Here is a 72,089-nt window from a genome sequence, read left to right on the forward strand (position 1 = left end):
ATGGCAACGTTGTTTTAATTATGTCAAATCTGACAATTTTGACATTTTTAATGACGAACGTGTTTTTACAACTACGAAAAAACGTTTTTTAATATCATTTTCTCATTAGAAACAAAACTAAGTATATAAATTAACTATTAGTTACCAAAATTCGTTTTTTTTTAACTGGAGAGAAGAAGAAAACACTTTGAATGTACTACAACATCCAAAACTCAAATTCAATCACGTTAGTCGCTAGTTTAGTTTCCAGATATGGCAACGCTGTTTTAATTATGTCAAATCTGACATTTTAGATATTTTTAATGACGAACGTGTTTTTAAAACTACGAAACAACGTTTTTTATATCATTTTTCTCATTAGAAACAAAACTGAGTATATAAATTAACTATTAGTTTCCAAAATTCGTTTTTTTTTAACTGGAGAGAAGAAGAAAACACTTTGAATGTACTACAACATCCCAAACTAAAATTCAATCACGTTAGTCGCTAGTTTAGTTTCCTGATATGGCAACGCTGATTTGGATATGTCAAATGTCATCAATGATGAACGTACTCAGAACGTTTAGTTAAACGAGTGGTTTTTGAGTCAAAAAATGGAAACAAATCGTAAATATTTTCGTGGGATGATTTCCTACAATGATTAAACTAATAGCACCGTGCCAATTAATTCGCTTCAATTGAGGTTGCACTTCAATAAATGCTGACACAAATTTGTTTTTCACAAATATACTTTCGTATTAACCCCGTATTTACATTTATATAAGTAAACGGTTAAAATATGCGATGTGGTTGAAGTTAAGTTGAAGTTTCTGCGTTGGACGGGCCTAAAAAAGAAGAGTCCTCCTAAATTGACTGAAAAGCCACGATGGGAATGATCGGTCTATTTAATGATGATGACTTTTATAATGACGATAATGCACTTGGTTAAGTTAGGCGCCGCCTAATACCGATCCGAGAAGAAACGTAATTACGAGAGACTGTCTCGACATAGCACGACTGACAGCAGCAGTTTTAGATTTTTTCTGATATTAGATAAAGCTGTCGAAAAAAAAAAAAAATAAATAAAAGAAAAATTAAAAATATAAAATAATAAAGAATCGAAACGACGAATGAATTATAATTGAATTCCTCCGTGTATTGTATCGATTTATAATCGATATTTTCTTCTTCTTTTTTATCCTTGTAGCGGGTGTATTACTTGATAGAACGTTCGACATATTTTTCTCGTTCGAATTTTATATATCAAATTATCGAATGTTCGTCAAATTAAATTCGATTTGATATATAAAGCAAATCGTAGGATAATTTAATCGCCGAATAGAGGGTTAAAATACGAAATATTATGTCGTTTTAAATAAGCTTTTCGACCGGAGGGTAAACGCCGACAGATACTTCCATCACCCTCGATTACCATCCAATCGACGTTTCGAATGCAAACGATGGAAGTTAAATTTCCAGATATATCGGATATTGTCGAGAGAATTACTTTATTGGGGATGGGGGTTTGTTTTTTTATAGATATTTAAAAGAGAAAATAGAATACGGAATGTCAATGTCAATATAACCAACAAATGTCAAAGTCAATGTAAAATTCTACAGATTCCTTCACTAAATTAACATCGTAGTAATAGTCCGGTCAATTTAGACATTTTTTTTACACATTTCGTCGAGTTTATTTTGATATTGAACGATTTAGATTTGATTGTTGAATAGAGAATCCGTTGGAAAGTTTATTATGGATTATCGTGGATGTTTTGATGGAATTTACACGTAGATATTCCTCGTTGGATTCGAAATATCTACAATGATCTAAGTCGTGTATGTGTGTGGTCGTAAATTCGAAATTAATATTTCAGTAATACCGAGTATACGTGATATTTTCTTGTCTTTGATCTCACCGACTTGTTCGCGTAGGTGTTTACAGTTGGAGTGACTACAGACGATTGTGACGCCTTTTATCTAATTTATTAATTTTTTTTTCATTTATTCAATAGCGTCTGACGGATTATTTGTTGCGTTTAGAAGGATAGTTTCATCAAAATTTACAATAAACAATGAATATGTTGTTTAAAATAATGGTAATTTTCGTTTTTTGGCTCTAGAAAGTCGAAAAATCAACCGATTTCGATGAATTTTTTTTTTAAAATCTTCGTTTTTACGCCGGATTTACGAAAAAAATTATGGGAATGAGAAAAAATTGAAACTTGTATTGTTTTTAGGGCTTTAAATGTTCATGAAAATGTACTCGTTCGCGTTTAATTGTTGATAACTTTTTTACAAATAATCAAATGAAGTTTTTATATTTTTTTTCATGATCTACATAAAAAAACGAACAAATTGAAAAAAAAATTTATACGAAAATGTTGATTTATCATGTTTTTACAATTGAAAATAAAAACGATTTCTCTTAAAATTGACTTTTTCTCACATATAATCGTTTGTACCTTTTTATTAATTAAAGTTATATGATTAAAAACATTTTTGAAATCTTTTATTGTAATCAAGTGTACAAATATTAAAAGTTAAGTTTGAAAAATTGAAAATTTTCACCATTACAAAAAGAATATCTTATTTAGGTTGATTGAAAGAGAATTTAAAGTCATAAAATCATATAAAATCCTGGAGTTAGATATTTCCTATAATTTTTCGCTATAAAAACGAAGATTTTTGAAAAAAAATCATCGAAATCGGATGATTTTTCGATTTTCTAAAGCAAAAAAACATACGAAATCTTTAAGTGACATAGAAAATGAATAAACAAACTTTTTTCGATATATTTTTTTCCAAAATTTTCGTTTTTTCGTGCAGATTAACAAAAGAAAAACACATAAACTGCGTTTGATGCTTTGAAAAAAAGTTACGTACGGTCATATGTCAAAAAGTGCGGTTACGATCACTCTGAAAGTCATAAAACTATACGAAATCTTTAAGTGACATAAAAAATGAATAAACAAACACACAAAACAAAATAAACAAACGTTTTTCAATATTTTTTTCCCAAATTTTCGTTTTTTCGTGCAGATTAACAAAAGAAAAACACATAAACTGCGTTTGATGCTTTGAAAAAAAGTTACGTACGGTCATATGTCAAAAAGTGCGGTTACGATCACTCTGAAAGTCATAAAACTATACGAAATCTTTAAGTGACATAAAAAATGAATAAACAAACACACAAAACAAAATAAACAAACGTTTTTCAATATTTTTTTCCCAAATTTTCGTTTTTTCGTGCAGATTAACAAAAGAAAAACACATAAACTGCGTTTGATGCTTTGAAAAAAAGTTACGTACGGTCATATGTCAAAAAGTGCGGTTACGATCACTCTGAAAGTCATAAAACTATACGAAATCTTTAAGTGACATAAAAAATGAATAAACAAACACACAAAACAGAATAAACAAACGTTTTTCAATATTTTTTTCCAAAATTTTCGTTTTTTCGTGCAGATTAACAAAAGAAAAACACATAAATTGCATTTGTTGCTTTGTAAAAAAGTTACGTAAAGTCATATGTCAAAAAGTGCGGTTATGATTACATTTAAAGTCATAAAACTGTACGTAAAAAAACCGAGGGGATCGCCAAAGTATAAAATTACCGTATACTATAAGTACCTAATGAAATTCGTAATGAAAATAAAAAAAAATAGAGTGAACGAACTATAAATAACGTCGAGGAATTTCAATTCAATTCACTTGATACATATAGGAAAAAAAAGTCTTGTATATCATGGTCAATAATACGATATCATGAGATTAATGACATAAACATGCTTCTGAAAATAACACCTTCTAGTAGACTATTATCCATTTACCAATTTACGACAGCGAAATAGTACTACCCGTCAAGTACTTTTACACTAATAAAGTGCTTGTTTACAAAATAATAGATCTCTTCTTTTTACCATTCACCAGATATACTCCACCGTATAATTTCTCCAGCCAACATGCGCGACGTGACGTCGTCCGCGTCAAAAATATATGGGCGGTTTTTACCTAATAAATGGCAACCCGTCCGATTGGTCGACAAGTTCCAGCTCCGCCCAAGGCGGCGTCGACCAGAAGGGGAACCGGTGATTTTCTACTGTTCCTCTTAACAGCAACAGTGATCAAGGCGATTTCAACAATACAAGTTCTAATATTTTCTACCATTTTATTAGTGCGTCGTTGTGTGCGATTGTTGTACGGATTTTATAACGAATCATTAAAAATTTTCATCGTCGATGTTGGTAATTGGTAACAAGTGATTTTTTAACCGTTGGGCAATATGCTTACCGATATGACACCCACGGCGGGGCAACTGTACGGCGCCCAAATACCGGCCATGACGATGAACGTTAAAACGGCAGTAAGTAGATAATAATAAAAATAACAAAAAACTCGAATAATTAAAATATTAAAACACCATTTCGTTGTGTTAATTACAATTATACATAAAATAAAATAAAAAAAAAATTTATATAAGAAAGTGAAAGTATTTAACGTAAAAAACGTAGAAAATATGGAAAAAATAAGAGAAATAAGTAAAAGGATATTGTATAGGATAATAAATGATATAATTATATAAAAAAAACAGGACCTAATAGGAAATAAACTGATAAAAATATGTTTAAACTTGTACGGAGAATAATCTCGAAATTTGATAAAAAAAACGTCAAAAACGAAAAGAAAATATAGGAAAACATCGTTATAACTAGTATTTAGTACAAACAAGAACGAAAAAAAAATTTTTTAAATATGATATTCTATATAAAGTATTTCGAAAATTTACCGTCGCTTACAAATTATTGATACCTTGTAACTAATTCTGTTATTAATTTCCGCGAAAATCAACATTTTCCATTACTACTACACACTTAATATCGAAACTTTAACGTTTAACATACAGGGTGTATCACGACGAGTTAAAACTATTTGTATTTATCTATCTAGTTATTAAATGTTTATTGTAAATATTTTAAATTAAGAACGGGTCATTTTAACGATTTGACAAGTATTGACAATTGACTGATGACAGTTATGTAACTGTCATTTATTAAAAAGCCTACTTGGAAAAATTAATACAATAATAATTGTAAAACTTGAAAAATCTCGGTAACGATTAAAAAATTGGAATAATATTAGTAAATATAATTTGATTTGATTCTTTTTATAGACTTTGACGGTATAAAGAAAAATATTTTTTCATTTTTTAGCGTTTGTATGAAAATAAAATAAAACCAATAAAAATTTACATAAAACATTTAATATCTGGATAACTATGAGGTTTAGGTATAGGAAAGTATACATGAATTTACCTTATTTTTCATTTTGAAACGTGTTAAAATAGAAAAAACCGGGTGTTTCTATTTAAAAAAATGAAAAAATTCGATTTTTATGAAGTTAAATTTCGAACACTTTTTATACACACCCCGTATTAAATAAAAAATTTTTAAACGTGGATTCGAATACGTCTGAATTTGTTTAATACAACCGAATAAAAACAATTTTCATATCTTTAAGGGCAACTTTGTAAAAAAATAATTTATAAGGGTCTGTAATAGTCAAATTTTTTACAAAAAAGTTAATAATTCGAAAAATATTAATTTTTCGAAAAAAGTTTTTAAACAAAAGTATACTAAAATTTCACGCAGATTTCAAAAATGTATTAATATACAGGGTGTTTCATTTAAAATAACAAAGTTACAGTCGTAACATTTTTTCGAACATTTTAACATTTTACATTTCCATTTTGTATCGTTTTCCTTTTCACTTTCTTGTATTTTCTTTTTTTGTCAATTTTTTCTCATTTTTCTTAACGTTTATGCGATAAAATACAGGGTGGTTCTAATTAAAAAAATGATAAAATTTGATATTTATGAAGTTAAACTTTGAACACTTTTAATACACACCCCGTATTAAATAAAAAATTTTTAAACGTGGATTCGAATACGTCTGAATTTGTTTAATACAACCGAATTAAAATCATTTTCATATCTTTAAAGGTATTCTCGTAAAAAAATAATTTATAAGGGTCTGTAATAGTCAAATTTTTTACAAAAAAGTTAATAATTCGAAAAATATTAATTTTTTGAAAAAAGTTTTTAAATAAAAGTATACTAAAATTTCACGCTGATTTCAAAAATGTATTAATATACAGGGTGTTTCATTTAAAATAACAAAGTTACCGTCGATTTTCGCTGGAACAAACAATTTTCTTGGTACTTATAACGATCTAAAAATCCACAAATCTCGTGAATTAAACAAACAATAACTTTTTTATTAAAAAATCGATTACAAAACTCATTTAAATCATAGAATTTGTCATTTTGAAAATTACGAATTGTTAACCATCGGGCACGAGCCGTCCCTGTTCTCTATATACACTACAATAACGTCGTAATTATCCATTAAAACTTGATAATATTCAAAAATATCATTTAGAAAATATATTTTGATATAAATTCTGATTTATAGGGATTATACAAGATTTTTTTGCATCAAACACCCTGTATATATAAAATTATGCTAAAATTCTTAAAATACTTCTTAGATCGTGACAAATTAGCCTAAAAAGACTCGAACGACGTTTTTCGGTTCGATAAGTTTCGAGTGTTATTTCGTGGAGTGTAAGGGCCCGATCTACTCGAAATTTTCGAGTAAGTAGCTTAGTTAATGCCATCGAAAAAGGGACGAAGAAAAAGGGCAAAAATAAAAACCCTCTAGACTATAAAGTAACAATGGGACTTAACATGAGCAATCCACAACAAAAGCTTAAGGATATGGTCAGTTTTTTCGGGACACATAAAGGACACATCGAATTAAAACGTTTCGAGTACAAGGACTATCGAAAATTTGACGAATTACTCAAAAAATTTAAATTATATTACATATTTCATACTTCAAATATAATTGTTGTGAATTTTCTGTATTTTATTATAAATTATCAGTTTTTTTTTTCTTATTTTTTTTTATATACAATATTGAAAAGAATTCGAGATATTTCAAAGGTCATCGACTATTTCTTAAGGTGTGTACCGAGTCTCGTTATTTAAACAATTTATCGGTTTTAAAAACGCAATTTATTTAATAACTTTTTTTTTATTAAAATTAATTATTCAAATCAATAATAAACGGTTATTTCACACGATTTTATCGAAAAAATTATTGTCATAGTTAAACTGAGATAAAAAAAAATTAACCATCAACGTACGAGGTCTGGTTAATGAATATCGAAACGTATTTATATCCGAAGAAAAACAAATTTGTTACAAAAGACCTACGGGGATGATTCTCTATCTGGTGAACGTGTTTAAATGCTTTAGTGAAGATAACCAGCACCCAAGTCGTCCAATTACTATTTCAACATTGACCAAAACCAATCAAATCGTACCTGCAGATTATCCGGATGATTTTAAACACCAAGAAACGTTTTGGTGCTTCCTGATCGAAAACTTTTTCGTCAATTGATGTACTCAGATTTCTTTGAAAGATTTGCTTCGAAACGGACCCGATTCGAGTCTACGGAAGCGGTAAAACCAAAAAAAAAAAAAGGAATTATATTGTTTTGATCATATTTTCCAAAATGTAAATCTTACAATCTTATAAACATTCTCTATTTATTAAAAAATGATTATTTTATCACCTCTAACAATTATAGTTTATAATTACTAATCGTTTTCGAGATATAACGCTTTAAAGTTGAAGTTAAATCGACGTATTTATATATTTTAGATAAATCTTTAAAAATCGTGATTCAATTCGAAATTAAAATCTTACAATCTTATAAACATTCTCTATTTATTAAAAAATGATTATTTTATCACCTCTAACAATTTTAGTTTATAATTTCTAATCGTTTTCGAGATATAGCGCTTTAAAGTTGAAGTTAAATCGACGCGTATAAATATTTTGGATAAATCTTTAAAAATCGTGATTCAATTCGAAATTAAAATCTTACAATCGTATAAACATTCTCTAATTATGAAAAAATGATTATTTTATCACCTCTAACAATTTTAGTTTATAATTTCTAATCGTTTTCGAGATATAGCGTTTTAAAGTTGAAATTAAATCGACGTATTTATATATTTTGGATAAATCTTTAAAAATCGTGATTCAATTCGAAATTAAAATCTTACAATCGTATAAACATTCTCTATTTATTAAAAAATGATTATTTTATCACCTCTAACAATTTTAGTTTATAATTTCTAATCGTTTTCGAGATATAGCGTTTTAAAGTTGAAATTAAATCGACGTATTTATATATTTTGGATAAATCTTTAAAAATCGTGATTCAATTCGAAATTAAAATCTTACAATCGTATAAACATTCTCTAATTATGAAAAAATGATTATTTTATCACCTCTAACAATTTTAGTTTATAATTTCTAATCGTTTTCGAGATATAGCGTTTTAAAGTTGAAATTAAATCGACGTATTTATATATTTTAGATAAATCTTTAAAAATCGTGATTCAATTCGAAATTAAAATCTTACAATCTTATGAACATTCTCTATTTATTAAAAAATGATTATTTCATCACCTCTAACAATTATAGTTTATAATTACTAATCGTTTTCGAGATATAACGCTTTAAAGTTGAAGTTAAATCGACGTATTTATATATTTTGGATAAATCTTTAAAAATCGTGATTCAATTCGAAATTAAAATCTTACAATCGTATAAACATTCTCTAATTATGAAAAAATGATTATTTTATCACCTCTAACAATTATAGTTTATAATTACTAATCGTTTTCGAGATATAACGCTTTAAAGTTGAAGTTAAATCGACGTATTTATATATTTTAGATAAATCTTTAAAAATCGTGATTCAATTCGAAATTAAAATCTTACAATCGTATAAACATTCTCTATTTATTAAAAAATGATTATTTTATCACCTCTAACAATTTTAGTTTATAATTACTAATCGTTTTCGAGATATAACGCTTTAAAGTTGAAGTTAAATCGACGTATTTATATATTTTAGATAAATCTTTAAAAATCGTGATTCAATTCGAAATTAAAATATTACAATCTTATAAACATTCTCTAATTATAAAAAAATGATTATTTTATCACCTCTAACAATTATAGTTTATAATTACTAATCGTTTTCGAGATATAACGCTTTAAAGTTGAAGTTAAATCGACGCGTATAAATATTTTGGATAAATCTTTAAAAATCGTGATTCAATTCGAAATTAAAATCTTACAATCTTATGAAAATTCTCTATTTATTAAAAAATGATTATTTTATCACCTCTAACAATTTTAGTTTATAATTTCTAATCGTTTTCGAGATATAACGCTTTAAATTTGAAGTTAAATCGACGCGTATAAATATTTTGGATAAATCTTTAAAAATCGTGATTCAATTCGAAATTAAAATCTTACAATCTTATGAAAATTCTCTATTTATTAAAAAATGATTATTTTATCACCTCTAACAATTATAGTTTATAATTACTAATCGTTTTCGAGATATAACGCTTTAAATTTGAAGTTAAATCGACGCGTATAAATATTTTGGATAAATCTTTAAAAATCGTGATTCAATTCGAAATTAAAATCTTACAATCTTATGAAAATTCTCTATTTATTAAAAAATGATTATTTTATCACCTCTAACAATTATAGTTTATAATTACTAATCGTTTTCGAGATATAACGCTTTAAAGTTGAAGTTAAATCGACGTATTTATATATTTTAGATAAATCTTTAAAAATCGTGATTCAATTCGAAATTAAAATCTTACAATCTTATAAACATTCTCTATTTATTAAAAAATGATTATTTTATCACCTCTAACAATTTTAGTTTATAATTTCTAATCGTTTTCGAGATATAGCGCTTTAAAGTTGAAGTTAAATCGACGCGTATAAATATTTTGGATAAATCTTTAAAAATCGTGATTCAATTCGAAATTAAAATCTTACAATCGTATAAACATTCTCTAATTATGAAAAAATGATTATTTTATCACCTCTAACAATTTTAGTTTATAATTTCTAATCGTTTTCGAGATATAGCGTTTTAAAGTTGAAATTAAATCGACGTATTTATATATTTTGGATAAATCTTTAAAAATCGTGATTCAATTCGAAATTAAAATCTTACAATCGTATAAACATTCTCTATTTATTAAAAAATGATTATTTTATCACCTCTAACAATTTTAGTTTATAATTACTAATCGTTTTCGAGATATAACGCTTTAAAGTTGAAGTTAAATCGACGTATTTATATATTTTGGATAAATCTTTAAAAATCGTGATTCAATTCGAAATTAAAATCTTACAATCGTATAAACATTCTCTAATTATGAAAAAATGATTATTTTATCACCTCTAACAATTTTAGTTTATAATTTCTAATCGTTTTCGAGATATAGCGTTTTAAAGTTGAAATTAAATCGACGTATTTATATATTTTAGATAAATCTTTAAAAATCGTGATTCAATTCGAAATTAAAATCTTACAATCTTATGAACATTCTCTATTTATTAAAAAATGATTATTTCATCACCTCTAACAATTATAGTTTATAATTACTAATCGTTTTCGAGATATAACGCTTTAAAGTTGAAGTTAAATCGACGTATTTATATATTTTAGATAAATCTTTAAAAATCGTGATTCAATTCGAAATTAAAATCTTACAATCGTATAAACATTCTCTAATTATGAAAAAATGATTATTTTATCACCTCTAACAATTTTAGTTTATAATTTCTAATCGTTTTCGAGATATAGCGTTTTAAAGTTGAAATTAAATCGACGTATTTATATATTTTAGATAAATCTTTAAAAATCGTGATTCAATTCGAAATTAAAATCTTACAATCTTATGAACATTCTCTATTTATTAAAAAATGATTATTTTATCACCTCTAACAATTTTAGTTTATAATTACTAATCGTTTTCGAGATATAACGCTTTAAAGTTGAAGTTAAATCGACGTATTTATATATTTTGGATAAATCTTTAAAAATCGTGATTCAATTCGAAATTAAAATCTTACAATCGTATAAACATTCTCTAATTATGAAAAAATGATTATTTTATCACCTCTAACAATTTTAGTTTATAATTACTAATCGTTTTCGAGATATAACGCTTTAAAGTTGAAGTTAAATCGACGTATTTATATATTTTAGATAAATCTTTAAAAATCGTGATTCAATTCGAAATTAAAATATTACAATCGTATAAACATTCTCTAATTATGAAAAAATGATTATTTTATCACCTCTAACAATTTTAGTTTATAATTTCTAATCGTTTTCGAGATATAGCGTTTTAAAGTTGAAATTAAATCGACGTATTTATATATTTTAGATAAATCTTTAAAAATCGTGATTCAATTCGAAATTAAAATCTTACAATCGTATAAACATTCTCTAATTATGAAAAAATGATTATTTTATCACCTCTAACAATTTTAGTTTATAATTTCTAATCGTTTTCGAGATATAACGCTTTAAAGTTGAAGTTAAATCGACGTATTTATATATTTTAGATAAATCTTTAAAAATCGTGATTCAATTCGAAATTAAAATCTTACAATCGTATAAACATTCTCTATTTATTAAAAAATGATTATTTTATCACCTCTAACAATTTTAGTTTATAATTACTAATCGTTTTCGAGATATAACGCTTTAAAGTTGAAGTTAAATCGACGTATTTATATATTTTAGATAAATCTTTAAAAATCGTGATTCAATTCGAAATTAAAATCTTACAATCGTATAAACATTCTCTATTTATTAAAAAATGATTATTTTATCACCTCTAACAATTTTAGTTTATAATTACTAATCGTTTTCGAGATATAACGCTTTAAAGTTGAAGTTAAATCGACGTATTTATATATTTTAGATAAATCTTTAAAAATCGTGATTCAATTCGAAATTAAAATATTACAATCGTATAAACATTCTCTAATTATGAAAAAATGATTATTTTATCACCTCTAACAATTTTAGTTTATAATTTCTAATCGTTTTCGAGATATAGCGTTTTAAAGTTGAAATTAAATCGACGTATTTATATATTTTAGATAAATCTTTAAAAATCGTGATTCAATTCGAAATTAAAATATTACAATCTTATAAACATTCTCTATTTATTAAAAAATGATTATTTTATAACATTTAACAATTGTAGTGTATAATTATTTATCGTTTTCGAGATATAGCGCTTTAAAGTTGAAGTTAAATCGACGCGTATATATATTTTGGATAAATCTCGAAATTAAATGATAAATAAATTATGAAATGGTTTTTTTAGGGTGTTCCGTCGGATAAAACAATCTTTTTGTATCTGAAGCGGTCGAATCTTTTGAAAAAAAGAGCCTCGCAGCACATGCTGGTTTTACTGATGTGTTTTCTCAGCGTGATACCTTTTAACAACGACCAACAAAACGTTAAATGGCGTTAAAAATTACCCCGAATTTAATGGTACAATAAGTTCACCAGTTATTTGATATTTAGAACCGTTTTCGACGATGATACTTGATAGAAAAATATAAAAATTTAATCGCAATATTAATAACAATATCATGTAAATTAACTTGTACGAAATTTGTTTAAAACACGCGAATTGCAAGGAAAATCCGACGTTAATTTGAAAAATATTTGAAAACAAATGATTTGGGATGTTTTTTGGCGATTTAATTTTGAAAAATTTGAATTTTTATATTAGATATTAACCGATACAGTTTACCACCTCAAAACACATTCCAAACGATAAAAAACTACACGAAAAACAAAAAAAAAACGAATGGAATGTTCAAAAAGTCCAAAAAGAGTTTGAAAAACGATATACTAGTACGAAAATTAAGCAAAAAAAGTATGAGATTTGAAAAATTACCAAAAATAAGGTAAAAACGCTAAATAATATCAAAAAATGGAGTAATAGTTGTAGTAACACGAAAAATTGTTTATTTAACGTCCGTTTTGTTTTGTAGTACTTTGGGGCTTCTAAAACTAATATTTTGACCACCCTGTGTACTACAACGTATAATTTCCGAAATAAAATAGTGACAAAATTGAATATTTTGTACCTAAGAACCAGGTACACCTCATTCACTTAGATATATAGTACCTAAATATTGTCAACCTCAATCAAAATCATGATTGAATACACCAAATTGGCCTGGGTTGAAAAAAACAAGTTTTGTACTGTCGAAACCAACAGATGTTTCGATACTTCCGAAGAATATGGCCTTTTTCTTCTTCTATACACATGTTTTTAACCTGTCTCGACGAAACGTAATACAACTCCGTCGAAAACAGATTGAAATTAATGCCGCGAAAAAAAAAAAAAAAAAAAATTGCGGATTTTAACTACTTCCTTCGTTTTAGCGTTTTTCCACGAAGGAAATTTCATATTTTCAACAAAAATATTATTTAGGACGTCCTTTATACGTTTTTATGTGCGCCATTTATATACGGGGTGTGTAATTTAAAAACTAATGACGTAAACATTAAAATTACGTTGGATGTCATCTCGAAAATGTAGTTATACAACCAGTCAATGTCGATTCAAGTTCTCGATTGTCCAATTATAATAAATAGTTGCGTGATGAGATATGAAACGAACTAATTACGTAATCGCATCGTATATTTATTATTTCTCGTCGGCGTTCCTTCAATTATTTATTTACTTTTAAGTAATTTAGGAACGTCGGGAAATGTATATCTACATATATAGATAATTTTAATTACTTTCATTTCCAACTTGTTATATTCGTTTGAATGATCGCGAAATATAATAATTACCTTACGTCGATATGTAAATCCAACTTCTAACCTAACAAATCTTCTTCTTTTATCTGTCTATTCTTCTATCACAAGTTGAAGCGATTAGTATGTACTTATCGCGCGTCCCAGGTAAGTTGGTTTTTCTACGTTTTCCTCGGAATGTCTTCGTTGGTTTTTCCTACCGTACATAAATCGGTAGATCTGCATCTGAAATGCTTGAAATCTGTTATTTTTCGATGTTCGGTTCATTATGGATTTTGTGAATATCATCTTGAGATTGAGGTCAAAATCAGAGTTTGTAAAGAAATTTTCTAATTTAATCAATGAACCGACTGTGTCCTTTCGTATTGTGCAGGTGTTTTATTGAACGTTCCATATCTTTTTACGTTTCTTTAGCCATTTATTTTTGTTTTCCATCTTGTTTTTCTTGTCATATATTTGCTCGATTCCAATTTACGAAATAATTTGTCAAAACTCATAAATATCTTTTTTTCTATCTCAATTGTTTAATATTTTTATTTGCACACCTGTTATTTCGATGTTTTATAAAAGAAATAAAACGTTTTTCATTTCTAATAAATATATAAAATGTTAATAATTGTTTTGTATCTCTTTTTATCGTAACTATCTAACAAGGAAAGATAATATAGTGAATCTTCTTTTTTAACAAACTTCGTGGCCATTTCCTCATCGATATTTCACGTCAATGTTTCTGTCTACTTTCTAATTTCGACGATAATCATTATTCTTCTTTTTTATCTATGAATAACGTTGTTTTTAGTACGATATGTCAGTTTAAATCAATCTATATAGTTAATTGGTGATTATTAATCGTACAAATATTAGTAAATATTTAATTGGAGTAAGGTAAATGTCAATTTTCTATTCTGAATTTCTAATTTACAAGATAATTTATCAAAACTCGTAAATATCTTTTTTTCTATCGTACTTATCCAATATTTTTATTTGCACACCTGTTATTTCGATGTTTTATAAAAGAAATTAAACGTTTTTCATTTATAACAAATATCTAAAATGTCAATAATTGTTTTGTATCTCTTTTTATCGTAACTATCTAACAAGGAAAGATAATATAGTGAATCTTCTTTTTTAACAAACTTCGTGGCCATTTCCTCATCGATATTTCACGTCAATATTTCTGTCTTCTTTCTATTTTCACGTTGACTTTTATTCTTCTTTTTTATCTATCAATAACGTTGTTTTTAGTACGATATGTCAGTTTAAATTAATCTATATAGTTAATTGATGATTATTAATCGTACAAAAATTAGTAAATATTTAATTGGAGTAAGGTAAATGTCAATTTTCTATTCTGATTTTCTTATTTACAAGATAATTTATCAAAACTCGTAATTATTTAACAAAGAATGACAACACAACGAATCTAGCTCTTCAGTCTTCTTTTTTAACAAATCTAGTGGCCTTTTCCTCATCGATGTTTGTCTTGATTTTTGTATTTTGTTAGTTTTTGATATGTCATCCGATTTTTATTATTATTATTATTATTATTATTATTATTATTATTAAGATCGTTTCCTCGGCTGGTAGTAATAAGACTGAAGCTGAATGTTTCGTTTTTATTATTTTTTTATGTTGATTAAGAATGAACGACCCTACAGAGGTTCGAGAAATAAAAAGTGAAAAAAAAAATTAAATAAACCTTCGAGAGATCGAAAAATAAAAGCCGGCACTAGGTGAAAGAAATAAGTGTCAGTCACCGGAGCGGTGTGGTCAATTGTGAGACCTCTTTAGTTTTTGACAGGGCGATAAAAGATATACGATTTTTTTTTATACTATTTTGGTCCCGGTAGCATTTTTAATACCTACGAACCGCGTCCGATTCTATGATGTATGGTTCACCTCAGCGCGATGACCTCTGATGAATCAGTTTCTACACTCATTCGTATTCCGAGAAACAATTTTTTTCAACCGACTTTCATATAACAAAAAATTTACTACGATTCACAATTTGTGTCTTTATATTTGAAATTTGAAATATATTTGCATCGTTTTTAACTATTTTTTCATAGTTGAGCAAATGTTTAATTGGAGGAATGTAAATGTCGATTTTTATTTTCCAATTTACAAAATAATTTGTCAAAATTCGTAAATATCTTTTTTTCTATAGTAATTGTTTAATATTTTTATTTGCACACCTGTTTTATAAATGAAATTAAACGTTTTTCATTTCTAATAAATATCTAAATAAAACCTAAAATGTCAATAATTGTTTTGTATCTCTTTTTATCGTAACTATCTAACAAGGAAAGATAATATAGTGAATCTTCTTTTTTAACAAACTTCGTGGCCATTGCCTCATCGATATTTCACGTCAATGTTTCTGTCTTCTTTCTAATTTCGACGATAATCATTATTCTTCTTTTTTATCTATCAATAACTTTGTTTTTAGTACGATATGTCAGTTTAAATTAATCTATATAGTTAATTGATGATTATTAATCGTACAAAAATTAGTAAATATTTAATTGGAGTAAGGTAAATGTCAATTTTCTATTCTTATTTTGCAATTTACGAGATATTTTATCAAAACTCGTAAATATCTTTTTTTCTATCGTACTTATTCAATATTTTTATTTGCACACCTGTTATTTCGATGTTTTATAAAAGAAATTAAACGTTTTTCATTTCTAATAAATATCTAAATAAAACCTAAAATGTCAATAATTGTTTTGTATCTCTTTTTATCGTAACTATCTAACAAGGAAAGATAATATAGTGAATCTTCTTTTTTAACAAACTTCGTGGCCATTTCCTCATCGATATTTCACGTCAATGTTTCTGTCTTCTTTCTAATTTCGACGATAATCATTATTCTTCTTTTTTATCTATCAATAACTTTGTTTTTAGTACGATATGTCAGTTTAAATTAATCTATATAGTTAATTGATGATTATTAATCGTACAAAAATTAGTAAATATTTAATTGGAGTAAGGTAAATGTCAATTTTCTATTCTTATTTTGCAATTTACGAGATATTTTATCAAAACTCGTAAATATCTTTTTTTCTATCGTACTTATCCAATAGTTTTATTTGCACACCTGTTATTTCGATGTTTTATAAAAGAAATTAAACGTTTTTCATTTCTAATAAATATATAAAATGTCAATAATTGTTTTGTATCTCTTTTTATCGTAACTATCTAACAAGGAAAGATAATATAGTGAATCTTCTTTTTTAACAAACTTCGTGGCCATTTCCTCATCGATATTTCACGTCAATATTTCTGTCTTCTTTCTATTTTCACGTTGACTTTTATTCTTCTTTTTTATCTATCAATAACATTCTTTTTAGTACAATACGTTAATTTGAATTAATCTATATAGTTAATTGGTGATTATTGTTGTTGTAATAATTTGTATTAATTCAACATATCTATAAATGTATGTAAATGCGGGGTCCAGTGAATAATTCGGTATTTTCCCAGCAGCTACCTTTCTACCCACACGAAATTCTCATTATAAGTCGTAGGACCTTCTGTATTTTTTTTTCTCTCGGTAGTAATTAATTTTTCAGGTAATAAATACATTGGGAATACAGAAGCTAATTCCCTTTCGAAACCTACGCGTTTCGAAACACAAAATATTCCTTATTACCTCTATAATGAACAATATATTTATTTATCGAAGATGCCACGGGTTTTAATTAATACGAAACTAATTTAAATATATATATATATATATATGTATATATATAAAAAGTACGATTTTAACAAGGGAAAGGCCGTTTGGTTATAATATTAATACATTCCTAATGATTTTCGAGTAGTTTAACACGTTTGGGTGTTTACCGAAATGTTATTTCCAATAAACGTGTAAATTTTTTGGTTGTATAACCGCGTAAATAATAGCCGGGAGTGTTATTTTAATAGCAGTTAACAAGCCGAAAACCAACAACAAAAAAATCGTTGACGACATGACACTTTTTAGATGGTAACTCGTTACCATTCGTATCCGATGGCGTTTCAAGTAAATTTCGGTGGTTTCCACCCTCGCCAGCTGTCTTGTTAGCCGCGTCTACTTTGTATACCAATCAATTTTCCATTATCATTTTTGAAAGTATATTTGAAGTTTATTATGGTGTCGGAGAATACATCATTATTAAAAATACATTTCACCCGCGATACACACAATATAAAAGCACGCAATATTTTTATTTGCATACATGTTATTTCGATGTTTTGTATATGAAATGAAACGTCTTTCGTTTCTAATAAACATTTAAAATGTCAATAATTGTTTTGTATCTCTTTTTATCCTAATTATCGAACAAGGAAAGATTATACAGTAAATCTTCTTTTTTAACAAATCTCGTGGCCATTTCCTCGTCGATGTTTCACGTCAATGTTTCTGTCTTCTTTCTATTTTAACGATGACTTTTTTATCTATGAATAACATTCTTTTTATTACGATATGTCAGTTTAAATTAATCTATGTAGTTAATTGGTGATTATTAATCGTACAAATATTAGTAAATATTTAATTGGAGTAAGGTAAATGTCAATTTTCTATTCTTATTTTCCAATTTACAAAATAATTTGTCAAAATTCGTAAATATCTTTTTTTCTATAGTAATTGTTTAATATTTTTATTTGCACACCTGTTTTATAAATGAAATTAAACGTTTTTCATTTCTAATAAATATCTAAATAAAACCTAAAATGTCAATAATTGTTTTGTATCTCTTTTTATCCTAATTATTTAACAAGGAAAGATAATATAGTGAATCTTCTTTTTTAACAAACTTCGTGGCCATTTCCTCATCGATATTTCACGTCAATGTTTCTGTCTACTTTCTAATTTCGACGATAATCATTATTCTTCTTTTTTATCTATGAATAACGTTGTTTTTAGTACGATATGTCAGTTTAAATCAATCTATATAGTTAATTGGTGATTATTAATCGTACAAATATTAGTAAATATTTAATTGGAGTAAGGTAAATGTCAATTTTCTATTCTGATTTTCTAATTTACAAGATAATTTATGAAAACTCGTAGATATCTTTTTTTCTATCGTAATTATTCAATATTTTTATTTGCACACCTGTTATTTCGATGTTTTATAAAAGATATTAAACGTTTTTCATTTATAACAAATATCTAAAATGTCAATAATTGTTTTGTATCTCTTTTTATCGTAACTATCTAACAAGGAAAGATAATACTGTGAATCTTCTTTTTTATCTATGAATAACGTTGTTTTTAGTACGATATGTCAGTTTAAATCAATCTATATAGTTAATTGGTGATTATTAATCGTACAAATATTAGTAAATATTTAATTGGAGTAAGGTAAATGTCAATTTTCTATTCTGATTTTCTAATTTACAAGATAATTTATGAAAACTCGTAAATATCTTTTTTTCTATCGTAATTATTCAATATTTTTATTTGCACACCTGTTATTTCGATGTTTTATAAAAGATATTAAACGTTTTTCATTTATAACAAATATCTAAAATGTCAATAATTGTTTTGTATCTCTTTTTATCGTAACTATCTAACAAGGAAAGATAATATAGTGAATCTTCTTTTTTAACAAACTTCGTGGCCATTTCCTCATCGATATTTCACGTCAATGTTTCTGTCTACTTTCTAATTTCGACGATAATCATTATTCTTCTTTTTTATCTATGAATAACGTTGTTTTTAGTACGATATGTCAGTTTAAATCAATCTATATAGTTAATTGGTGATTATTAATCGTACAAATATTAGTAAATATTTAATTGGAGTAAGGTAAATGTCAATTTTCTATTCTGATTTTCTAATTTACAAGATAATTTATGAAAACTCGTAGATATCTTTTTTTCTATCGTAATTATTCAATATTTTTATTTGCACACCTGTTATTTCGATGTTTTATAAAAGATATTAAACGTTTTTCATTTATAACAAATATCTAAAATGTCAATAATTGTTTTGTATCTCTTTTTATCGTAACTATCTAACAAGGAAAGATAATACTGTGAATCTTCTTTTTTATCTATGAATAACGTTGTTTTTAGTACGATATGTCAGTTTAAATCAATCTATATAGTTAATTGGTGATTATTAATCGTACAAATATTAGTAAATATTTAATTGGAGTAAGGTAAATGTCAATTTTCTATTCTGATTTTCTAATTTACAAGATAATTTATGAAAACTCGTAAATATCTTTTTTTCTATCGTAATTATTCAATATTTTTATTTGCACACCTGTTATTTCGATGTTTTATAAAAGATATTAAACGTTTTTCATTTATAACAAATATCTAAAATGTCAATAATTGTTTTGTATCTCTTTTTATCGTAACTATCTAACAAGGAAAGATAATACTGTGAATCTTCTTTTTTAACAAACTTCGTGGCCATTTCCTCATCGATATTTCACGTCAATGTTTCTGTCTACTTTCTAATTTCGACGATAATCATTATTCTTCTTTTTTATCTATGAATAACGTTGTTTTTAGTACGATATGTCAGTTTAAATCAATCTATATAGTTAATTGGTGATTATTAATCGTACAAATATTAGTAAATATTTAATTGGAGTAAGGTAAATGTCAATTTTCTATTCTGATTTTCTAATTTACAAGATAATTTATCAAAACTCGTAAATATCTTTTTTTCTATCGTACTTATTCAATATTTTTATTTGCACACCTGTTATTTCGATGTTTTATAAAAGATATTAAACGTTTTTCATTTATAACAAATATCTAAAATGTCAATAATTGTTTTGTATATCTTTTTATCGTAATTATTTAATAAAGAAAGCGAATCTAACTTCATTCTTCTTTTATAACAAATCTAGTGGCCATTTCCACATCGATGTTACACGTCAATGTTTCTGTCTTCTTTTTATACTAACGATGACTTTTATTCTTCTTTTTTATCTATCAATAACATTCTTTTTAGTACCGATATGTCAGTTTAAATTAATCTATATAGTAAATTGATGATTATTAATCGTATAAAAATTAATTATGTTTGAGTTTTACCCAGAACTGAAACAACGAAAAAAAAAAAAAAAGATGAATGGCGATACCAGATGTTTGTTGCCCGTACTGGGAATTCAAAAAATATCGCGGTCTCGGTCCCAAACGAAAAATAATCTTCATATTTCCTGTCGAAAATCGATTTAGTTTTCGAATTTCACGGCGTTTTAATCGAACGACTCCATTAAAAAGTACATTTCGATATTTTTTTTTATCGAATTTAACTACTGCAATTAATGTTGTTTATGTAGTTACTTGGGGATTTGGTGCAGTTGAAAATTTTCCCCAAATGCTCTTTTCAAAGGTAAACAAATCCGATATTTACAGGTACAAGGGATTACAACCTTTTGTTGGGACATTATGGGCGCTCTCAACAGCTATCCGACAATACTTCATAATCCGCTTTGTTGGCATTTTCGGGTGTACGTGTAATTCAACCGAAAATGACGCTTGTAGTTTGTTTACTCGACTCTCGACATGAATAATACTCTGAATGTGTTCGAAAAGCAGGAAACATTTTCGTACACGGAGTCGAAAATTATCGAAAAAATCCAGTTTTTCATATTCGTTTTTGAGAAAAAACATTTTTTAACATGACAAAGATTGTAAAAGCTAAAAAAAAACAAACATACAAACATAAAAATAACTAAATAAACAATAAAATATCAATATACAAAAGAAAAACACGATTAGTAACAAAATTATAGGTAAAAATTAGTATACAGTATGTCCGGAATAAACTTTTCAGTAAAAATACCCTCAAATAATCGGGGAAAACGAGAAAAAAAAAACGATATCGGCGAGTGATTGTGCATTTTTTTGCACTGTAAAATATCGAGCCGTCAACTAATTAGTAAATAGATGAAATTGAAGGCTTACGAATTGAGTAAACGGATTCAAAGATGAATAAGGATGTTTATATGATAAAAAATTGGTTTATAAACGAAAAAATTACAATCTTGTCACGATTTAATGGTGATTAGATCACTAGATTTGATCCTACGAAGTACCGCTAGATCGAGAGATGTTTCCAAATCGATATAAAGTAGTACAAGTACCGAACCTTGTGGCACCCCATACGAATTTCGTTTTTCGTATTTCGTATTAATCATCGTTATAATTGCGTCGTCGGGGTTGACGTAACAACGATTGTTTTTTTTTTTTTTTTAAATTCTTCGAATACATTAATATTTCTAATTTCCGTAATGGCAGTGCCCGTACCGCAACCTTTTTTTATATATTCTTTCGATAGCGTCGGTTTCTAACAAAGTCACTTCCAAGAGGTAAAGGTAATCGCTTCGGGCCGCAACTAACCCCCTTTCATTTAACCTCCCAACTTCAACTCATTAGTTCGTATCACCCGAAGGAATTATGTATATTACAAATGCATACTTCGGCCGTAGTCGAAATGATATAACAGGATCGGATCCTTCGAATCGATTTCCAAAAATACTTTCGACAATCGAATGCGATTGTGTATTTAACGTCGAAGTAAGCGTCGAACTGTCGAAATGTCAAACTGTCAAACTTCATTACGGTAATGTCGGTTATGTCGTATTTAAATCTCAATTTATATTTGTTGTTTGTTTATCCGATCCGACCCTGTTCGAATACCGATTCGAGGAATAAATAAAGCCGTTCACTGCTACTGGCTTTTCTCTGTCAAAAAAATAATTGTTTGTCAATCTTAACGTGATAACCCGCGGCCATTTTGAGGAGTTTCTTTTAGTCTTCACCGGCTACCGTCTGCGGGTTTTTTTTTGTTGTTGTTGTGTGCAAATTTTATTATTTCGATTTATTTTGTTAACGATAAAATTTTGCAGTTTTTATACCGAATTGCGATATTTCCGATATTAAATATTGATTGTAATAAAGGACTTTCTTCGTATTTTCCTCGGGTAAGTATAATAAATCTCTTTCAAGTGACAATTTTCGATGCGAAAATAATTAATGACCGTGAGATATACACCGTACGCGGTTATCGATTGCATGTTTCAATTCCGAATTGTCACTTACCTATAATGAATAATTTCTTATTTAAACAGTGTCGCTATTATCAACTCGGTATGATTAATAATGAAAATACGTCGTTTTCGCTTATTATAATTAATTATTTCGCACCAATCGGTACTACAGTTCGGCCTAATCTGATATAACTAAATACCAATCGAACAGCCCTTGGATTAGGGGTTGTAATCGACCTAGGAAGTCCAACTACTCTCTCGGGATCCGGGTAGGACTAAATCCTGATCTGCGACGGTTAGCACCTTAATTCCAGGATCGGTATTAACAGTGGATTGTAGATATACGGAAGAAAGACAAAAATGCATCCTTGGGGAACCCCGGCGTTCATTTCAAACCATGGTTCAAGTATAAACGTAATGAACGCGGCTGTAGATATCCAGGGATGTCTGGATACTTGGTGACATAGTTAAACCCCAATTAGGATCGAGGTTAACTACGTAGAAGTTTGAAATGTGTAATTAAATTAACTATTTTGATGAAAGATTTAAACAATGACAAAATGTAATTGTTATTTTATTAATCGTTGTACATTTTGGAAAAAATTTGACTTGGAAATATATGTGGTGACCGTTATTTCGATGTTAAAAAGAGATATCTTGGGGCAATGAGGACGGGAGCGGTCACTCGGGCTACTCTTCTACTTTTTTTTAATTCTTTGTGCGGTGGCTGAATATTGCGTGTCGGCTCGCGACAAGGAGGCGCCAACATTTCATTAAGTTTTTAGATTAAACGCGGCACTACTAATATTTAGAAGGTCTTTCCGGGACACAAAAACATAAAAAAAAACAAATAACCGATCCTACGAAAAGTAGATTAGTTGTAGCGTGTCTTTGAAAAATCGTTATTTTTCTATATTTCTCTCGAATATTATTTATCTATGTGTTTAATTATACATTTTTGACGTTGACGCAACCCGTCATTCGAATTAATCGATTATTTCGAAATATTATTCATCAATAAATACATTTTTGTATGAATAAAATCGATTAATTATTACATTTATCGAAATTTTAACGAAAATCGTTGTTTTTCTATATTTCTAGTGACCCGCGACTCGAATTTTATTTATCTATTTGTTTGAACGTACGTCGAGGTTTAATTATACATTTTTGACGTTGACGCAACCCGTCATTCGAATTAATCGATTATTTCGAAATATTATTCATCAATAAATACATTTTTGTATGAATAAAATCGATTAATTATTACGTTTATCGAAATTTTAACGAAAATCGTTGTTTTTCTATATTTCTAGTGACCCGCGACTCGAATTTTATTTATCTATTTGTTTGAACGTACGTCGAGGTTTAATTATACATTTTTGACGTTGACGCAACCCGTCATTCGAATTAATCGATTATTTCGAAATATTATTCATCAATAAATACATTTTTGTATGAATAAAATCGATTAATTATTACATTTATCGAAATTTTAACGAAAATCGTTGTTTTTCTATATTTCTAGTGACCCGCGACTCGAATTTTATTTATCTATGTGTTTGAACGTACGTCGAGGTTTAATTATACATTTTTGACGTTGACGCAACCCGTCATTCGAATTAATCGATTATTTCGACATATTATTCATATATAAATACATTTTTGTATGAATAAAATCGATTAATTATTACGTTTATCGAAATTTTAACGAAAATCGTTGTTTTTCTATATTTCTAGTGACCCGCGACTCGAATTTTATTTATCTATTTGTTTGAACGTACGTCGAGGTTTAATTATACATTTTTGACGTTAACGCAACCCGTCATTCGAATTAATCGATTATTTCGAAATATTATTCATCAATAAATACATTTTTGTATGAATAAAATCGATTAATTATTACGTTTATCGAAATTTTAACGAAAATCGTTGTTTTTCTATATTTCTAGTGACCCGCGACTCGAATTTTATTTATCTATGTGTTTGAACGTACGTCGAGGTTTAATTATACATTTTTGACGTTGACGCAACCCGTCATTCGAATTAATCGATTATTTCGACATATTATTCATATATAAATACATTTTTGTATGAATAAAATCGATTAATTATTACGTTTATCGAAATTTTAACGAAAATCGTTGTTTTTCTATATTTCTAGTGACCCGCGACTCGAATTTTATTTATCTATTTGTTTGAACGTACGTCGAGGTTTAATTATACATTTTTGACGTTAACGCAACCCGTCATTCGAATTAATCGATTATTTCGAAATATTATTCATCAATAAATACATTTTTGTATGAATAAAATCGATTAATTATTACGTTTATCGAAATTTTAACGAAAATCGTTGTTTTTCTATATTTCTAGCGACCCGCGACTCGAATTTTATTTATCTATGTGTTTGAACGTACGTCGTGGTTTAATTATACATTTTTGACGTTGACGCAACCCGTCATTCGAATTAATCGATTATTTCGACATATTATTCATATATAAATACATTTTTGTATGAATAAAATCGATTAATTATTACGTTTATCGAAATTTTAACGAAAATCGTTGTTTTTCTATATTTCTAGTGACCCGCGACTCGAATTTTATTTATCTATTTGTTTGAACGTACGTCGAGGTTTAATTATACATTTTTGACGTTGACGCAACCCGTCATTCGAATTAATCGATTATTTCGACATATTATTCATATATAAATACATTTTTGTATGAATAAAATCGATTAATTATTACGTTTATCGAAATTTTAACGAAAATCGTTGTTTTTCTATATTTCTAGCGACCCGCGACTCGAATTTTATTTATCTATGTGTTTGAACGTACGTCGTGGTTTAATTATACATTTTTGACGTTGACGCAACCCGTCATTCGAATTAATCGATTATTTCGACATATTATTCATATATAAATACATTTTTGTATGAATAAAATCGATTAATTATTACGTTTATCGAAATTTTAACGAAAATCGTTGTTTTTCTATATTTCTAGTGACCCGCGACTCGAATTTTATTTATCTATTTGTTTGAACGTACGTCGAGGTTTAATTATACATTTTTGACGTTGACGCAACCCGTCATTCGAATTAATCGATTATTTCGACATATTATTCATATATAAATACATTTTTGTATGAATAAAATCGATTAATTATTACGTTTATCGAAATTTTAACGAAAATCGTTGTTTTTCTATATTTCTAGCGACCCGCGACTCGAATTTTATTTATCTATGTGTTTGAACGTACGTCGTGGTTTAATTATACATTTTTGACGTTGACGCAACCCGTCATTCGAATTAATCGATTATTTCGACATATTATTCATATATAAATACATTTTTGTATGAATAAAATCGATTAATTATTACATTTATCGAAATTTTAACGAAAATCGTTGTTTTTCTATATTTCTAGTGACCCGCGACTCGAATTTTATTTATCTATTTGTTTGAACGTACGTCGAGGTTTAATTATACATTTTTGACGTTGACGCAACCCGTCATTCGAATTAATCGATTATTTCGACATATTATTCATATATAAATACATTTTTGTATGAATAAAATCGATTAATTATTACGTTTATCGAAATTTTAACGAAAATCGTTGTTTTTCTATATTTCTAGTGACCCGCGACTCGAATTTTATTTATCTATTTGTTTGAACGTACGTCGAGGTTTAATTATACATTTTTGACGTTGACGCAACCCGTCATTCGAATTAATCGATTATTTCGACATATTATTCATATATAAATACATTTTTGTATGAATAAAATCGATTAATTATTACGTTTATCGAAATTTTAACGAAAATCGTTGTTTTTCTATATTTCTAGTGACCCGCGACTCGAATTTTATTTATCTATTTGTTTGAACGTACGTCGAGGTTTAATTATACATTTTTGACGTTGACGCAACCCGTCATTCGAATTAATCGATTATTTCGACATATTATTCATATATAAATACATTTTTGTATGAATAAAATCGATTAATCATTACGTTTATCGAAATTTTAACGAAAATCGTTGTTTTTCTATATTTCTAGCGACCCGCGACTCGAATTTTATTTATCTATGTGTTTGAACGTACGTCGTGGTTTAATTATACATTTTTGACGTTGACGCAACCCGTCATTCGAATTAATCGATTATTTCGAAATATTATTCATATATAAATACATTTTTGTATGAATAAAATCGATTAATTATTACGTTTATCGAAATTTTAACGAAAATCGTTGTTTTTCTATATTTCTAGTGACCCGCGACTCGAATTTTATTTATCTATTTGTTTGAACGTACGTCGAGGTTTAATTATACATTTTTGACGTTGACGCAACCCGTCATTCGAATTAATCGATTATTTCGACATATTATTCATATATAAATACATTTTTGTATGAATAAAATCGATTAATTATTACATTTATCGAAATTTTAACGAAAATCGTTGTTTTTCTATATTTCTAGTGACCCGCGACTCGAATTTTATTTATCTATTTGTTTGAACGTACGTCGAGGTTTAATTATACATTTTTGACGTTGACGCAACCCGTCATTCGAATTAATCGATTATTTCGACATATTATTCATATATAAATACATTTTTGTATGAATAAAATCGATTAATTATTACGTTTATCGAAATTTTAACGAAAATCGTTGTTTTTCTATATTTCTAGTGACCCGCGACTCGAATTTTATTTATCTATTTGTTTGAACGTACGTCGAGGTTTAATTATACATTTTTGACGTTGACGCAACCCGTCATTCGAATTAATCGATTATTTCGACATATTATTCATATATAAATACATTTTTGTATGAATAAAATCGATTAATTATTACGTTTATCGAAATTTTAACGAAAATCGTTGTTTTTCTATATTTCTAGCGACCCGCGACTCGAATTTTATTTATCTATGTGTTTGAACGTACGTCGTGGTTTAATTATACATTTTTGACGTTGACGCAACCCGTCATTCGAATTAATCGATTATTTCGACATATTATTCATATATAAATACATTTTTGTATGAATAAAATCGATTAATTATTACATTTATCGAAATTTTAACGAAAATCGTTGTTTTTCTATATTTCTAGTGACCCGCGACTCGAATTTTATTTATCTATTTGTTTGAACGTACGTCGAGGTTTAATTATACATTTTTGACGTTGACGCAACCCGTCATTCGAATTAATCGATTATTTCGACATATTATTCATATATAAATACATTTTTGTATGAATAAAATCGATTAATTATTACGTTTATCGAAATTTTAACGAAAATCGTTGTTTTTCTATATTTCTAGTGACCCGCGACTCGAATTTTATTTATCTATTTGTTTGAACGTACGTCGAGGTTTAATTATACATTTTTGACGTTGACGCAACCCGTCATTCGAATTAATCGATTATTTCGACATATTATTCATATATAAATACATTTTTGTATGAATAAAATCGATTAATTATTACGTTTATCGAAATTTTAACGAAAATCGTTGTTTTTCTATATTTCTAGTGACCCGCGACTCGAATTTTATTTATCTATTTGTTTGAACGTACGTCGAGGTTTAATTATACATTTTTGACGTTGACGCAACCCGTCATTCGAATTAATCGATTATTTCGACATATTATTCATATATAAATACATTTTTGTATGAATAAAATCGATTAATTATTACGTTTATCGAAATTTTAACGAAAATCGTTGTTTTTCTATATTTCTAGTGACCCGCGACTCGAATTTTATTTATCTATTTGTTTGAACGTACGTCGAGGTTTAATTATACATTTTTGACGTTGACGCAACCCGTCATTCGAATTAATCGATTATTTCGACATATTATTCATATATAAATACATTTTTGTATGAATAAAATCGATTAATTATTACATTTATCGAAATTTTAACGAAAATCGTTGTTTTTCTATATTTCTAGTGACCCGCGACTCGAATTTTATTTATCTATTTGTTTGAACGTACGTCGAGGTTTAATTATACATTTTTGACGTTGACGCAACCCGTCATTCGAATTAATCGATTATTTCGACATATTATTCATATATAAATACATTTTTGTATGAATAAAATCGATTAATTATTACGTTTATCGAAATTTTAACGAAAATCGTTGTTTTTCTATATTTCTAGTGACCCGCGACTCGAATTTTATTTATCTATTTGTTTGAACGTACGTCGAGGTTTAATTATACATTTTTGACGTTGACGCAACCCGTCATTCGAATTAATCGATTATTTCGACATATTATTCATATATAAATACATTTTTGTATGAATAAAATCGATTAATTATTACATTTATCGAAATTTTAACGAAAATCGTTGTTTTTCTATATTTCTAGTGACCCGCGACTCGAATTTTATTTATCTATTTGTTTGAACGTACGTCGAGGTTTAATTATACATTTTTGACGTTGACGCAACCCGTCATTCGAATTAATCGATTATTTCGACATATTATTCATATATAAATACATTTTTGTATGAATAAAATCGATTAATTATTACATTTATCGAAATTTTAACGAAAATCGTTGTTTTTCTATATTTCTAGTGACCCGCGACTCGAATTTTATTTATCTATTTGTTTGAACGTACGTCGAGGTTTAATTATACATTTTTGACGTTGACGCAACCCGTCATTCGAATTAATCGATTATTTCGACATATTATTCATATATAAATACATTTTTGTATGAATAAAATCGATTAATTATTACGTTTATCGAAATTTTAACGAAAATCGTTGTTTTTCTATATTTCTAGCGACCCGCGACTCGAATTTTATTTATCTATGTGTTTGAACGTACGTCGTGGTTTAATTATACATTTTTGACGTTGACGCAACCCGTCATTCGAATTAATCGATTATTTCGACATATTATTCATATATAAATACATTTTTGTATGAATAAAATCGATTAATTATTACATTTATCGAAATTTTAACGAAAATCGTTGTTTTTCTATATTTCTAGTGACCCGCGACTCGAATTTTATTTATCTATTTGTTTGAACGTACGTCGAGGTTTAATTATACATTTTTGACGTTGACGCAACCCGTCATTCGAATTAATCGATTATTTCGACATATTATTCATATATAAATACATTTTTGTATGAATAAAATCGATTAATTATTACGTTTATCGAAATTTTAACGAAAATCGTTGTTTTTCTATATTTCTAGCGACCCGCGACTCGAATTTTATTTATCTATGTGTTTGAACGTACGTCGTGGTTTAATTATACATTTTTGACGTTGACGCAACCCGTCATTCGAATTAATCGATTATTTCGACATATTATTCATATATAAATACATTTTTGTATGAATAAAATCGATTAATTATTACATTTATCGAAATTTTAACGAAAATCGTTGTTTTTCTATATTTCTAGTGACCCGCGACTCGAATTTTATTTATCTATTTGTTTGAACGTACGTCGAGGTTTAATTATACATTTTTGACGTTGACGCAACCCGTCATTCGAAATAATCGATTATTTCGAAATATTATTCATCAATAAATACATTTTTGTATGAATAAAATCGATTAATTATTACATTTATCGAAATTTTAACGAAAATCGTTGTTTTTCTATATTTCTAGCGACCCGCGACTCGAATTTTATTTATCTATGTGTTTGAACGTACGTCGTGGCTTAATTATACATTTTTGACGTTGACGCAAGCTGTCATTTGATATAATCGATTATTTCGAAATATTATCCATCAATAAATACATTTTTGTATAAATAATATCGATTAATTATTACATTTACAGAAATTTTAACATTTTTCTATATTTCTATTGATCCATAGATAAAACAATGTATTAGATAGCAACGTGACTTAAAAAATGACTTTAATAGTAAATTGAAACGTGACGTATCCTTTGCATCAGTCTGTCAAAGTTTCAATCAAGATTTTAGACCCCCGTCAAGTCAAACAATAAGTCTACTATTCTTTATAGAGTGTATTCAGTAGTCGTCAATTTTTTTTTTCATTAATTGGTTTTCAAAGAGCAACCGATTCGTGAGAAATGTCCTATCAAACACCCCATGACCCAATATATCATTTATTGTATATTATTAATTTTAAAATAAATGTGAGATGACGATTTATCAAAAAAAAAACACCCTTTAATACTATAATAAATTATAATTTTTGAATTTTCGTTCGGGGTTATTTCGTTAAAAGAAACCCTAGAAGTAGCCCTTAAATCCCTCTAACAAACTAGATCCTATTACTTATAGTAAAAGTTTATCTAATTGGCGAAAACTGACCACGTCGATTCGAGACGCGTTTCGAATTACGACGTTTCGACCTTTTACAACTTCGGATCGTTACGGCGGCGTCACGGTCGAACATAACCTCACCAAATTAGGATTGGATTTCAACTAAAAAGATATCGGGAAAACGCATCTAGAAACGAGGGTCGATCCAAAAAATTTTCGAAAAAGACCTAACCAAAATAAGTGATTCGAACGCGCCCGGACGGACTACGAAAATACCAATTCCATGTTTGGACCGTTTAAAAACGTATTTTTTTTGGAATTTGCGTCTAAGATTTGATGTTTTCTGGTAAACAAATGATGATAGATCGTTCAAAATTGACAGTTGACAGTTTAATAGACAGACGTCAATATATTCGAAGAAACGTCAACGAGCAACTTTTTTTTTGGATTGAAAATCGTCTTAAAATGAACTTCAAAATTGACAGTTGACAGTTTAATAGACAGACGTCAATATATTCGAAGAAACGTCAACGAGCAACTTTTTTTTTGGATTGAAAATCGTCTTAAAATGAACTTCAAAATTGACAGTTGACAGTTTAATAGACAGACGTCAATATATTCGAAGAAACGTCAACGAACAACTTTTTTTTTGGATTGAAAATCGTCTTAAAATGAACTTCAAAATTGACAGTTGACAGTTTAATAGACAGACGTCAATATATTCGAAGAAACGTCAACGAGCAACTTTTTTTTTGGATTGAAAATCGTCTTAAAATGAACTTCAAAATTGACAGTTGACAGTTTAATAGACAGACGTCAATATATTCGAAGAAACGTCAACGAGCAACTTTTTTTTTGGATTGAAAATCGTCTTAAAATGAACTTCAAAATTGACAGTTGACAGTTTAATAGACAGACGTCAATATATTCGAAGAAACGTCAACGAACAACTTTTTTTTTGGATTGAAAATCGTCTTAAAATGAACTTCAAAATTGACAGTTGACAGTTTAATAGACAGACGTCAATATATTCGAAGAAACGTCAACGAGCAACTTTTTTTTTGGATTGAAAATCGTCTTAAAATGAACTTCAAAATTGACAGTTGACAGTTTAATAGACAGACGTCAATATATTCGAAGAAACGTCAACGAGCAACTTTTTTTTTGGATTGAAAATCGTCTTAAAATGAACTTCAAAATTGACAGTTGACAGTTTAATAGACAGACGTCAATATATTCGAAGAAACGTCAACGAGCAACTTTTTTTTTGGATTGAAAATCGTCTTAAAATGAACTTCAAAATTGACAGTTGACAGTTTAATAGACAGACGTCAATATATTCGAAGAAACGTCAACGAGCAACTTTTTTTTTGGATTGAAAATCGTCTTAAAATGAACTTCAAAATTGACAGTTGACAGTTTAATAGACAGACGTCAATATATTCGAAGAAACGTCAACGAGCAACTTTTTTTTTGGATTGAAAATCGTCTTAAAATGAACTTCAAAATTGACAGTTGACAGTTTAATAGACAGACGTCAATATATTCGAAGAAACGTCAACGAACAACTTTTTTTTTGGATTGAAAATCGTCTTAAAATGAACTTCAAAATTGACAGTTGACAGTTTAATAGACAGACGTCAATATATTCGAAGAAACGTCAACGAGCAACTTTTTTTTTGGATTGAAAATCGTCTTAAAATGAACTTCAAAATTGACAGTTGACAGTTTAATAGACAGACGTCAATATATTCGAAGAAACGTCAACGAGCAACTTTTTTTTTGGATTGAAAATCGTCTTAAAATGAACTTCAAAATTGACAGTTGACAGTTTAATAGACAGACGTCAATATATTCGAAGAAACGTCAACGAACAACTTTTTTTTTGGATTGAAAATCGTCTTAAAATGAACTTCAAAATTGACAGTTGACAGTTTAATAGACAGACGTCAATATATTCGAAGAAACGTCAACGAGCAACTTTTTTTTGGATTGAAAATCGTCTTAAAATGAACTTCAAAATTGACAGTTGACAGTTTAATAGACAGACGTCAATATATTCGAAGAAACGTCAACGAGCAACTTTTTTTTTGGATTGAAAATCGTCTTAAAATGAACTTCAAAATTGACAGTTGACAGTTTAATAGACAGACGTCAATATATTCGAAGAAACGTCAACGAACAACTTTTTTTTTGGATTGAAAATCGTCTTAAAATGAACTTCAAAATTGACAGTTGACAGTTTAATAGACAGACGTCAATATATTCGAAGAAACGTCAACGAACAACTTTTTTTTTGGATTGAAAATCGTCTTAAAATGAACTTCAAAATTGACAGTTGACAGTTTAATAGACAGACGTCAATATATTCGAAGAAACGTCAACGAACAACTTTTTTTTTGGATTGAAAATCGTCTTAAAATGAACTTCAAAATTGACAGTTGACAGTTTAATAGACAGACGTCAATATATTCGAAGAAACGTCAACGAACAACTTTTTTTTTGGATTGAAAATCGTCTTAAAATGAACTTCAAAATTGACAGTTGACAGTTTAATAGACAGACGTCAATATATTCGAAGAAACGTCAACGAACAACTTTTTTTTGGATTGAAAATCGTCTTAAAATGAACTTCAAAATTGACAGTTGACAGTTTAATAGAGAGACGTCAATATATTCGAAGAAACGTCAACGAACAACTTTTTTTTGGATTGAAAATCGTCTTAAAATGAACTTCAAAATTGACAGTTGACAGTTTAATAGACAGACGTCAATATATTCGAAGAAACGTCAACGAACAACTTTTTTTTTGGATTGAAAATCGTCTTAAAATGAACTTCAAAATTGACAGTTGACAGTTTAATAGACAGACGTCAATATATTCGAAGAAACGTCAACGAACAACTTTTTTTTTGGATTGAAAATCGTCTTAAAATGAACTTCAAAATTGACAGTTGACAGTTTAATAGACAGACGTCAATATATTCGAAGAAACGTCAACGAACAACTTTTTTTTTGGATTGAAAATCGTCTTAAAATGAACTTCAAAATTGACAGTTGACAGTTTAATAGACAGACGTCAATATATTCGAAGAAACGTCAACGAACAACTTTTTTTTTGGATTGAAAATCGTCTTAAAATGAACTTCAAAATTGACAGTTGACAGTTTAATAGACAGACGTCAATATATTCGAAGAAACGTCAACGAGCAACTTTTTTTTTGGATTGAAAATCGTCTTAAAATGAACTTCAAAATTGACAGTTGACAGTTTAATAGACAGACGTCAATATATTCGAAGAAACGTCAACGAACAACTTTTTTTTTGGATTGAAAATCGTCTTAAAATGAACTTCAAAATTGACAGTTGACAGTTTAATAGACAGACGTCAATATATTCGAAGAAACGTCAACGAACAACTTTTTTTTGGATTGAAAATCGTCTTAAAATGAACTTCAAAATTGACAGTTGACAGTTTAATAGACAGACGTCAATATATTCGAAGAAACGTCAACGAACAACTTTTTTTTTGGATTGAAAATCGTCTTAAAATGAACTTCAAAATTGACAGTTGACAGTTTAATAGACAGACGTCAATATATTCGAAGAAACGTCAACGAACAACTTTTTTTTGGATTGAAAATCGTCTTAAAATGAACTTCAAAATTGACAGTTGACAGTTTAATAGACAGACGTCAATATATTCGAAGAAACGTCAACGAACAACTTTTTTTTTGGATTGAAAATCGTCTTAAAATGAACTTCAAAATTGACAGTTGACAGTTTAATAGACAGACGTCAATATATTCGAAGAAACGTCAACGAACAACTTTTTTTTTGGATTGAAAATCGTCTTAAAATGAACTTCAAAATTGACAGTTGACAGTTTAATAGACAGACGTCAATATATTCGAAGAAACGTCAACGAACAACTTTTTTTTTGGATTGAAAATCGTCTTAAAATGAACTTCAAAATTGACAGTTGACAGTTTAATAGACAGACGTCAATATATTCGAAGAAACGTCAACGAACAACTTTTTTTTGGATTGAAAATCGTCTTAAAATGAACTTCAAAATTGACAGTTGACAGTTTAATAGACAGACGTCAATATATTCGAAGAAACGTCAACGAGCAACTTTTTTTTTGGATTGAAAATCGTCTTAAAATGAACTTCAAAATTGACAGTTGACAGTTTAATAGACAGACGTCAATATATTCGAAGAAACGTCAACGAACAACTTTTTTTTTGGATTGAAAATCGTCTTAAAATGAACTTCAAAATTGACAGTTGACAGTTTAATAGACAGACGTCAATATATTCGAAGAAACGTCAACGAACAACTTTTTTTTGGATTAAAAGTCGTTTTAAAAGATTCGAAGACGTTTTTTTGGACGATTACCAAATTATAAATATGTTTAGGTTATAAATATCGATGAATCGAATAAATTATACCCTAATGAAATGAAATGAAATGAAGTGTCGCCGAATTTTATGCAATATATTATAATTTGACGGAACGAAATTTTGATACGAATTTTTTCTATTGTTCCAGGATCATCCTAGTCTTCGCGGTACACCTTTGGCGATGTTGGCTGCCCAGTGCAATAAACTATCCAATAAATCGCCGCCTCCGTTAGCCGACGCGGCCGTCGGTAAAGGTTTCCATCCGTGGAAGAAGAGTCCGCAAGGAGCTCCGTCGCCCGGCAGCACATGCGTTTCGTCGTCATCGAATTCGTTATCGTCCCAAAGATCATCGTCCGCTTCTAATCCGACGTACTCCTCCAGATCGATAATGACGTCGTGTTCGAGCGTTCCGACAACAGCTTCCTCCTACGGAAGCGATCTTTATTTCCCCGGAGCCACTACTCAATCGCCGGCCGTAGCCGACAATTCCCACGTACACCATCATCATCATCATCAAAGTTCTCTATTGGGGAAAGTGGAAGGAGCCGCCACAGCTCATCATACCGCTTTGGGATCGGTTTATTCGAGACACCCTTACGAAACGTGGCCGTTTAATACGATGTCCACCGCCACCCATCATTCCGGTATCAAAAGCGATACCGTAGCTTCGGCGAACGCTTGGTGGGACGTCCATTCGACCGCGGGTAGCTGGTTGGATATGAGCGGAGCGGCGGCGGCGGGTATGCACGCTCAAATGGCGGCCAATTATTCGCCGGATTATTCGAGTTTGACGCATTCTTTAGCCGCTTCTAATCATTTACTTTCGTCCGGTCAACACCTTTTGCAAGATACTTACAAATCGATGTTACCTGGCGCCCAATCTTCGTTCGGTTTACACGCCACCGGTTCGACGCCTTCTCCTACCGGCGGCGCTACGGGAGGACTACCTCCGCAAGTACCTTCGCCCAGATCTCAAAGACGATACACCGGTCGAGCTACTTGCGATTGCCCCAATTGCCAGGAAGCCGAAAGATTGGGCCCGGCGGGGGTTCATTTGAGAAAGAAAAACATACATAGTTGTCATATACCCGGTTGCGGGAAAGTCTACGGGAAAACGTCGCATTTGAAAGCGCATCTTAGATGGCATACGGGCGAAAGACCGTTCGTTTGTAATTGGTTGTTTTGCGGCAAAAGATTCACCAGATCCGACGAATTGCAGAGGCATTTGAGAACGCACACCGGCGAAAAACGATTCGCTTGTCCGGTGTGCAATAAACGCTTCATGAGATCCGATCATTTGGCCAAGCACGTCAAAACGCACAACGGTAACGGCAAAAAAGGTAGTTCGGATAGTTGCAGCGATTCGGAGGAAAATAGTCAAAGCGATTTGACGAATAACGTCAATTCGCCGGCTTCGATTAATCAAACGCCGCCGCCTCCGTCCAACATGGGCTTAGATATGGTGACGGGCTTGGACGTTAAACCTCCGGGATTAGTTTGAGGCAGGTGGGGCCCTACGCTGCTCTACCCTAGTTATCCACGCTAGCGTGCGGCCCCTCCCCACCCCACGACGAAAGTGATATTTTGTTATAATTAAAAGTTTTGTAAATAAACATTTTATAAAAAAACGGCGTACAACTTTGTGATATTTACAATAAATCATCCGTTCGAGTTGATCTAATATCGAAAATTTTCTTTTTCCCGCGCAAATCATCAGGATTAAATACCTCCCCCGAAGTATTACTGACAAAATTCGAATCTGCCATCGAAATCATCCCCGTTAAGTGCTCGGAGAAGACGTTCGTTAGTTGTTAGACGGCGCGTCGTTAACAGAGCCCGTTATTAAAAATTTCCGGTACGTCTACTACATTTGGTAGCGGGGAATATTCGTGAATATTCATTTTGAAAACGCGTCCACTCGACTATTACGTGTTTCGATATCACATACACAACAAACTGAAAAATTTTTTTTTTTTTAAATCGAGTAGTTTTCAAACTGGACTGTGTTTAGTTGTTAGACGGCGCGTCGTTAACAGAGCCCGTTATTAAAAATTTCCGGTACGTCTACTACGTTTGGTAGCGGGGAATATTCGTGAATATTCATTTTGAAAACGCGTCCACTCGACTATTACGTGTTTCGATATCACATACACAACAAACTGAAAAATTTTTTTTTTTTTAAATCGAGTAGTTTTCAAACTGGACTGTGTTTAGTTGTTAGACGGCGCGTCGTTAACAGAGCCCGTTATTAAAAATTTCCGGTACGTCTACTACGTTTGGTAGCGGGGAATATTCGTGAATATTCATTTTGAAAACGCGTCCACTCGACTATTACGTGTTTCGATATCACATACACAACAAACTGAAAAATTTTTTTTTTTTTAAATCGAGTAGTTTTCAAACTGGACTGTGTTTAGTTGTTAGACGGCGCGTCGTTAACAGAGCCCGTTATTAAAAATTTCCGGTACGTCTACTACGTTTGGTAGCGGGGAATATTCGTGAATATTCATTTTGAAAACGCGTCCACTCGACTATTACGTGTTTCGATATCACATACACAACAAACTGAAAAATTTTTTTTTTTTTAAATCGAGTAGTTTTCAAACTGGACTGTGTTTAGTTGTTAGACGGCGCGTCGTTAACAGAGCCCGTTATTAAAAATTTCCGGTACGTCTACTACGTTTGGTAGCGGGGAATATTCGTGAATATTCATTTTGAAAACGCGTCCACTCGACTATTACGTGTTTCGATATCACATACACAACAAACTGAAAAATTTTTTTTTTTTTAAATCGAGTAGTTTTCAAACTGGACTGTGTTTAGTTGTTAGACGGCGCGTCGTTAACAGAGCCCGTTATTAAAAATTTCCGGTACGTCTACTACGTTTGGTAGCGGGGAATATTCGTGAATATTCATTTTGAAAACGCGTCCACTCGACTATTACGTGTTTCGATATCACATACACAACAAACTGAAAAATTTTTTTTTTTTTAAATCGAGTAGTTTTCAAACTGGACTGTGTTTAGTTGTTAGACGGCGCGTCGTTAACAGAGCCCGTTATTAAAAATTTCCGGTACGTCTACTACGTTTGGTAGCGGGGAATATTCGTGAATATTCATTTTGAAAACGCGTCCACTCGACTATTACGTGTTTCGATATCACATACACAACAAACTGAAAAATTTTTTTTTTTTTAAATCGAGTAGTTTTCAAACTGGACTGTGTTTAGTTGTTAGACGGCGCGTCGTTAACAGAGCCCGTTATTAAAAATTTCCGGTACGTCTACTACGTTTGGTAGCGGGGAATATTCGTGAATATTCATTTTGAAAACGCGTCCACTCGACTATTACGTGTTTCGATATCACATACACAACAAACTGAAAAATTTTTTTTTTTTTAAATCGAGTAGTTTTCAAACTGGACTGTGTTTAGTTGTTAGACGGCGCGTCGTTAACAGAGCCCGTTATTAAAAATTTCCGGTACGTCTACTACGTTTGGTAGCGGGGAATATTCGTGAATATTCATTTTGAAAACGCGTCCACTCGACTATTACGTGTTTCGATATCACATACACAACAAACTGAAAAATTTTTTTTTTTTTAAATCGAGTAGTTTTCAAACTGGACTGTGTTTAGTTGTTAGACGGCGCGTCGTTAACAGAGCCCGTTATTAAAAATTTCCGGTACGTCTACTACGTTTGGTAGCGGGGAATATTCGTGAATATTCATTTTGAAAACGCGTCCACTCGACTATTACGTGTTTCGATATCACATAGACAACAAACTGAAAAATTTTTTTTTTTTTTAAATCGAGTAATTTTCAAACTGGACTGTGTTAAATTCCTAAATAGATCGAATTAAGTATTTTATTATTAAGTTTTTAACGTTTTCTGTTTGACAGTTACTTCGAAATGTCTTTTCGATGTTGACGTAAAGAAAATACAAAATGGAGTACTAAATGTCACAAAGTAATAATGAAAATACCGTTAATTAATTATTAATATTTACTTATGTTTCTGTATATATTATATATATATATAAAAAAAAATTTATGTGTAAGTTTATGGTGAACGAGAAACTTTAAAACACATATCAAATATTTTATTTTACCATTTTCTTCTTCTTTTTTAATTTTACGTATTAATTTAAATAACGAATCTTCTGATTTATACAAGTAAATGTCAAAGTACATTTTTTATTTGTATAATAAAAAACTGTTTCGGGATTTTCGCTTCAATATATTTTGAAAAAATAAATTGTTTTTCGATAATTTATATCAGTTAAAAAAAAATGTTTCTCTTTGCCAAAAATTCTGTATTTTCTGTAAATTGTAAATTATTATCTAAGAGCTTTTGTGAACACGTTGAATATAAAAAAAAATCATTTAAAATCACGACACGATGTTTTATTTATTTCATCTACCTTATATACGAGGAAAAGTCAATAATAACTATACAACTACACACGTAAAATTTTTACTTTATTATTAATAACTTTAATAACATTTCTTTTATGATTAGACATAAATGATTGAATTAGATTAGACATCGCATAAATGTTCTATCGGATTTAGATCGGGACTATATACTGGCTACTCCATAACCCGAGAACCTCCTGGTGGTGTATCACCTTGAATTCGTCTCCAATGTACTCAAATTTCCAATTCAAATGATGAAGAGACAAATTTTTTTTTAGTTCCAGTTCGTCTATAAACGAATCCGGTTACCTCATAACGTCGTTCGAATCGCCGCGCGGGTCGTTTTATCCAAATCTCTAACAACAACTCGCTAACCAGATCCATTTTGGATTGAATCAATAATTTGGGTGTTTAGTGCGAATAATTTTTATAGTGGGTCGATTTCTAGTACCTCACGAAGTGTATTTTTACCATTCAATATCTTGAAATGTACGAGGGAAGGTTACAAATATATAAAAAAATAATTTAAGGTTAAATCTATGATTTTTCGATCGAAAAATGGTTCGAAAATAAATTATATTTTATAAATAATTGGTGCTATCCTCTAAGGAATATACAGGGGGTTCAAAGTTATCTAGAAATACTGGAAAAGTGATGATTTTTGACAAACCCCCGTGGGGATATTTTCGACTGTATTTTTTCTGAAATTTGAAAAAGATCGATTGAGAAATGGAAAAACTAGACTTTAACGTGGTAAATATGATCCAAATAACAGTTAAAATGTTTTACAGGGTTAATAAATGAAGTAAAATACCGGAAATCTTCAATTTGATAAGTTTAATAATTATTTTTCATATTAATATCTTTCAGTAGTGGAATTTCGATAAGAAAAAACAACTAAAAGTTATAATTCGAAGGTTTCGTCAAATTTTTTTTCGAAAATGTCGCAAATTTTGATATCTAAACAAAATTTGGTAATTGATGCGTGTCTGCACGTATTTTTGACTTTAAATCATCCAGTTTTTCTACAATTCTATTTAAATAAATGTCGAGAACGAAAACCACATACATTCTCGAAAATAATAATGACCGAATCTAATTTTGTCTCGTTAACATAAACCAAAAGTAAACGCCTCTTAATTGTGAAGAATCGCGGCGATTTTTCACAGCAATTTAAATAGTTGGATGCGACGAAAGCGGCCATTTATCTGGAAGATATTCTCAAACTCGACATCCGAAACGTTTTTTTTTTTTTCTTTTTTTCGTGATATGACACGGTCTAACAAGAACGAACTGTCACGGCGTAGTAAATCAAAACGCGTTTTCTTTCGAGTCGTTTACTATCGAAGGAGTTGTTCGAAATATATATATCATAGTAGTAGGTGTGAAAATATTATAACTCGCGTACACGGTACATTTGACGAGAAATATTAAAACGTCTTTGAGCTCGGGATATTTCCGTCACGGCAATTTAATATAAAACATAATAAATTATGATCGAAATAAAACATTTTGTCTATGAAAAACGATCTGTCACTAGAATCCGCTGTCTTAAACAGTGTTGCCAACTACTGGCGACTAAAATCCCTATAAATCGATAAATATCGTTTATTCTTTTTATTTTAATACTTCTTTGACACTCCCGTGTAAGAGCTCCCGAACTTAAACAACGTAAACAACCAATCCAGAGTCCCACCAAGTCCGGGTCAATAACAGCTTCCAAACTAGGAGTAGAATTGTACATACTTGGCCCGAATCTGGACCTATATTGAGCCCTTCGTAAAATCTGATATCCTAACCTAATTTTTCCTGAACTGTCAAACATAATTGTTCAAAAAGTTTCACGAAAGCTGTTGATACAGTTTTTCTACGATGATCCATATATTAGAAAAAAAAATTAAAGATATATTAAGGATTTCGAGTGATTAAATGTTTCTGATTAATCTTAAATAAAATCCGGCAGTTGTTTCAACGCATTTGGGCAATGATCTCAAGACCTACATGTCTCTTTCTTCCTAAGGACTGCGTTCAATAAAATACCATTTGATTTTTGAAAAATTTTGAAAAAAAAACTATGAAAATGATTTTCAAAAATTATAATTTAGTCGCGTGTGTCGAAACTCTATGAGCAGCGTAGCTCCAACGAGATGTAGGCTTTAAAATGTACCGTTTTGGTTTGTGTGTATTGGTTTTTCCTAAACCGGGTGTCAAATAGGACAAAACATCAAAATAGACAAAAAAAGTGGAAGAACCGCCGATTTTTTTCGAAATTTCCTTCCTAAGGGCTGCGTTCAATAAAAAACCAATTGATTTTCGAAAAATTCCTTTTAGAAATCGTTTTAGTGCAATGTATCAAATAATCAAGCCTTATAAGGACCTTTACAAGGTTAAACTCGGGATTTTTCTGTTATAAAACAATAAGAAAATGATTTTCAAAAATTATAATTTAGTCGCGTGTGCCGAAACTCTATGAGCAGCGTAGCTCCAACGAGATGTAGGCTTTAAAATGTACCGTTTGGGTTTGTGTGTATTGGTTTTTCCTAAACCGGGTGTCAAATAGGACAAAACATCAAAATAGACAAAAAAAAGTGGAAGAGCCGCCGATTTTTTTCGAAATTTCCTTCCTAAGGGCTGCGTTCAATAAAAAACCAATTGATTTTCGAAAAATTCCTTTTAGAAATCGTTTTAGTGCAATGTATCAAATAATCAAGCCTTATAAGGACCTTTACAAGGTTAAACTCGGGATTTTTCTGTTAGAAAACAATAAGAAAATGATTTTCAAAAATTATAATTTAGTCGCGTGTGTCGAAACTCTATGAGCAGCGTAGCTCCAACGAGATGTAGGCTTTAAAATGTACCGGTTGGGTTTGTGTGTATTGGTTTTTCCTAAACCGGGTGTCAAATAGGACAAAACATCAAAATAGACAAAAAAAGTGGAAGAACCGCCGATTTTTTTCGAAATTTCCTTCCTAAGGGCCGTATTCAATAAAAAACCAATTGATTTTCGAAAAATTCCTTTTAGAGATCGTTTTAGTGCAATGTATCAAATAATAAAGCCTTATAAGGACCTTTACAAGGTTAAACTCGGGATTATTCTGTTATAAAACAATAAGAAAATGATTTTCAAAAATTATAATTTAGTCGCGTGTGCCGAAACTCTATGAGCAGCGTAGCTCCAACGAAATCTAGGCTTTAAAATGTCTCGTTTGGGTTCGTGTGTATTGGTTTTTCCTAAACCGGGTGTCAAATAGGACAAAACATCAAAATAGACAAAAAAAAGTGGAAGAGCCGCCGATTTTTTTCGAAATTTCCTTCCTAAGGGCTGCGTTCAATAAAAAACCAATTGATTTTCGAAAAATTCCTTTTAGAAATCGTTTTAGTGCAATGTATCAAATAATCAAGCCTTATAAGGACCTTTACAAGGTTAAACTCGGGATTATTCTGTTATAAAACAATAAGAAAATGATTTTCAAAAATTATAATTTAGTCGCGTGTGTCGAAACTCTATGAGCAGCGTAGCTCCAACGAGATCTAGGCTTTAAAATGTCTCGTTTGGGTTCGTGTGTATTGGTTTTTCCTAAACCGGGTGTCAAATAGGACAAAACATCAAAATAGACAAAAAAAGTGGAAGAACCGCCGATTTTTTTCGAAATTTCCTTCCTAAGGGCCGTATTCAATAAAAAACCAATTGATTTTCGAAAAATTCCTTTTAGAGATCGTTTTAGTGCAATGTATCAAATAATAAAGCCTTATAAGGACCTTTACAAGGTTAAACTCGGGATTATTCTGTTATAAAACAATAAGAAAATGATTTTCAAAAATTATAATTTAGTCGCGTGTGCCGAAACTCTATGAGCAGCGTAGCTCCAACGAGATATAGGCTTTAAAATGTTTCGTTTGGGTTCGTGAATGTTGGTTTTTCCTAAACCGGGTGTCAAATACATCGGATAGTTAATTACATACATTAAAAAGGAAATTAGGCGGTTAGAAATAAGACAAAACATCAAAATAGCCAAAAAATGTGGAAGAACCGCCGATTTGTTTCGAAATTTCACACGATTTCCGACGAACAATCGTAATTATTCGATGAACGTTAACGTTCGATTGAATATACGTTAAAGAGAGATATCTAGAAAAACCAAATGAATTTATTATTTTCCCTAAAACTACACTAAATATATTTTATTACACAAATAATGTTTTCTAGCTAGACGCCCCTCCGAGTCGGTGCCGTAATTTCAACCCCTGTTAGCGTAAAGGGATGCTTAACGACACCAGAAATAAATTACCCCGATGGGATTCTATACAAGCTTGAAAATGATTTGCTTAATGCGAGGGAGCTTTATATGACAAATTTTATTCAATAATATTATCCATTGATCGCGGTGCAGTAAATCTGTTATGCAGCTTTTGAGATCTCGTCCCGTAAATGGGGTAAGATAAATTAGGGGTAAATAAGAAGGTTCGAATAAACAAAACAAATAATTATTATCTTTATCTTCTGTATATAGGACGTCGAATAAAGTTATAAATGATTCAATGTTTTTAGAAGAAAAAAAGAAAAAATGTGCGCTATCGTTTTACATCCTGGTGTAAATTAAGACGCGTTCGGAATGCTAATTAGGATTCGGGGAATTAGTTTTAAGAAATTACTACTATTAATAATAAATCAAGACGTGACGACATTACGCGGCATCCGATCCGTTTTAAAGAATTTTACCGACGTTATAAATTTGAAAAACAAACCCATTAAGTTCGCACCCCGAAAGATTAATTCCAATTCGGACCGTATATTTTGAAAAGTCGTCGACTTAATTGAACGCGTTATTTACATTTTATGTGTCTATTATTATAAAAAAAAAATTTCGACTCCAGCTGGATAATCAACTTTTACAGATCCGCGTTGTTATTTAAACCGCACGACCATCGCATCCGATGTATATATATATATATATATATATATATATATATATATATATATATATATATATATATATATCTTTGCGGTGACGATTGTTCATCTCCCCGTTTGGAGTTTAATCAGGAGACACCCCGTCGCGATGCTCTTCAATTCGACCGCTTAATGGAAACGAATTGTCCTCTATGCCTCGTGTCTCCTCATTGTGTACTATCCAAATTATTATTCCAAATCTCAGTGGTAGACCTTTCGGAAAATCAACGCGGGAGATTTCATTTCGCTAAACTCCACAAAACGGAACCGATTAATCCGGTCCCCTAAGAAATATCAACATACACTTATAGTCAATCAAGAGTTCAATCCTCTTGTCTTCTTGTTTTTTTGTCTTGTTGTTTTGTCTTGTTTTGTCTTGTTTTGCCATGTTTTGTCTTATTTTGTCTTGTTTTGTCTTGTTTTGTCTTGTTTTGTCTTGTTTTATCTTGTCGTTTTGTCTTGTTTTGTCTTGTTTTGTCTTGTTTTGTCTTGTTTTGTCTTTTTTGTCTTGTTTTGCCATGTTTTGTCTTATTTTGTCTTGTTTTGTCTTGTTTTATCTTGTCGTTTTGTCTTGTTTTGTCTTGTTTTGTCGTTTTATCTTGTTTTGTCTTGTTCTGTCGTTCTATCTTGTTTTGTCTTGCTGTCTTGTTTTGTCGTTTTATCTTGTTTTGTCGTTTTATCTTGTTGTTTTGTCTTGTTCTGTCTTGTTTTGTCTTGTTGTTTTGTCTTGTTCTGTCGTTTTATCTTGTTTTGTCGTTTTATCTTGTCGTTTTGTCTTATTTTGTCTTGTTTTATCTTGTCGTTTTGTCTTGTTTTGTCTTGTTTTGTCGTTTTATCTTGTTTTGTCTTGTTCTGTCGTTTTATCTTGTTTTGTCTTGTTTTGTCGTTTTATCTTGTTTTGTCGTTTTATCTTGTTGTTTTGTCATGTTCTGTCTTGTTTTGTCTTATTTTGTCTTCTTTTGTCTTGTTTTATCATTTTATCTTGTCGTTTTGTCTTGTTTTGTCGTTTTATCTTGTTGTTTTGTCTTGTTCTGTCTTGTTTTGTCTTGTTGTTTTGTCTTGTTCTGTCGTTTTATCTTGTTTTGTCGTTTTATCTTGTTGTTTTGTCTTGTTCTGTCTTGTTTTGTCTTGTTTTGTCTTGTTTTGTCTTGTTTTGTCTTATTTTGTCTTGTTTTGTCGTTTTATCTTGTTTTGTCTTGTTCTGTCGTTTTATCTTGTTTTGTCTTGTTTTGTCGTTTTATCTTGTTTTGTCGTTTTATCTTGTTGTTTTGTCTTGTTCTGTCTTGTTTTGTCTTGTTGTTTTGTCTTGTTCTGTCGTTTTATCTTGTTTTGTCGTTTTATCTTGTCGTTTTGTCTTATTTTGTCTTGTTTTATCTTGTCGTTTTGTCTTGTTTTGTCGTTTTATCTTGTTTTGTCTTGTTCTGTCTTGTTTTGTCTTGTTGTTTTGTCTTGTTCTGTCGTTTTATCTTGTTTTGTCGTTTTATCTTGTCGTTTTGTCTTATTTTGTCTTGTTTTATCTTGTCGTTTTGTCTTGTTTTGTCTTGTTTTGTCGTTTTATCTTGTTTTGTCTTGTTCTGTCGTTTTATCTTGTTTTGTCTTGTTTTGTCGTTTTATCTTGTTTTGTCGTTTTATCTTGTTGTTTTGTCATGTTCTGTCTTGTTTTGTCTTATTTTGTCTTCTTTTGTCTTGTTTTATCATTTTATCTTGTCGTTTTGTCTTGTTTTGTCGTTTTATCTTGTTGTTTTGTCTTGTTCTGTCTTGTTTTGTCTTGTTGTTTTGTCTTGTTCTGTCGTTTTATCTTGTTTTGTCGTTTTATCTTGTTGTTTTGTCTTGTTCTGTCTTGTTTTGTCTTGTTTTGTCTTGTTTTGTCTTGTTTTGTCTTGTTTTGTCGTTTTGTCTTGTTGTTTTGTCTTGTTCTGTCGTTTTATCTTGTTTTGTCTTGTTTTGTCGTTTTATCTTGTCGTTTTGTCTTATTTTGTCTTGTTTTGTCGTTTTATCTTGTTTTGTCTTGTTCTGTCGTTTTATCTTGTTTTGTCTTGTTTTGTCGTTTTATCTTGTTTTGTCGTTTTATCTTGTTGTTTTGTCTTGTTCTGTCTTGTTTTGTCTTATTTTGTCTTGTTTTGTCTTGTTTTATCATTTTATCTTGTCGTTTTGTCTTGTTTTGTCGTTTTATCTTGTTGTTTTGTCTTGTTCTGTCTTGTTTTGTCTTGTTGTTTTGTCTTGTTCTGTCGTTTTATCTTGTTTTGTCGTTTTATCTTGTTGTTTTGTCTTGTTTTGTCTTGTTTTGTCTTGTTTTGTCGTTTTGTCTTGTTGTTTTGTCTTGTTCTGTCGTTTTATCTTGTTTTGTCTTGTTTTGTCGTTTTATCTTGTCGTTTTGTCTTATTTTGTCTTGTTTTGTCGTTTTATCTTGTTTTGTCTTGTTCTGTCGTTTTATCTTGTTTTGTCTTGTTTTGTCGTTTTATCTTGTTTTGTCGTTTTATCTTGTTGTTTTGTCTTGTTCTGTCTTGTTTTGTCTTATTTTGTCTTGTTTTGTCTTGTTTTATCATTTTATCTTGTCGTTTTGTCTTGTTTTGTCGTTTTATCTTGTTGTTTTGTCTTGTTCTGTCTTGTTTTGTCTTGTTGTTTTGTCTTGTTCTGTCGTTTTATCTTGTTTTGTCGTTTTATCTTGTTGTTTTGTCTTGTTCTGTCTTGTTTTGTCTTGTTGTTTTGTCTTGTTCTGTCGTTTTATCTTGTTTTGTCGTTTTATCTTGTTGTTTTGTCTTGTTCTGTCTTGTTTTGTCTTATTTTGTCTTGTTTTGTCTTGTTTTATCATTTTATCTTGTCGTTTTGTCTTGTTTTGTCGTTTTATCTTGTTGTTTTGTCTTGTTCTGTCTTGTTTTGTCTTGTTTTGTCTTGTTTTGTCTTGTTTTGTCTTCTTTTGTCTTCTTTTGTCTTGTTTTATCATTTTATCTAGTCTTTTTGTCTTGTTTTGTCTTGTTTTATCATTTTATCTTGTCTTTTTGTCTTGTTTTGCCTTGTATTGTCTTGTTTTGCCTTGTATTGTCTTGTTTTGTCTTGTTTTGTCTTGTTTTGTCTTGTTTTATCATTTTATCTTGTCTTTTTGTCTTGTTTTGCCCTGTTTTGTTTTGTTTTGTCTTGTTTTATCATTTTATCTTGTCTTTTTGTCTTGTTTTGCCTTCTTTTGTCTTGTTTAGTCTTGTTTTGTCTTAGTTAGGGCACGACAGCTTTCGCCTTGGATAAAACTAATAAAAATAAAGCGTCAACGTGGTCACAGTCAACGTAAAGGCTCTTGAAAAGGACGGTCTTCGAGCCCTTTCACCGACATCTTCGGCTCCTCTGGATTTAATGATTCTCAGTTCCCTTATATGATTACATTATTCACGTCTCGACGCTATGTCGTGCCGCTCGGCGTTGATATATATCCATAACCACCGGGATGACTTTCTCGAAACTAAAATCGAATTATCCGAAAGGCGAAACGCGCGTTCTAATTAAGTACCCGTCTACATCTAAACGAATTTATCGCAAAAAGTAATAAATAGTTTAGCTGATTCGATTATACGTATAGAAATAATAATAACGAAGAAATAAATATGGAATATATATGTATATATATATATATATCGCCTCCCAAGTAGCGATAAAAACCCCCGGGAACGATTTTGTTTCGTATTGAATTGTGCGCGCCCCGTTTTTTCGCAACGATTTTAGTCACCGGCAGGTTTTCTGAAAGTTGAACGCGGTAGTACCGAAAGAGGCGTGACAACCATAATCCGAGATCTTTTTGTGATCAACACACTTTTATTCTCGATTAATTAAAAGCCGCGTACCATCGAAACGAAAACAAAAACGAAAACAAACAAACAAACAAACCAGCTGTCCGGGGAGTTGGAGAAAAGAGGTGTGGAGTTTAACGAAACTCGGTGTGAATTGAAATTTTCCGCGTTCTTGAACATGTCGAAACGATATTTCACGCTTCGCCGCACTCGATCAAGGAAGTAACGAAAAAAAGGCGTTAAAGGGTTAATATTTGATCGAAAAAACTGTATCGAAATCGATTTCAAGCCGGATTCAGCTTCAGAGAAGCTTTGGTTAGAGATCGACATCAATATACGATTCTGAGCTATCTGCAAGCTTCAATTTCCACCAAGGAGGTTAAATTTAATCGAATTAATGATATTAAAATTGTAATTTCGAATTTATGAATACTAAAATCCAATAAAAATCGACGATTTGGTTGATAGAAAACAAAAAAACAAAATTGGGATGTGTAGTAGACGTGGTCAAGCTTTATGCTCTAAATTTTACACTCTTGAAGACCTTACAAATGAAATAGTGACTTGGCATTACTTGCAGACACTCAAACGAGTTTTATTCAAACTACAAATCGTACCGTATAGTTATTTAAAAGTGTTTCAATACAAAATCGTTGTTTTCGTAGCTTCATAGTGCTTCAATTACAAATAAATTATGTTTCGAGTGAATTCGTATCTACAAATGGCGAAAAAACCTCCATTTTGTCTAACCTCGATCCCCTATGCGTGCGATAAAATTCGCACGCCGCTGTTTTATACTAAATTTTTTTTAATAATCGAAGGTATTGTTTATCAATTAGTAAAACCGCGGGGAGCTTTTCGTTATTTTTAGGGCGATATTTATGAAACTCAACGTGTTGGAAACTTCCGGAGTGTATTTGAAGTGTTTGCGGTTTCTTTCATTAGCTCAATTGAACGAATAAACAAACTTTCGTTCGTTAATTGAACGTCATAATACAATCATTCGGTGGGGATTTAATGTAAAGTCAAATAGTTGTTTTGATCCCAAAAATCTGTTCCATCAGACTAATAGTTTCGTTAAAATCCTTATGAATATATTATAAACACGAAGGATTGTTAATTGAGACATACTTTGACATACTTTTAATTTTGCGTCAAATATAATTCGACACTTTAAAACAATTGGCATCCGATGATAATTTCGTTATCGATAATTTGTCAACGTCAAATGTCAATGTCAATTTGAACTAAAAGTAGATTCCTACATTATCTTTCACATCTGCCGAATCCCGAAATAACCGAAATCGCTTAAAAACTTTAGTGATAAATATCCGAGTTGAAATGAACAGCTGTTCGAATTATTTAACTCCAAACGTTCAGATTAATTCATCATATCTAAATACGTGCAGTTATAAACAGAAAAATGAAAAGCGACAACGTACATTATGATCTTACAAAGTATCTCGACGTTGTCAAATTAAATGGACCGGATTGTATTTAACTACTCTTAAAACAAACAATTTTCGTATCGATTTGCACGAAACCGAATAAATATTTTTGTCATATCCAACGTAAACCTCCGTAAATTTTAAAAGTAAACAGTTTAGACATTTTCCAAATGTTTAACGACACGTTAAACGGAATAAAAAAATGATAATAATTTATTCGTAAGTACGTCTCTGTTGTAAATAGCACATATACATTTAAACGTTGACAAATGATGTGTGTAAGTTTAATTTTTCATTTTAACATATTTATAAAGCGTCTGTGAAGATGGAAGTGCATCCACTGGACCGTTTGTCATTCTAAACCACCCGTGTAGTTCTACTTGTAATATTAAAAGAAAGGAAGTACCGATAGGGATATCACGATTTGAAATAAGGCCCTAGTATTTTTGATATTTAAATTGGCTTACAACTAACGGTTTATATATAGTTCTTTGGATAAAAAATGTACAAAAAACGGAGCCAAACTCTTATCAGACTTAAAATTGAGTGGATCTGTTTGAAAACTATATTATGAACGTTTTAGTTGTGGGATTGTGACAAAATTAAACTTTTCACAACGCTTAATAACTCAATTAAACGATATTTGTAGTTTAAACGATTCTGACCAACATTCTTATTTATAAAGACACTTTTGAATTGAAAAAACTGAAAAAAAATCATTGTAATCGATAGGATTCTGTATTATGAACGTTTTAGTTGTGGGATTGTGACAAAATTAAACTTTTCACAACGCTTAATAACTCAATTAAACGATATTTGTAGTTTAAACGATTCTGACCAACATTCTTATTTATAAAGACACTTTTGAATTGAAAAATCTAAAAAAAATCATTGTAATCGATAGGATTCTGTATTTTGAACGTTTTAGTTGTGGGATTGTGACAAAATTAAACTTTTCACAACGCTTAATAACTCAATTAAACGATATTTGTAGTTTAAACGATTCTGACCAACATTCTTATTTATAAAGACACTTTTGAATTGAAAAAACTGAAAAAAAATCATTGTAATCGATAGGATTCTGTATTATGAACGTTTTAGTTGTGGGATTGTGACAAAATTAAACTTTTCACAACGCTTAATAACTCAATTAAACGATATTTGTAGTTTAAACGATTCTGACCAACATTCTTATTTATAAAGACACTTTTGAATTGAAAAATCTAAAAAAAATCATTGTAATCGATAGGATTCTGTATTTTGAACGTTTTAGTTGTGGGATTGTGACAAAATTAAACTTTTCACAACGCTTAATAACTCAATTAAACGATATTTGTAGTTTAAACGATTCTGACCAACATTCTTATTTATAAAGACACTTTTGGATTGAAAAAACTGAAAAAAAATCATTGTAATCGATAGGATTCTGTATTATGAACGTTTTAGTTGTGGGATTGTGACAAAATTAAACTTTTCACAACGCTTAATAACTCAATTAAACGATATTTGTAGTTTAAACGATTCTGACCAACATTCTTATTTATAAAGACACTTTTGGATTGAAAAAACTGAAAAAAAATCATTGTAATCGATAGGATTCTGTATTATGAACGTTTTAGTTGTGGGATTGTGACAAAATTAAACTTTTCACAACGCTTAATAACTCAATTAAACGATATTTGTAGTTTAAACGATTCTGACCAACATTCTTATTTATAAAGACACTTTTGAATTGAAAAAACTGAAAAAAAATCATTGTAATCGATAGGATTCTGTATTATGAACGTTTTAGTTGTGGGATTGTGACAAAATTAAACTTTTCACAACGCTTAATAACTCAATTAAACGATATTTGTAGTTTAAACGATTCTGACCAACATTCTTATTTATAAAGACACTTTTGAATTGAAAAAACTGAAAAAAAATCATTGTAATCGATAGGATTCTGTATTTTGAACGTTTTAGTTGTGGGATTGTGACAAAATTAAACTTTTCACAACGCTTAATAACTCAATTAAACGATATTTGTAGTTTAAACGATTCTGACCAACATTCTTATTTATAAAGACACTTTTGGATTGAAAAAACTGAAAAAAAAATCGTTGTAATCGATAGGATTCTGTATTATGAACGTTTTAGTTGTGGGATTGTGACAAAATTAAACTTTTCACAACGCTTAATAACTCAATTAAACGATATTTGTAGTTTAAACGATTTTGACCAACATTCTTATTAATAAAGACACTTTTGGATTGAAAAATCTAAAAAAAATCATTGTAATCGATAGGATTCTGTATTTTGAACGTTTTAGTTGTGGGATTGTGACAAAATGAAACTTTTCACAACGCTTAATAACTCAATTAAATGATATTTGTAGTTTAAACGATTCTGACCAACATTCTTATTTATAAAGACACTTTTGAATTGAAAAATCTAAAAAAAATCATTGTAATCGATAGGATTCTGTATTTTGAACGTTTTAGTTGTGGGATTGTGACAAAATTAAACTTTTCACAACGCTTAATAACTCAATTAAACGATATTTGTAGTTTAAACGATTCTGACCAACATTCTTATTTATAAAGACACTTTTGAATTGAAAAAACTGAAAAAAAATCATTGTAATCGATAGGATTCTGTATTTTGAACGTTTTAGTTGTGGGATTGTGACAAAATTAAACTTTTCACAACGCTTAATAACTCAATTAAACGATATTTGTAGTTTAAACGATTCTGACCAACATTCTTATTTATAAAGACACTTTTGAATTGAAAAAACTGAAAAAAAATCATTGTAATCGATAGGATTCTGTATTTTGAACGTTTTAGTTGTGGGATTGTGACAAAATTAAACTTTTCACAACGCTTAATAACTCAATTAAACGATATTTGTAGTTTAAACGATTCTGACCAACATTCTTATTTATAAAGACACTTTTGAATTGAAAAAACTGAAAAAAAATCATTGTAATCGATAGGATTCTGTATTTTGAACGTTTTAGTTGTGGGATTGTGACAAAATTAAACTTTGTAACATCTTTTAAATAAAAATTAGATCCACCTAAACCAAAATTCGACTTGATCAGATCTTTAAATCTTTGTCCTCAATCCTCTCTACTTATTTTATCAATTATCTTTATTCAATATTCCTTTCGTTTCAAATTATCCTTATTCAATGTTTAGTGGTACAAAATTTTATATTCAATATGTGAAAAATATCCTTTAATAAACGAATTCGAGGACGACTCGGTTCGCTTGTATACAGGAGTCTCGTCGGATATTTGAAAACATATTTACGTCGTGATACATGTGTCAGCTATACCAAAGGAATGAACATCGTTGCCATAAAGTTGATTTACAGCTTTCGGGGGTGTCAAAAACATTTTACGTATTTATAAATTTCAAACCTAACCTAACCTCACTTTATTTCATAAAAAGTATAAACGTTGCGCGTCTTTAATTACAATCAAAGATAAGCGTTAATAAAAATCATTATTTAAACATGTCTATAGATAAAAAGCTTCCTCGTTTGTGGCTTTATAAGCTTTCGAGGGGTTTGTTAGTGAATTGAGTTGATTAAGGTGAAGGATCTTTGTTTGTCGGGTCTCTTGATGATCGGTTCTTTTGATGAACTCTACTGCAAGTCATCTATGTCTCTATTAGTTGCTTCGTTATTGATTTTGTTCACTTTTGCGTATCATCCCTTTGTACAGGGTCAGTTAAAAATAAATCATCGGCCAAATAAATACTTTACATAAAACCTTTTGGTTAAATCGAGTTTTATCGGTCACGATATTTTATTCTTAGGATTTAATGACTAGTTGAGCGGAAATTTCTCACAAATATATAAAATTCAACGAAGATATTAGGACTTGCACACCTTCTTTAGGACGACACGTAATGTAATAAGAATTAGGCCGATATTTGATTATTTTTTTTTTAATTTTATAATGGCCATGAAACGCAACCGCTTTCAGATCCTCATTAGGGCCAAACTCGATTAAATTCTCTTGTAATATCAAATGTACGGTTACATTGGATGGATTTATGATCAACGGTGGTATTTCCATAAACAGAATACTTTCAAATCTGATGTTGAAATCATCATACAAAACAATCATCGATTACTAAACGTATGTTTGGATATCCTCAATATGTGACAAATTTTGAAATATAAACTTTGTTTTTATTTAATTTTAGACTCCCCCCTTTGTGATTGTTGAATTTTTTTTAGCAAATATATCAAATCTGATGAGGTTTTCTTTTAAATCGGGATTAATTACTATACATCAAGTCTAAAACTGAAAATAAATTATTATGGTATATTTTTTGAAAATATCTCGTTTTCTATGGGTTTTACGCTATTTATACTGGTTATGAATATTATAGAGAATCAAATTCTCTACAACTTTTGTATGAAACATTTTTTTATACCTTGAACTGTTTTGGAGATATAGCGCGTAGAACACGCGGTTAGAAAATTATCTGATATCAACTGGTAATCTTAATCAAAAACTCGTAATATTAAGTCATAATTCAAATTTATCCAATCAGTAATACTCAAAATCTCTTTCTGTAAAAAACTCGAATTTTGGTACCCCAAAACTATTTTCGAAAGTCACATATAATTGGATTTTCGCTAGTTCAAAAGTCAAATGTCACAAAAATCAATTATTAGTACATTTTTTAAAAATATCTCGTTTTTTATAGGTTTTACGCTATTTGTACTTATTACCAATATTGTAGAAAATTAAATTTCCTACAACTTTTGTGCACAACATTTTTTCATACCTTGAACTGTTTTCGAGATATAGAGCGTAGAACGCGGGGTTAGAAAATTATCTGATATCAACTGGTAATCTCAATGAAAAACTGGTAATATTAAGTCATAATTCAAATTTATCCAATCAGTAATACTCAAAATCTCTTCTGTAAAAAACTCGAATTTTTGTACCCCAAAACTATTTTCGAAAGTCACATATAATTGAATTTTCGCTAGTTCAAAAGTCAAATGTCACAAAAATCGACTATTAGTACATTTTTTGAAAATATCTCGTTTTCTATGAGTTTTACGCTATTTGTACTCATTATCAATATTGTAGAAAATTAAATTCTCAACAACTTTTGTATACAACATTTTTCTATACCTTGAACCGTTTTCGAGATATAGGGCATAAAACGTACGGTTAAAAAATTATCTGATATCAAATGGTAATCCCGATCAAAAACTCATAGTATTAAGTCATAATTTAAATTTATCAAATCAATAATACTCATAGTCAATTTTGATAAAAACTCGAATTTTAGTACCATAAAACTATTTTCGAAAGTCACATATAATTGGATTTTCGCTAGTTCAAAAATCAAATGTCACAAAAATCGATTATTAGTACATTTTTTAAAAATATCTCGTTTTCTATAGGTTTTACGCTATTTCTACTTATTACCAATATTGTAGAAAATTAAATTTCCTACAACTTTTGTATACAACATTTTTTCATACCTTGAACTGTTGTCGAGATATAGCGCGTAAAACACGCGGTTAGAAAATTATATGATATCAACTGGTAATCTTAATCAAAAACTCGTAATATTAAGTCATAATTTAAATTAATCAAATCAATGATACTCATAGTCTTTTTCGGTGAAAACTCGAATTTTAGTACCGTAAAACTATTTTCGAAAGTCACATATAATTGGATTTTCGCTAGTTCAAAAATCAAATGTCACAAAGATCGATTATTAGTACATTTTTTAAAAATATCTCGTTTTTTATAGGTTTTACGCTATTTGTACTTATTACCAATATTATACAAAATTAAATTCTCTACAACTTTTGTATACAACATTTTTTTATACCTTGAACTGTTGTCGAGATATAGGGCGAAGAACGCGCGGTTTAAAAATTATCTGATATCAACTCGTAATCCCGATCAAAAATTAATAATATCAAGTCATAATTTAAATTTATCAAATCAATAATACTCATAATCTTTTTCGGTAAAAACTCGAATAATGGTACCTCAAAACTTTATTTAACAAATATATCAAATCTGATCAAGTTTTCTTTCATATCAGGATCAATTACCATCCAGAAAGTATAAAACTGAATCAAAAAATAAATAAAATCTTCGTTGGGAATCATTAAGTTTATCCTTGACATTCGTATTCATATTGCCGAACGAGCGTTGTGGACGGGACGACGGCCGGCGCGGCAACGGTAAGTTTCGACGAGTTGTACTCGAACAAAAATAACAGTCGCTGTTATTCCAGAAATATTATCTGCCTATTATCGAAACTAAATGAATATTTATGATTCTCTGCTTACGATTGTGCACCCCCATGTTTATATTCACGATAATTTAGCAATATAATGAAAAAAAAAAACATGATTTAACGAAAGGAAAATATCTAGACTGGTCTAAAAGGGAGAAAAGATTGTCTTTTCGGGGTTTAGATCACTACACAAATGTTCCAATTAATTTTTAATGGAAAGCTCTGACGTGGTTTCATTGAATAATTGAAGAAAAATTGCTTAGAACGAGGAAAACGATAAAAGCTCGAACAATTAATTGAGGGAAAATAAGTAAATAAAATAATTTGTGTCTGAGGTAATTTCGTTCGAGAAATTTCATATTTATTCATTTTTTTAAACCTTCTCTGGACTCCCATAAACAATTTGATACCAAAATTAGACAAATCTGACCAGCCGTTATCGAGTTTTAGCGAGATAAACGAATGGCAATTCATTTAAGGATTTGAAAAGTGAAAAATGAAGAATTTAATAGAATATTAGTGCCACTGAAACGTAGATTCGTAAAGGAAGAAGGGACGCATGAATAAATAACGAACTACATCTATTAAATCATTTTTGAAAAACAGAATTTTACAGTCTACATGCTTTGGAGCAGTAGCGAATTTCATCGTAAATTCCGCAGTGATTTACGGCTTTGTAAATTTTAAATTTTAATAGTACTGACATGAAGAAGAAAATAAAATACAGTCAAAGTGCTACCGGTAAGTATAATAAATTTTTTTGAAAACAATGTGAAACATAGTTGCCGCTAAATGTTCGTAAAATAAACTTTCTACAAAATTAAATATTTTCATGTACGTATTTTTGAACAAACTTGACTATAAATTAACATTTTTTAATCCCATTTCTATGATTCCGGAAAATCGATATTCCCAGTATATTAACCACGGAAAAACTCGAATTTTGGTACCACAAAACGCAAATTTTAAAGTCAAATGTCGCAAAAATCGATTATTATTACATTTTTTGAAAATATCTCGTTTTTTATGGATTTTACACTATTTATACTTATTATCAATATTGTAGAAAATTATATTCTCTACAACTTTTGTATACAACATTTTTTTATACCTTGAACTGTTTTCGAGATTTAGGGTGTAAAACGTGCAGTTAAAAAATTATCTGATATCAATTGGTAATCTCAATCAAGAACTCATAATATTAAGTCATAATTAAAATTTATCAAATCAATAATACTCATAATCGCTTTCTGTAGAAAACTCGAATTTTCGTACCCCAAAACTATTTTCGAAAGTCACATATAATTGAATTTTCGCTAGTTCAAAAGTCAAATGTCACAAAAATCGACTATTAGTATATTTTTTGAAAATATCTCGTTTTCTATGAGTTTTACGCTATTTGTACTTATTATCAATATTATAGAAAATTAAATTCTCCACAACTTTCGTATAAAACTTTTTTCCACACCTTGAACTGTTTTCGAGATATAGGGTGTAGAACGCGCGGTTAAAAAATTATCTGATATCAACTGGTAATCTTAACCAAAAACTCAAAATATTAAGTCATAATTTCAATTTATCAAATCAATGATACTCATAGTCTTTTTCGGTAAAAACTCGAATTTTTGTACCCCAAAACTATTTTCAAAAGTCACATATAATTGTATAATCGAAGTTTTAAAATCAAATGTCACAAAAATCGATTATTAAGTATAATTTTTGAAAATATCTCGTTTTTTATAGGTTTAACGCTATTTGTACTCATTATCAATATTGTAGAAAATTAAATTCTCAACAACTTTTGTATACAACATTTTTCTATACCTTGAACCGTTTTCGAGATATAGGGCATAAAACGTACGGTTAAAAAATTATCTGATATCAACTGGTAATCCCGATCAAAAACTCATAGTATTAAGTCATAATTTAAATTTATCATATCAATGATACTCATAATTTATTTCGGTAAAAATTCGAATTTTGGTACCCCAAAACTATTCTCAAAAGTCGCATATAATTGGATTGTCGCAAGTTTTAAAGTCAAATATCAAAAAAAATATATAATGTAAGTATTTTCCTCATCTCTTAATTACATGTAATCGAAAGAAATTATGCCAAAAGTTAACAAAAAATGATAATAATACATTGAGCCATAAATTATAACCTTAATATTACGAGTTTTTGATCGGGAAAACCAGTTGATCTCAAATAATTTTCTAACCGCGCATTCTACGCCCTATATCTCGAAAACAGTTCAAGGTATAAAAAAATGTTGTTCACAAAAGTTGTAGAGAATTTAAGTTTCTATAATATTGATAATAAGTACAAATAGCGTAAAACTCATAGAAAACGAGATATTTTCAAAAAATGTACTATTAGTCGATTTTTGTGACATTTGACTTTTGAACTAGCGAAAATTCAATTATATGTGACTTTCGAAAATAGTTTTGGGGTACCAAAATTCGAGTTTTCTACAGAAAGCGATTATGAGTATCATTGATTTGATAAATTTTAATTATGACATAATATTATTAGTTTTTGATCGGGATTACGAGTTGATATCAGATAATTTTTTAACCGCACCTTCTACACCCTATATCTCGACAACAGTTCAAGGTATGAAAAAATGTTGTATACAAAAGTTGTAGAGAATTCAATTTTCTATAATATTGATTATGAATACAAATAGCGTAAAACCCATAGAAAACGAGATATTTTCAAAAAATATACTAATAATCGATTTTTGTGACATTTGACTTTTGAACTAGCGAAAATTCAATTATATGTGACTTTCGAAAATAGTTTTGGGGTACCAAAAATTCGAGTTTTCTACAGAAAGCGATTATGAGTATTATTGATTTGATAAATATTAATTATGACATAATATTATTAGTTTTTGATCGGGATTACGAGTTGATATCAGATAATTTTCTAACCGCGCGTTCTTCGCCCTATATCTCGAAAACAGTTCAAGGTATAAAAAAATGTTGTACACAAAAGTTGTAGAGAATTTAATTTTCTATAATATTGATAATAAGTACAAATAGCGTAAAACTCATAGAAAACGAGATATTTTCAAAAAATATACTAATAATCGATTTTTGTGACATTTGACTTTTGAACTAGCGAAAATTCAATTATATGTGACTTTCGAAAATAGTTTTGGGGTACCAAAATTCGAGATTTCTACAGAAAGCGATTATGAGTATTATTGATTTGATAAATATTAATTATGACATAATATTATTAGTTTTTGATCGGGATTACGAGTTGATATCAGATAATTTTCTAACCGCACATTCTACACCCTATATCTCGAAAACAGTTCAAGGTATAAAAAAATGTTGTACACAAAAGTTGTAGAGAATTTAATTTTCTATAATATTGATAATAAGTACAAATAGCGTAAAACTCATAGAAAACGAGATATTTTCAAAAAATATACTAATAATCGATTTTTGTGACATTTGACTTTTGAACTAGCGAAAATTCAATTATATGTGACTTTCGAAAATAGTTTTGGGGTACCAAAATTCGAGATTTCTACAGAAAGCGATTATGAGTATTATTGATTTGATAAATATTAATTATGACATAATATTATTAGTTTTTGATCGGGATTACGAGTTGATATCAGATAATTTTCTAACCGCGCGTTCTTCGCCCTATATCTCGAAAACAGTTCAAGGTATAAAAAAATGTTGTATACAAAAGTTGTAGAGAATTTAATTTTCTATAATATTGATAATAAGTACAAATAGCGTAAAACTCATAGAAAACGAGATATTTTCAAAAAATATACTAATAATCGATTTTTGTGACATTTGACTTTTGAACTAGCGAAAATTCAATTATATGTGACTTTCGAAAATAGTTTTGGGGTACCAAAATTCGAGATTTCTACAGAAAGCGATTATGAGTATTATTGATTTGATAAATATTAATTATGACATAATATTATTAGTTTTTGATCGGGATTACGAGTTGATATCAGATAATTTTCTAACCGCGCGTTCTTCGCCCTATATCTCGAAAACAGTTCAAGGTATAAAAAAATGTTGTATACAAAAGTTGTAGAGAATTTAATTTTCTATAATATTGATAATAAGTACAAATAGCGTAAAACTCATAGAAAACGAGATATTTTCAAAAAATGTACTATTAGTCGATTTTTGTGACATTTGACTTTTGAACTAGCGAAAATTCAATTATATGTGACTTTCGAAAATAGTTTTGGGGTACCAAAATTCGAGTTTTCTACAGAAAGCGATTATGAGTATCATTGATTTGATAAATTTTAATTATGACATAATATTATTAGTTTTTGATCGGGATTACGAGTTGATATCAGATAATTTTTTAACCGCACCTTCTACACCCTATATCTCGACAACAGTTCAAGGTATGAAAAAATGTTGTATACAAAAGTTGTAGAGAATTTAATTTTCTATAATATTGATAATAAGTACAAATAGCGTAAAACCCATAAAAAACGAGATATTTTCAAAAAATGTACTAATAATCGATTTTTGTGACATTTGACTTAAAAATTAGCGTTTTGCGGTACCAAAATTCGAGTTTTTACTTGGTTAATATACCGGGTACGTCGATTTTCCGAGGTATTCACCTAATTTGTCCTATGATGACTGGAATACGGGAAAACGAGGATTCACGTCTTCGGTTTATATCAATATTTAAAACCATTAAGATTTTTTTTTATTACGAATGCCCCTACGTATAATCTTTATTGCACCGATGCCACGGCACATTAGTCCTCCTCGACAATGTTTTTCATGTGTAAAATATGCACGCCTCTTTCCATTTAAAAATATTTGTCACGGCTACGTCGAACTTTATTGTAGAACATATGCATGTATACGATGCGTTTTGTATTTTCAAAATCCGACATTACGATTTTGGCAGATGGTTTATAAAACAATCCCTTATGGAGGGATTCATATATCGACACGGATACTTCGAAAATAATCGGGTACATGAGGTGACAATAGAAAAAAATCAAAAAACATCCAAAAACCGTAGACGTTATACAATCGAAAAAATCACTAATATTTTTGTACGCCCTAGTAATTTATTCAAATAACTAGTTGGACGCATTTTGTTTATAATGAAACCCAAGGACATTAACCTCAAACTAAAAAGTCCAACTACCAGAATCAAATTCGATTTTTCCGTGATTCAAAATGACGAATCCGCACCTGGAGTAAAATTCGTGCAGATTTGTATATAAGAAAATCAATCCACCCCCAATTTCTATTAAAATTGTGTTTTAATGCCCGTCCACGTGCCGCAGGTCACGTATTTACAGGATGTCCGAATGGATTTACAGGATGTACTGGAAAAAACTTTTTTTTTCAATGAAAAATCGATTAAAAAATAAGAAAATCTGGTTTTTAGGAAGAAATTCGTGGATTATATCAATCCACCTCCAATTTCTCTTAAAATTGTGTTTTAATGCCACGTATTTACAGGATGTCCGAATTAATTTACAGGATGTACTAGAAAAAACTTTTTTTATCAATGAAAAATCGATTAAAAAATAAGAAAATCTGGTTTTTAGGAAGAAATTCGTGGATTATATCAATCCACCTCCAATTTCTATTAAAATTGTGTTTTAATGCGTGTTCACGTGCCGCAGGTTACGTATTTACAGGATGTCCGAATGGATTTACAGGAAAAATCGATTAAAAAATGTTATTACAATATAATAATTTGTGCGAATACGGTCCTGTTTAATTTACATAAATTTCAATTGAATAAAACGTGTTGTTATAGAGTTTTTTCTTTACCCACCCTGTAGCAACGTTGAATAGTTAATTTTCCGAACACAAACAACCCCGATTATCAAATTGGCAGTGTATTAAAAAGTTTCTAATATCAAACAAAAACAAAAAAAAGTGATTCGTATTTCGGCTGACAAAGCGTGTCTATTAGTATGTGATGATCCGGCAGTCAAACCAAATTAAAATCCGTCCGATCGGGTCGAAAAAGGTCGTGAGGCTTTGATCTCCGAGGGTGTCGCAGTAGCGACGCACGCGTTCCGACGCCGTCTCATTTAGAAAGAACACCGTCGAGGCGGAATTTACAATGTGATTGCCGCTTTTGTAACTGTCGTTTCGTCAAAGCCCTGACGATTCTTATTATTCCCGGATTGGGAATTAGGAATTAACCTTTATTGAGAATTGATACCGTGAAACAGACAAAGTATTTTGAATAAAATTCGTTCGGGGGCTGCTTGTAGGGTTTAAATTAGCCAATGTCGAGTTTTATTGTACAGGATGTCAAATTAAAGACAACGCCGAGATATTAAATAGAAAATTATCAGATTTTTTTACGAAAACATCGAGTTTTTTGTAGTTTTTCGATGAATTATTGAGTTATATCGAAATAAATTAAGTTTATAATCGTTTGAAATAAAAAAAAATCGTTTGGGGGTTGCTTGTAGGGTTTGAATTAAACAAAATCGAGTTTTATTGTACAGAATGTCCAATTTTTATTGAATATTTATAATAGAAAAGCTCTAAGAAACAACTTTGAAGTATTAAAAAGAAAATTATCGGATTTTTTCACATAAAAATCGAGTTTTTTGCAGTTTTTCTATGAATTACTGTTTTTTTGATTATTTTTTTTATTTATTTACTAATATTTCGAATCCTAAAGGTAGAAAATATGATAAATAACAAGTTATATCGAAATAAATTAAGTTTATAATCGTTTGAAATAAAAAAAAATCGTTTGGGGGTTGCTTGTAGGGTTTGAATTAACCAAAATCGAGTTTTATTGTACAGAATGTCCAATTTTTATTGAATATTTATAATAGAAAAGCTCTAAGAAACAACTTTGAAGTATTAAAAAGAAAATTATCGGATTTTTTCACATAAAAATCGAGTTTTTTGCAGTTTTTCTATGAATTACTGTTTTTTCGATTATTTTTTTTATTTATTTACTAATATTTCGAATCCTAAAGGTAGAAAATATGATAAATAACAAGTTATATCGAAATAAATTAAGTTTATAATCGTTTGAAATAAAAAAAAATCGTTTGGGGGTTGCTTGTAGGGTTTGAATTAACCAAAATCGAGTTTTATTGTACAGAATGTCCAATTTTTATTGAATATTTATAATAGAAAAGCTCTAAGAAACAACTTTGAAGTATTAAAAAGAAAATTATCGGATTTTTTCACATAAAAATCGAGTTTTTTGCAGTTTTTCTATGAATTACTGTTTTTTTGATTATTTTTTTTATTTATTTACTAATATTTCGAATCCTAAAGGTAGAAAATATGATAAATAACAAGTTATATCGAAATAAATTAAGTTTATAATCGTTTGAAATAAAAAAAAATCGTTTGGGGGTTGCTTGTAGGGTTTGAATTAACCAAAATCGAGTTTTATTGTACAGAATGTCCAATTTTTATTGAATATTTATAATAGAAAAGCTCTAAGAAACAACTTTGAAGTATTAAAAAGAAAATTATCGGATTTTTTCACATAAAAATCGAGTTTTTTGCAGTTTTTCTATGAATTACTGTTTTTTCGATTATTTTTTTTATTTATTTACTAATATTTCGAATCCTAAAGGTAGAAAATATGATAAATAACAAGTTATATCGAAATAAATTAAGTTTATAATCGTTTGAAATAAAAAAAAATCGTTTGGGGGTTGCTTGTAGGGTTTGAATTAAACAAAATCGAGTTTTATTGTACAGAATGTCCAATTTTTATTGAATATTTATAATAGAAAAGCTCTAAGAAACAACTTTGAAGTATTAAAAAGAAAATTATCGGATTTTTTCACATAAAAATCGAGTTTTTTGCAGTTTTTCTATGAATTACTGTTTTTTTGATTATTTTTTTTATTTATTTACGAATTTTTCGAATCCTCAAGCTAGAAAATATGATAAATAACAAGTTATATCGAAATAAATTAAGTTTATAATCGTTTGAAATAAAAAAAAATCGTTTGGGGGTTGCTTGTAGGGTTTGAATTAACCAAAATCGAGTTTTATTATACAGAATGTCCAATTTTTATTGAATATTTATAATAGAAAAGCTCTAAGAAACAACTTTAAAGTATTAAAAAGAAAATTATCGGATTTTTTCACATAAAAATCGAGTTTTTTGCAGTTTTTCTATGAATTACTGTTTTTTTGATTATTTTTTTTATTTATTTACGAATTTTTCGAATCCTCAAGCTAGAAAATATGATAAATAACAAGTTATATCGAAATAAATTAAGTTTATAATCGTTTGAAATAAAAAAAAATCGTTTGGGGGTTGCTTGTAGGGTTTGAATTAACCAAAATCGAGTTTTATTATACAGAATGTCCAATTTTTATTGAATATTTATAATAGAAAAGCTCTAAGAAACAACTTTGAAGTTTTAAAAAGAAAATTATCGGATTTTTTCACATAAAAATCGAGTTTTTTGCAGTTTTTCGACGAATTACTGTTTTTTTGATTATTTTTTTTATTTATTTACGAATTTTTCGAATCCTCAAGCTAGAAAATATGATAAATAACAAGTTATATCGAAATAAATTAAGTTTATAATCGTTTGAAATAAAAAAAAATCGTTTGGGGGTTGCTTGTAGGGTTTGAATTAAACAAAATCGAGTTTTATTGTACAGAATGTCCAATTTTTATTGAATATTTATAATAGAAAAGCTCTAAGAAACAACTTTGAAGTATTAAAAAGAAAATTATCGGATTTTTTCACATAAAAATCGAGTTTTTTGCAGTTTTTCGACGAATTACTGTTTTTTTGATTATTTTTTTTTATTTATTCACTAATTTTTCGAATCCTCAAGCTAGAAAATATGATAAATAACAAGTTATATCGAAATAAATTAAGTTTATAATCGTTTGAAATAAAAAAAAATCGTTTGGGGGTTGCTTGTAGGGTTTGAATTAAACAAAATCGAGTTTTATTGTACAGAATGTCCAATTTTTATTGAATATTTATAATAGAAAAGCTCTAAGAAACAACTTTAAAGTATTAAAAAGAAAATTATCGGATTTTTTCACATAAAAATCGAGTTTTTTGCAGTTTTTCTATGAATTACTGTTTTTTTGATTATTTTTTTTATTTATTTACGAATTTTTCGAATCCTCAAGCTAGAAAATATGATAAATAACAAGTTATATCGAAATAAATTAAGTTTATAATCGTTTGAAATAAAAAAAAATCGTTTGGGGGTTGCTTGTAGGGTTTGAATTAACCAAAATCGAGTTTTATTATACAGAATGTCCAATTTTTATTGAATATTTATAATAGAAAAGCTCTAAGAAACAACTTTAAAGTATTAAAAAGAAAATTATCGGATTTTTTCACATAAAAATCGAGTTTTTTGCAGTTTTTCTATGAATTACTGTTTTTTTGATTATTTTTTTTATTTATTTACGAATTTTTCGAATCCTCAAGCTAGAAAATATGATAAATAACAAGTTATATCGAAATAAATTAAGTTTATAATCGTTTGAAATAAAAAAAAATCGTTTGGGGGTTGCTTGTAGGGTTTGAATTAACCAAAATCGAGTTTTATTGTACAGAATGTCCAATTTTTATTGAATATTTATAATAGAAAAGCTCTAAGAAACAACTTTGAAGTATTAAAAAGAAAATTATCGGATTTTTTCACATAAAAATCGAGTTTTTTGCAGTTTTTCGACGAATTACTGTTTATTTGATTATTTTTTTTATTTATTTACGAATTTTTCGAATCCTCAAGCTAGAAAATATGATAAATAACAAGTTATATCGAAATAAATTAAGTTTATAATCGTTTGAAATAAAAAAAAATCGTTTGGGGGTTGCTTGTAGGGTTTGAATTAACCAAAATCGAGTTTTATTGTACAGAATGTCCAATTTTTATTGAATATTTATAATAGAAAAGCTCTAAGAAACAACTTTGAAGTATTAAAAAGAAAATTATCGGATTTTTTCACATAAAAATCGAGTTTTTTGCAGTTTTTCTATGAATTACTGTTTTTTCGATTATTTTTTTTATTTATTTACTAATATTTCGAATCCTAAAGGTAGAAAATATGATAAATAACAAGTTATATCGAAATAAATTAAGTTTATAATCGTTTGAAATAAAAAAAAATCGTTTGGGGGTTGCTTGTAGGGTTTGAATTAAACAAAATCGAGTTTTATTGTACAGAATGTCCAATTTTTATTGAATATTTATAATAGAAAAGCTCTAAGAAACAACTTTGAAGTATTAAAAAGAAAATTATCGGATTTTTTTACATAAAAATCGAGTTTTTTGCAGTTTTTCGACGAATTACTGTTTTTTTGATTATTTTTTTTTATTTATTCACTAATTTTTCGAATCCTGAAGATAGAAAATATGATAAATAACAAGTTATATCGAAATAAAATAAGTTTATAATCGTTTGAAATAACAAATTCAATTATTTCAAATTACGGCGGATGCGATTGTCCCAATCGCCTCCGCCAAAAATTAGTATGAATATCTAAATAAAACCATTAAACAAACAAAGAAAATATCAATAAAAAATCATTTATCCGTCATTAATATATAATATCTGTAATTGTCTGCTTATATTCCAGTCACAGTTTTCAACGTTTTTATTATTTCTTAGTGTCCCTACATCATCAGCCAGCCATTACGCGAATTAAATTAGTTTGTTGGTACCTATCATTTCCTGTAAATCGTAACACGTTAAGCGAATTAAAGTAATTTGAATATTTATCGTCGAAAGCAAAGTTAACACATCAAACCACTTTGAAGAATGTCGTCTTGCTAGTACCTACACAAGACGCGACCGGTCACATCCCGGATGTGTCGAAAATGTTCAAAATGCAAATCAGTTTCGTGTTTCGTAATCAATTTGAATTCAATTGAAACACTCGTTTAATAATAACTCGGTATTAGATTCCGTGTTATACGGTGCGTCCGGTAAATATTCGATTTATTAAAATTATATAAATACGATGAGATATTTTCCGCCGCCTTTCTACACCCCTAAACGCCTATCGGCGGTACGCGAGCCGCCAAAGGGCGTAATGTACGGCCTATTTGAAGACTACAATAATTCCAATTCAGAATCGGTCCAACCCAACGTCGGCTGTTTTACATATAAAATTAACGTTTTCAAAACGAACGGCGTTCGTATAATGACGAATTTCCTTTTGTCCATTTTTTTTCCGTTTTTTTTTTCACCAAACCGTACAATTCGATGAATAATTAATGACTCGATTCTGTATCATCTTATTGTTCGTGATTTCGACAAATTTCAACTACAGGTTCGAAATTCCAAGATTTCTAGTCTAATTTCGTGATATGGCAACGTTGATTTGAATACGTCAAAGCTCAGTATCGCCAACTTAGAGTTTGACATATTAAAAATACCTAGAACGTGTTGTTATACGAGTGTTATTCGATTTGTTGTACAAATTTCAACTACAAATTTGAAATACGAAAATTTATAATCTAATTTCGTGATATGGCAACGTTGATTTGAATACGTCAAAGCTCAGTATCGCCAACTTAAAGCTTGACATATTAAAAGTACCTAGAACGTGTTGTTATACGAGTGTTATTCGATTTGTTGTACAAATTTCAACTACAAGTTTAAAATACGAAAATTTCTAATCTAATTTCGTGATATGGCAACGTTGATTTGAATACGTCAAAGTTCAGTATAGCCAACTTAAAGCTTGACATATTAAAAGTACCTAGAACGTGTTGTTATACGAGTGTTATTCGATTTGTTGTACAAATTTCAACTACAAATTTGAAATACGAAAATTTCTAATCTAATTTCGTGATATGGCAACGTTGATTTGAATACTTCAAAGCTCAGTATCGCCAACTTAAAGTTTGACATATTAAAAGTACCTATAACGTGTTGTTATACGAGTGTTATTCGATTTGTTGTACAAATTTCAACTACAAGTTTAAAATACGAAAATTTATAATCTAATTTCGTGATATGGCAACGTTGATTTGAATACGTCAAAGCTCAGTATCGCCAACTTAAAGCTTGACATATTAAAAGTACCTAGAACGTGTTGTTATACGAGTGTTATTCGATTTGTTGTACAAATTTCAACTACAAGTTTAAAATACGAAAATTTCTAATCTAATTTCGTGATATGGCAACGTTGATTTGAATACGTCAAAGTTCAGTATAGCCAACTTAAAGCTTGACATATTAAAAGTACCTAGAACGTGTTGTTATACGAGTGTTATTCGATTTGTTGTACAAATTTCAACTACAAGTTTAAAATACGAAAATTTCTAATCTAATTTCGTGATATGGCAACGTTGATTTGAATACGTCAAAGTTCAGTATAGCCAACTTAAAGCTTGACATATTAAAAGTACCTAGAACGTGTTGTTATACGAGTGTTATTCGATTTGTTGTACAAATTTCAACTACAAATTTGAAATACTAAAATTTCTAATCTAATTTCGTGATATGGCAACGTCGATTTGAATACGTCAAAGCTCAGTATCGCCAACTTAAAGTTTGACATATTAAAAGTACCTATAACGTGTTGTTATACGAGTGTTATTCGATTTGTTGTACAAATTTCAACTACAAATTTAAAATACGAAAATTTCCAGTCTAATTTCGTGATATGGCAACGTTGATTTGAATACTTCAAAGCTCAGTATCGCCAACTTAAAGCTTGACATATTAAAAGTACCTATAACGTGTTGTTATACGAGTGTTATTCGATTTGTTGTACAAATTTCAACTACAAATTTGAAATACGAAAATTTCTAATCTAATTTCGTGATATGGCAACGTTGATTTGAATACTTCAAAGCTCAGTATCGCCAACTTAAAGCTTGACATATTAAAAGTACCTATAACGTGTTGTTATACGAGTGTTATTCGAATTGTTTACAGACATTCATCTCGAAAATCGAGGAAATCAATCGTAGTATACGAATGAGTCCAAACTAAAACGTTTTTGTATAGCAAAAACTAGGAATTTATGAATCATCCACCGTATAATCCACATTTGACAGCCGATGATTTATTTTCGTTTCCGTTTCGATAGTACTTCAATCGGAACGAAAAAAATGCCTATTTTCGGAAATTTCAGGTATTCTAAATAACAATAAAAGTTTATTCAATTATAATTATTCTTTTTTATATATTTATTTATTTCGGAATTGAAATAGTAATACGCCTCTGATATAATCTAAAAAGAAGAAGAAAAAAAATTTGTGATTCTGTTTAATAATCTAATTTAAATTCAAAACACGGTCGCAACAAACAATAATTATGGTAGTTACCACAAAATGTCGTTGTGAAAAAAAAATTACCTTCTCTATCTACCCAATCATTAGTCATTATTATAATGAATTTGAAAAAGGAATCAACTCCAATTATAATGCGATGATATTCTACCACCTCGAATCGAAGACTCCGTCGATGAAAATACTAGTAATCATCGTTATTTGTCTAATAAACCCGCTTATCAAAAAATAATACCGGGGCGATTCGTAATTAAATCAAATATTGTATACGCAAAGTTTTCGATAACACCCCGTAATACGAGTCGACACGCCCACTTATATTTATCATTATTTAAAGTAGAAAACATTAACAAACATACTAACAACTACCGTCGGCACATCTCATGCCCTTTTGACAATAAATTCACCATGGTCTCTTTCAATCTGAAGTGACAGTTCAAATAAATGACAAACATATTGGTGTCATTGTCGTCCTTGTTGTAACTTAACCTCAAAACCGTTCGAAGCTTTGACTTTCCATTTCGGTATTATGAATGTCCCGAACATGGAAGTTACCGAAGAAGGGCGAAAAGGGTCATTACATCGAATTATAAAATCGCAAATAAAACAGTTTGTTTCAAATTTTTCAATTTCAAATTTATTTTTAGTTATAACGTCGTTTTATTATCGGTTTTGGAACTTTGAAGTGTTTACTGTTGAAAAATCTCGAAAATAAGAAAGGAAATTTGTAGATTTGATGAGAATGTTTTTATCCTAAAGGATACAAGTTTAATTAATAGTCAAAATCATAATAATTAAACTGCCCAAAGTACGTTTCGATTTATATATTATCATCTTCAGAAACAGAAGGTAATTTAAACGAAAATTCATACGAAATGGACGATTTTCAATCGAAAGGACCAAAGGATACGATGTAAAAACATCCTTCGAGTCAAATCAATGTTCTATAATCGAGTTTACATTCAAAAATACACAAAAATTCTTTAAAAAACTGCAGAATCTTACCAGGAAACCAGGAAGTTTCTCGATTAAAAATCCCGTTTTTTTGACCGAGTTTTGAGTACTGTAAACAACTCGATTTGAGTACGTTCACAACCAAAAAAATAAAACTTTATATTGACTATAATATCCATAATTAAACTGCCCGAAGTACGTTTCGATTTATAAGTTATCATCTTCAGAAACAGAAGGTAATTTAAACGAAAATTCATACGAAATGGACGATTTTCAATCGAAAGGACCAAAGGATACGATGTAAAAACATCCTTCGAGTCAAATCAATGTTCTATAATCGAGTTTACATTAAAAAATACACAAAAATTCTTAAAAAAACTGCAGAATCTTACCAGGAAACCAGGAAGTTTCTCGATTAAAAATCCCGTTTTTTTGACCGAATTTTGAGTACTGTAAACAACTCGATTTGAGTACGTTCAACAACCAAAAAAATAAAACTTTATATTGACTATAATATCCATAATTAAACTGCCCGAAGTACGTTTCGATTTATAAGTTATCATCTTCAGAAACAGAAGGTAATTTAAACGAAAATTCATACGAAATGGACGATTTTCAATCGAAAGGACCAAAGGATACGATGTAAAAACATCCTTCGAGTCAAATCAATGTTCTATAATCGAGTTTACATTCAAAAATACACAAAAATTCTTTAAAAAACTGAAGAATCTCACCAGGAAACCAGGAAGTTTCTCGATTAAAAATCCCGTTTTTTTGACCGAATTTTGAGTACTGTAAACAACTCGATTTGAGTACGTTCAACAACCAAAAAAATAAAACTTTATATTGACTATAATATCCATAATTAAACTGCCCGAAGTACGTTTCGATTTATAAGTTATCATCTTCAGAAACAGAAGGTAATTTAAACGAAAATTCATACGAAATGGACGATTTTTAATCGAAAGGACCAAAGGATACGATGTAAAAACATCCTTCGAGTCAAATCAATGTTCTATAATCGAGTTTACATTCAAAAATACACAAAAATTCTTTAAAAAACTGCAGAATCTCACCAGGAAACCAGGAAGTTTCTCGATTAAAAATCCCGTTTTTTTGACCGAATTTTGAGTACTGTAAACAACTCGATTTGAGTACGTTCAACAACCAAAAAAATAAAACTTTATATTGACTATAATATCCATAATTAAACTGCCCGAAGTACGTTTCGATTTATAAGTTATCATCTTCAGAAACAGAAGGTAATTTAAACGAAAATTCATACGAAATGGACGATTTTCAATCGAAAGGACCAAAGGATACGATGTAAAAACATCCTTCGAGTCAAATCAATGTTCTATAATCGAGTTTACATTCAAAAATACACAAAAATTCTTTAAAAAACTGCAGAATCTTACCAGGAAACCAGGAAGTTTCTCGATTAAAAATCCCGTTTTTTTGACCGAATTTTGAGTACGTTCAACAACGAAAAAATCAAATTTTATATTGACTATAATATCCATAATTGAACTGCCCGAAGTAC

General features: G+C 29.4%; 1 protein-coding gene across 1 annotated transcript; it reads left to right on the plus strand.

Annotated features, from left to right (window-relative positions):
- Nucleotides 1-4,171: 4,171 nt before the first annotated feature.
- On the plus strand, nucleotides 4,172-37,143 carry LOC130445129 (transcription factor Sp9). Its single transcript, XM_056780645.1, has 2 exons — nucleotides 4,172-4,345; nucleotides 35,609-37,143. Exons 1-2 carry the CDS (start codon nucleotides 4,265-4,267, stop codon nucleotides 36,959-36,961), a joined length of 1,434 nt encoding a protein of 477 aa, XP_056636623.1. The 5' UTR covers nucleotides 4,172-4,264; the 3' UTR covers nucleotides 36,962-37,143.
- The last annotated feature ends 34,946 nt before the right edge of the window (nucleotides 37,144-72,089 follow it).

The sequence above is a fragment of the Diorhabda sublineata genome, chromosome 6 (genome assembly GCF_026230105.1).
Source record: "Diorhabda sublineata isolate icDioSubl1.1 chromosome 6, icDioSubl1.1, whole genome shotgun sequence".
NCBI classification, from domain to species: domain Eukaryota; kingdom Metazoa; phylum Arthropoda; class Insecta; order Coleoptera; family Chrysomelidae; genus Diorhabda; species Diorhabda sublineata.

What these genes read in the sequence shown, in the direction of transcription:
- LOC130445129 (XM_056780645.1), top strand. Translation starts at nt 4,265, where the DNA reads ATGCTTACCGATATGACACCCACGGCGGGGCAACTGTACGGCGCCCAA. An exon ending in CGATGAACGTTAAAACGGCA is followed by an intron (nt 4,346 to 35,608) that starts GTAAGTAGATAA and finishes CTATTGTTCCAG; the next exon opens with GATCATCCTAGTCTTCGCGG.